Raw genomic sequence first — 64,199 nt, 5'->3', positions numbered from 1 at the left:
ATATATAAATAAATAAGGTAGTGTAAATAAATAAAAATGCCCACAAAACTGAATAGCAGAGGCCATGGCCAGAATGGGCAATCAAATTCATATAAAAAATAAAATTTGGTACTTCAGTTTTTCAGCCCAAAAGTCAACAAAGCTTTATTGGCATGATAAGCATATACACTACTGAAATAGACAAATAATATAAAAATAGCCTACTGAAAGTTATTTTAAAATAATGTGGGAAATGTAGGAAATGAAGGGATAAAAAGACCAAACCAAGGTGGGTTTGTGTGTGTGTGTGTGTGTGTGTGTATATATATACACACACACACACACACACACACACACACACAGTATATATATAATTACATGATTATTTAAACATATAAATGTCAATAAATAAAATAACACAATACTATGTGCCCACAAACAAGCTCAATATCAGAGAACATGGACAGAATGGGCATTGAATTCACACAAAAATAAAAAAGCTATTACTAGACGATTGATTATTGCAGTGCTTTGGTAATTTGGTTTTGTCAGTCTCTTATAAGCCACCTCTTTTTCTGAAGAGTCTTTAACCAGCATAGCCATAGGTTACAGCCTGAGAAAAACATATGAGCCAACTGAAACAAACATCTTACTTGACCACAGGAATGCACTGACTGATCCACCTCACTACACTACCAGTGCAACTAGATGACATACCAGAGGGACAGTGCAGATGGGCAGTCACTGATCGGAATGAGGACCTCCTCAACAAACACACACACACACACACACACACACACACACACTGGGGACTAAAATGCCAGTAAGGTAAGACTCATGGTAGGGCAGGACCTGTTACATCCTTCCATTGTATGTGTGCATGAAAGTGTGTGTGTTGATTAGTAAGTGTGGAAGGGGTATTTGACCTGCAGATAGCCCTCGCAGGCATGCAATGAAGTGGCTGATGTCATGCACAGGCCCAGAGCTTTCTGACCTCACACTTGCTCATCAGACATGAGGAAGACCGATTCTCCATCACTGGTTTTGAGAAATTCACTCTTATTCTTCAGCTTTAGCTTAGTTTATTATTTACTTTTTTTAAAAAAAAGAATTTTAACCACTTTTGTTTAATTTTTAATTGCTACTTTCTAAATTTAATCTGTATTATTACTTAAATTTAATTTTACTGTTCAAAAGTTTGGGGTCTGGTAGATTTTATTTATATTTTTAAAAGAAATTATATTTATTCATCAAGAATGCATTAGAATTGTCAAAAGTAACAAAAACTTACAAAAAATCTACTGCAAATGAATTAAATTCTTTTGAATTTTGCATTCATCAAAGAATTAAAAAAGTATCATGATTTCACAAAATATTGAGCAGCACAACTGTTTTCAAATGTGAAAATATTAAGTATTAAATGGTAGGTACCTGAGCACCAAATCAGCATATTAGACTGATTTCTGAAGGATCATGTGACAGTAATGGAGTAATGGCTGCTTAAAAAGAATAATAAACACATAATATAATATAATAAAAAGTCAAATCAATGAAATAAATGATATTTTTAAATATATTTGAACTACAATAGTTTTTAAATTATAATATTTCACAATATTACTGCTTTCCTGTATTTTTGATATGTGATAAAAAAAATATAGTGCACATTTATTATTATTATTATTATTATGTTAATGAATAGATGCAGCCTTTGTGAACATCAAAAAAATTAACGAATCTTATCCACCGCATTTTTCATGTTAAAATGGTAGCATTCATCTGTACATTTAATGTGTCTGGCTTCCAGTGTCATTCGCTTCCAGTTAGCTGTACAAAACAGCTCATTACACTGCTTGAAACTGCAAACTGGTATTTTTAATCATATTATTGTAATACATTGTCTTAATTGTAAACACACTGGTTTGTAGAGCATACAGTTTTACCGTTTACTGCACTTTGATGTTCTGTTCTCATTATTTTCCTATAGCGGCTAATGAAAGGGAAGTCTTGCACATTCACAGAAAACAGCTCACTTCCACACTGAAAAATAAGGTGGATATATTTGTTAATAATCACTTGTTCATTTGTAGTACTGTTATTGGTACATTACATTGCAGAGTTTCTCATTATACTCGGCTATGCTCTTTGACAATACAAATGTACAGTCTTTTATTTTCATTTCAATAAAACATTAAAATTGAAGAAAAAAAAAGAGAAAGACAGAGAGAACAAAACATGTCAGGAATGAGGCAACTTTGGAGAAGGGCCACAAGTATGATGAAAAACACACCTCTTTCTCCTCAAATGAATGTGCTTCACCCCACTGCTATTTTACAATGAGCTCTCTGAATTTAAAAACTGTGACTGGTATGTGGATATAAGTACCAAGATGGCATGAAAAACACTGCATAATTCAAATGACCCCGTCTGTTGCTGCATTATAAAAGATCAAACAAGGCTGAATAAAAGAGAATCTGATTGGCCATTAACTCGGTAGGAGTTTACAGGTTTGCTCCATGTCTTTGAGCACATATTAACATTTTCTCTCCTATTGTATGGCCTCCTGCTGTCGTGCTGGATTCCACAAATGCCTCCATTTCTCCCTGTGGATCCACAGAGGCAGTGTGCTATCATTTCCTGCTTTTAGGTGGATGAGATAAGAGTGTGTGTGACCTCCTGAATGGACCCGCTCTCCTTCTGTCACCCCTGACTTCTTTACCATCATAACAATGGAGTTAATGAGGAGCATCGACTCAGATCTGAGGGGCAGATATGCTTTGCGATTCACAGTAATCAGCTACATTCTTGGTTTGTTTATCAATCATAGATCTTGAGCACAATTCATTTTTTTTTTTTTTTTTTGCAGGGGAAAATCTGTGCAATTCTGGGAACTGTAATTAAATATGGTCAAATTTGATGCATTTATTTATTTATTTTGCATTATATGTTCTTTCTGGGGACCATCAACTATAATTCAGTTTGAGGAACAGTATCCTCCCTAATGCAAGAGCCGGAAAATATCAGCTGCAACAGTGATTGCCCACAAACCAGGTATGACAGCAAGAAAAATACTGGTCAACAGGGCTGCACAAGGCTCAATCTGCTGTTCTGCTGATTGTAATCCTATACTATTCAGGAAATAACATGGCAGTCTCCACCTTGAATAAACATTATCATAATGTGTATATACAACTTCTCGTGTTACTGTAACAACAGCATTTAAGGGAGATTAGTTGAATTGTGTATCAAAAGGATGACTCTATATTAACAAAGATTACTCTATCTGCAATTTAAGATTTGGTTGAGAGTTGGTTCACAACATGAAAAAAACTGATTGGCTGTTGTAAAACATGCATGTATGGAAAATATTGTCGAACTTCCTTTCTGCTTCATCTGGTGATTTTAAAGCATTCGTCCAAACAGACAAATGGCATGCAAAAATTGGATTGAATTTTCATGCCAAACATTTGTGTCGGAGTGAACAGGCTTTGAAGTCAAATTGCAAAACATCAGACTTGTATCTGTTTTAGGATCACACAGAAGTGGCCCGAATCAGAATCAAAACGATCAGATACCCTGTGGTTTGTGCTCTTCACACTGACAGTTCTGAGCCAAAGTAAAAAAGTAAAAAACGCTAAACAATTCATGAAAAAGCAAAAAACCTGTGAAAACCTGCCCCATCACTAGTTTTATTGATGAATATGAGGATACTGTAATATTAATTGCAGAACAGAATGCATAAACTCAATATACTGAGGGCTACAGACTCTGACAACTTGCTCCGGTCTCCAATATACAGTGAAGACAAGTTGGCATAAGGAAAAAATTGCCCATTGTTTACAACATCACCCTCTGACTGCCTTGTGGAGTCAAGTCTACACCACAGGCCCAAATAAGAACAACTCTAGTTCAGTCCTTTTCTCACACACTGAAGCAAATCCACAAATTAACCCCTCACCCTTTTTTTTTTTTGAGGGGACTTCAAAACCAAAACATTTTTAAGTTTGCGTCAATCCTCCATGTAAGAATGTAAACAGGCAATCCCTCCTGTAAGACTATCTGCAGTACACCAAGACTGCATGGCGAAATCAGACCCCTGTATGTACAACGTGCCTTGGTTCTGACCCTCCAATGTTGGCACACCCTCTGCCTGCACATTTCACATTCCTCAAACACAATCACACTTCCCCTGCACCTCTGCAATTCTAGAAAAACGGAAAATGAGAATCCAGCACAATCAACAGCCAAAAGGAATGTCAGCTTATATTGGCAGGTCCAGATAAGAACTGCTACAGCATAATAATGTAAACCATTAAGATGTAAAAAGTTCTATTTTGACAAAGAACTGATGATGAATTCTCTACAAGAAAAGGCTGTGCAAAAATGTGAAATACACTGATATGCACACTGACATTGCTTTGAGACCATAAGCTATTGTTGTGCAAGAATTTAGGAGTGATGAATATTTTCACATTCATGCAACACACCAACACATATATTAAAACAAAAGTTCACCCAAAAATGAAACTTCTGCCATTATTTACCTCCCCTCATTACATTCCAAATATAATTTTCTTTCTTTCGTGAAGCACCAAATTAGATATTTACTTATTTTATTTTCATAATGTTGTTATTTATTTTTATTATTTCTTTTGATTTTCTCTGATGTTGTTCCTAATTTGTTTGTTTTCTTTTGGTTAGAAAAGAGTATGTTTTAAACTAAAAAGTATGAACTAAAGGTGTTTTCAAACCTGGCTCATTTGGAGCATTTGTTTTGGGACCTGCTAGGTTTTATCCCCTAGTTTGGTTCACTTATTATTCGCATATTCATATAATAGGAATCAATGCTCAGATCCGCACCAAAATAATTGGCCTGAGATTACCTGAACAAGGTGATCTTGGCTCCAATTGAAAATGTGAACCGTTTTACTCACATGAGACTTGCATAAACAACATTTGGTATGCTCTGAAATGCTGCCTTTTGAAAGCGAACTAAACCAAGGAGCACCACTGTAACAATATAAGTCCCCGTTTCGGGATAAAGCAAAACACCCTGAATCCATTTACCAAAATATGACTAAAACTCAGTAAAATAAAATAATAGGCACAAGCTTTTCGGGTAAGACTTACTCCTGGAATGGCAGCAGTTATGAGAAGGTTTGAATATGAATGACTGTCTTCACCTCAGGCCCTAAGAGCTGCCATTGATTCACAAATGAAGGTGTTCATCCTCATCTCCTGCTTTTTGTCATTCCAAAAAACGAAGCAAAGGTCACTCTCTCTCTCTCTCTCTCTCTCACACACACACACACACACACACACACACACACACAATCAAGTCTATTGCTACCAACACAACAGAATTACACCCAAAATGCATTCTCACACACCCCGGGGGTGGTCCACTCTTACACATAAGACCTCAGAGGTGCATAGCTGAGAGATGGGCAGAGCAGGGTTTGAACGCTGTCCTTACAGGGCAACCCAATCTAATTATGACCAGTTTCCAACTGGCTGCCCTCATTAGAGCTCAAAGAGGCTGTGACAGTACAGTTTTACATAACAGAGGTTACAGCTAGCCACAAAGACAGGCTTATGGTGAGCCTCCATCATGCAGTCCCACCAAAAAAAAAAAAAAAAAAATTTTGGAAATTTCCTGCCTTATAAAGATCTCGGAGTTAATGAAAACAAGCATTTTCTGGATTCTTCTTTGATTTGTTACTGATTTGTGGTGGTTTTTAAGTTTAAGTTTACCCAAGGTCCCACACAGAAATGTCATGCATAATAATAGTAATAATAATATTAATACTAACAACAATAATATAATTTATATTATAACTATTTCATCCACTCACACTCTGCGTCTTCAGATGCAGCATGCAGTTTTTCTAAAGAACAAAGAAAAGCCTCTTATTCACAAAATGCATTTTCAAAGACAGTGATAAGGTGAAAATTACCCTTGCGGTGAACAAAACTGATTTTAAATACATGTGCATAAGCTACAGAATACTGTATGTGGAGCGAATCCATGCACAACTGCACGTGACCTCAAAACAAACATTTTTACAAAGCATACGTAAACACCTAGTTTCGCAAGAATAATAATATTTAGATATTTTATGTGGTTTTGGGTAAAATGAGTTTTTTCCTTTCATGGAATACAATTGAAATGACAAATTGCTACTCTCTTCCATATAATGAAAATTAAAGAAAGCGTAATGATCACTGTCTGTCAAAGAATTTTATTACAAGTTTAAGTTATTACAAATACATGGCCCCTTATATCTTAAACAAAAATTAAAAGACTTAGATAAATCAGTCAGCAAAATAAAGCAAAGTTGCATGATGCCCCTGGTCCCACACACACCAATCTCACTGCCATTCATTATGTGAAGGCACCAAAATAACCCAGTTTCTTCCTACCTCACACACTGCAGCACAGATACACAAGCCGGGGCCTGTTTCCACTGAACTAAGATCAGATAGTTGACCAATCACACAAATGTTTCCATCTGGCTGTTGTATAAGAAAGTGGAGTCACGCTTCAAATGCCTATCAGGGTGAGGCGGCACCTCAGTGTAGCACCATATCACCACGAATGGGACCAAAATAAGAACAGGCTTTTTTCCATGGGAATCTTAAAATGACTGCTAAATAGGCATGTTTTAAACGTGGCTAAAAATGGTTCATGGCTTTGTCCATTGAAATGCGTAATAGAATAGATTTACTATCTTTGTTACATGCTGAACATAGATAAGGGTGAGCAGTTAATGTTGAATAACTTCCCCATGGATGAACTGATAAGGAATATACTTGCTTGATATACTTGATAAGGAATGATAATGCTATATTCAGGGCAAAGGAGACTACTCTATGATGAATTGAACACGGCACATGAGTGCTTGAATGGACGCGCTCATAAGCAAGCTATTTGTGCAGAGGATTCTCTGCATTTTCTTCACACACTGAATCATGCGGATAAACCCACCCCACATCTGCCTGTGAGACATTCTGAGAATCCTGAGGGCGTCTGGAACGGTCTGATGTGAGGTTTTGCCAGCCAGGCCTTTTTTCGCTTTTCATGACAGAGATGAACAATGGGCTCCTCCATGCACAATCATGTACACAAACACACAGACTGTGGGCTGGAAGTGAGGCACGCTGCCCCCCGGAGGTTTCGCCAGGCTCTGGAATGTGAGATAAAGGCGTAAGCTCTGTACGGTCAGCAACAGCAATCGTGGGAAAGTGTCTCTTACTCTTCTTATCTCATCAAGGAATGCAAGCTATCTGAGAGCGGCTAAATGAAAAGGGTTTCAAAGCAACAGATGCTTCCTTAACATAATCTAGCAAGTTTTGTACTTGGGAAGGTTATTTCCAAGAACAAAAGCAAACAAGGAATAGTGAAGTGGTTTTATTCTAATCATGCACATGTAGTATCAAAGAGTCCAATTAAACAAAACAAATATATTTTATTATTTCTTTGTAATGGATTAACCCTTCAGTGTGTGAAATATTAAATGACAAAGTATTAAAATAACAAAAGATTGTAAAATATAGAACATTTTAATTTTGTAAAATGTCAATGTTCTCTTTCATCTTCAAAACATAAAATAACTATTCACGTTATTTATGATTTTGTTATTATTATTTTGTAAAATGCATGGTTTAGTGGACACTGCAAGTTGTCAGCATAGCAACTTAGAGTATGACAAGTGTTGCACTTATAAATGAATATACTGTCATAAAATGTTATGTCTCACTGAGTAGAAAGTATTACAGATTTTATCAGTATCAGAGGTGTTTGTAGGAATGATAAAAAGCTATAAGTGCAAACACTTTAACTTTTTTTCACTTTCATCCCCCCACCACACATAAAAATAAGCTTGAACATGTTCACCTTTGTTGTCTGTATATTAATTGCTTCAATAATAATAATAATAATAAAAATACATAACTCTTATAACAATGCATACATTCTTTTGCATTCATACTATCATTTTGGTAAAACTTTCCAACAAGGTTCATTAGTTAACATTAGTTAACTGCTTTAGTTAACATGAACTAAGCATGAGCAATACTTTTACAGCATTTATTAATCTTAATTTCAACATTCACTAATGCATTATTAAAATGTAAAGCTGTGCTTGTTAACATTATTTAATCCACTCCAGATTAACATGAACTAACAATGAACAACTGTATTTTCATTAACTAACATTAACAAAGATTAATAAATACTGTAATAAATGTATTGTTCATGTTAGTTATACATTAACTAACATTAACTAATGGAACCTTATTGTTGTACATTAACTAACATTAACTAATGGAACCTTATTGTTGAGTGTTACCTGCATGTTTGTATAGATGTATTCATAATAATATGAATAAAATTATGTATTAGCTGTTTGTAATTGTTCATTGTATTCAGCTGTCACCACTTACCTTGTTTGCACCTGTCTTTAAATACCCTGGTTGTTCTGTCTTTGTTACGGAGTCCTTGTTGAATGTCACCCTGCGTTTTCCTGGTTCCCTGGTTTCTCGTGGTTTTGTATGTTGTTTATGTTTCTTGTTTTGGACGGATTACCTGGATGTTGACCTTTGCCTGGCTAAGTTATGATTTTTGGATTGCCTCAATAAACCTACTGCAATTGGATCTACCTGTCTGTGTGCGGTTCGTGACAGAAGGACTCCGTCACACTTAGATCCAGCAGGATGTTTTTTGAGGTTTCTCCCCCTGCCATCGAGCGGGAGAGAAGGAGTGGGTTTGAGGGAACCCGCCTGGCCATTTTTCGTGGGACCCGGGGAGGTCGCATAGGAGTGAGCGGGCGAGAGGAGGTCCGGCATCGCTCTCCACCATGGTCCCCCTTCGACCCGGGGCTCGTGAGAGGGGGGAGGAAGCACATGTCCGCCGAGACTGTGTCTGCGGAGAAGAGGGCGACGGAAACGTTCTTGGAGTATTTTTCTAGGCTGTCCAAGATCCTAGAGATTCCCAAAAGTGTTCACGTCACGGCTGCTGAGCCAGCACCACAGTCCAGGAGGGTCGCCAACCCAGCGCCACAGTACAAGAGGGCCGCCAGCCCAGCGCCACAGCACAAGATGGCCGCCAGCCCAGCGCCACAGCACAAGATGGCCGCCAGCCCAGCGCCACAGCACAAGATGGCCGCCAGCCCAGCGCCACAGCACAAGAGGGCCGCCAGCCCAGCGCCACAGCACAAGATGGCCGCCAGCCCAGCGCCACAGCCCAAGATGGCCGCGGAGACATTGTTGAGTTACTTTTCCAGGATGTGCCAGATCCCGGAGATTCCCAGGAGTGTTCACATCACGGCCGCTGAGGCCAGCGCCAATGCCCAGGATGGCCACCAGTTCAGCACCACAGCGCAAGATGGCCGCCAGCCCAGCGCCATTGCACAGGATGGCTGCCAGCTCAGCGTGCCCAGCACCACAGCACGGATGGCCGCCGGCCCAGCACCACAGCACAAGATGGTTGACTCAACGCCTGAGTCTTCCGTCAAGGAGCCACCGGCACGCCATCATAGAGGCCGCAGGAGGAGGAGACAGGCGTCAGCCGTTCCTCGAAGCCCGGAGGACGTTCCCGAGCAGGCCGCTGCCGTCCAGGAGGACGTTCCCGAGCGGGCCGCTGCCGTCCAGGAGGACGTTTTCCCGAGCGGGCCGCTGCCGTCCCAGGAGGACGTTCCCGAGCGGGCCGCTGTCGTCCAGGTGGACGTGCCCGAGGTTCCCGAGGCGGGGCTCGAGGTGGTTCTGGATGCCGAGGCAGTGCCCAAGGCTGTGCCCGATGCCGAGGCGGTGCCCGAGGCTGTGTCCGAGGCCGAGGCGGTGCCCGATGCCGAGGCGGTGCCTGATGCGGTGGCCGAGGCGGTTCCCGATGCAATGTCCGATGCCGAGGCGGTGCCCGTTGCCGAGGCGGTCCCGATGCCGAGGCGGTGCCCGAGGCGGTGCCCGATGCCGAGGCGGTGCCTGATGCGGTGGCCGAGGTGGTTCCCAATGCAATGTCCGATGCCGAGGCGGGTGCCCGATGCCGAGGCGGTGCCCGAGGCGGTGCCTGATGCGGTGGCCGAGGCGGTTCCCGATGCAATGTCCGATGCCGAGGCGGTGCCCGTTGCCGAGGCGGTTCCCGATGCGATGCACGAGGCCGAGGCGGTGGTCGAGGCAGAGGCGGTTCCCGATGCGATGGCCGAGGCGGTGGCCGAGGCAGAGGCGGTTCCCGATGCGATGCACGAGGCAGAGGCGGTGCCCGAGGCGGTGCCCGATGCCGAGGCGGTGCCCGAGGCCAGGGCGGTGCCCGATGCGGTGCCCGATGCCGAGGCGGTGCCCGATGCCGAGGCGGTGCCCGATGCCGAGGCGGTGCCCGAGGCGGTGCCCGATGCCGAGGCGGTGCCTGAGGCGGTGCCCGATGCCGAGGCGGTGCCCGAGGCGGTTCCCGAGGCGGTGCCCGATGCGCAGGCCGAGGTCGTTCCTGAGGCGGTGCCCGAGGCCGTTCCGCAGGTCGAGGCGGTGCCCGATGTTGTTCCAGAGACCGAGGCAGTGCCCGAGTTGCTTCCAGAGACCGAGGCGGTGCCCGATGCGCAGGCCGAGATCGTTCCCGAGGCGGTGGCCGATGCGCAGGCCGAGGTCGTTCCTGAGGTGGTGCCCGATGCAGAGGTCGTTCCCGAGGCGGTGCCCTTGTCCAAGGCCGTTCCCGAGGCCGTGCCCGAGGCCGTTCCCGAGGCGGGGGCCTTGTCTAATGCCGTTCCTGAGGCCGTTCCTGAGGCCGTTCCTGAGACCGTTCCCGAGGCGGTGTCCTGGTCCGATGCCGTTCCTGAGGCCATTCCAGAGGCGGTGGCCGATGCTGTTCCGGAGGCCGATGCGGGGCCCCAAGATGGCTCCGGAGGCGATACCCGTGTCCAAGGCCGTTCCCGAGGCGGTGTCCTTGTCTGAGGTCGTTCCTGATGCCGTTCCCAATGCCGTGACCGGGCCATCGCCACAGCCTGCTCCTTACTGGCTCCCCGATTGGCAGGTTCCGTTCGGGCCACTCAAATGGCGAATTCCTCCCTGGCCGTCACTGCACAACGAGAATGGACTGATCCACCGTGGCCACCTGAACTGCCTGGCCCCTCGTGGTCCCTGAACTTTCGGGTCCACCGTGGCCACCTGAACTGCCTGGGTCCCTCGTGGTCCCCTGAACTTTCGGGTCCACCGTGGCCCCCTGAACTGCCTGGTCCCTCGTGGTCCCCTGAACTTTCGGGTCCACCATGGCCCCCTGATCTGACCAAGCCACCTGGGCTACCAGCGGAGCCATCGCTGCCGGTCCCAGTTCCCCTACACGGGCCTGGCCCGCCATCCCTCCCCCTGTTCTGCCTCCACCAGTCCACCTCCCTCCTGGTCTCTTTGTTTTGTGTTTATTTGGTTCTGAGGAGCATCTGGAAGCTGCTCCTTAGAGGGGGGGGTGTTGTCGGTGTGGGTGTTCTGTGTCTCCCTGGGTGGCCACTAGAGGTCTCACTTCCCCTTATTGTCACCTTCGTCAGAACTTTCATTTCCCACTAGCCTTAGCTGCTCATCACTGTTCATTGTATTCAGCTGTCACCACTTACCTTGTTTGCACCTGTCTTTAAATACCCTGGTTGTTCTGTCTTTGTTACGGAGTCCTTGTTGAATGTCAACCCTGCGTTTTCCTGGTTCCCTGGTTTCTCGTGGTTTTGTATGTTGTTTATGTTTCTTGTTTTGGACGGATTACCTGGATGTGACCTTTGCCTGGCTAAGTTATGATTTTTGGATTGCCTCAATAAACCTACTGCAATTGGATCTACCTGTCTGTGTGCGGTTCGTGACATGACTAAGTTATGATTTTTGGATTGGATCTATATGTCTGTTTGAGGTTCTTTTAATGCTTTATGCATTGATGTACCCTTTAATTCAATTTATTTTCTATGTGGATCTCTTTGAATGACAAGAACAGTAGAAGAGAATTATGGGTCAAGGGTCATCGGTCAATGTGGCTGTAACATCACACTCGAATGGTTAAAAATGGCTGCCCACTGACAGCACAACAATATTCGATAGAAAAATATACAAGCTCAAGCACACACCATAATGGACTGTAACAGCATCATTCATTTAGGGTGAGCATATACGTTTTTTAAATTACCCAATATGTATTTGGCTTTGTTTTCCTATTCACGTGCTCTCTACACTCTATGTATCTGTGTTTGCATTGCTTTGTAAATCCCACCTTCTCGCATGCCATAATTGGTCAATTATGTACACTGCGCCTGCATGCTATTGGTCAAAATACTTCTCAGTCATTACCTTCAGCAAGTATGGAAAACAACAGGAAAGCCAAAAACCCGGACTGTTTAGGCAATGTAGGAATCCTAGCCAGGACATGTCCAGGAAAAAAGGATGTATGGTTACCCTATTTAATGTGCTGTACAAAACGGCTCACAATACATGTGCTGTTGCTGTGATCCTTTTCATGTCTGCAGTTACAATGCAACTCCAAATCCTGTGCAGACAGAAATGGCATTTCACTCTATTTAGGAAGCTATTTTTGACACTAAATGTATGGAATGTGATGTATTTGTAAAGATACAACACCAGTTAGGGTCACATTAGAAGCTCAGATATGCAAGCAAGCTACATTCAGGAATGAGCTAAAGACGTCACAGTTATACGCACTTCAAGTGGAGATGCTGTAAGCACCTGGTCAGTGATGTTTGTCTATTGTCCATTCTCTGGCATTATGCTGTGTGCATTTTAAAGGCCAGCCATGACTTCACCTCTGCAGTTTCACAAGTCTATGGTTACACCTCACATTTGCACATGTTTGTCTTTTGGAAGCTATGTAGTGGAACATTTTCTTGCTGAGGGTCAGGTCTGAGGCCACATAACTTCAACTGATCTCATGACTTAGTGGGACATGCAATTGTTTGGAACATTCATGGCATCTCTATTTCATTGCTCAACGGAGCATTGTTTCATGTACACTGTTCTCCAGAACCATGAATAATTATGTTTGTGTGAAATATGCTGCAGTAAACGGATAGTTCTGCCAAAAATCTATTCACTCTCATGTAGTTCCAAATCTGTATGCATCTTTCATTCTGTGGAACACAAAAGTATTTTTTCAGTGGAACTCATCGAGGTTTACACAGGTTTGGAATGAAATGAGCATGAGCAAATAAGTCACATTCTTGGGTGTGAACAATGCATTTAACACAATAACCTACTGTGGTAACAAAGCTACAATTATTCAAATAAAATGTTAATGTTAAAAACAAAACTATTTCACACTTTAAAATTTCATGAGATGAGAATGTGTGTTATGTGCACTACTAGAGTGCACTGTGGATGCTTGTTTACCTCAAGCCAGTTTCTGTGTGTGTGTTTGCAGTGAGACAGTGTCATTTTGGAAGTGGTCAATGGAAAATGTTAGTGTTCATGTTATTTAAAGAAGTGGATTGAACCACAAGTCACCTGGTGCCATGAATTATAACTGAAACATCCACTTCACATTGGATCAAAGCCACCATTATGGTATCGTGGTAAAGAATGAAAGAGATTAACAGGCCATCTGGGCTACAAATGTCACTTTTAAAGTATTAAAAAAAAGTTACTTGTTAGGTCGTAATACTTCACTTATGGGCACCTACTGTATATAAAAAAATGTGCCTCCTACTGTTTTGACATTTTTGGTTGAGGTCCATTGTAAAACTGAGGTTTTATAAATATTATTTTATCTGTTATGCTTAAGGTAATTACATATGTACTGAGCAACATTAATCACTTGTAATTATATATAATATACTGTTATTACTATATAAGTATACAAGTAATTTTTATAACACTGTACTGTAAAAAAGAAAGCGTTACCATTTTATCTAATTGTTTTAAAAATATTCATTAGAAATGTACAGAAGAAAATCCGAGTGAGTAAATACCATAGACTCTATAAGGTAAATACATTAGGGATCGTGATTGCGCCCTCTATTGGGTTGTAAAGGTAATATTTAATTTACTCACCCTGCTGTTGTTCCAAACCTGTATGAACTGCAGACAGCTGAGGGTCCAAACAACATTGAACTCCATTGACTTTCACTGTATGGACAAAAAAAAAAAGATTTTCAAATATATATATCTATATATATATATATATATAGATCTATATAATATATATATATATATATATATATATATATATATATATTATATATATGTATTGTGCCTGTCCAATAGAAAATTAATATTTTGAAGATTTAGAAGAACATTAGGCTAAATGAGGTGTATGAGTAAAGTATGAGAGTTTTCCATCAGGGGTGGGTGAACTATGCTTTTACATTAAAACTAGACTTTACAGGAGCTTTATGACTGCTTTCCATCTTACAAAAGTCCATTCAGCAAAAAGAATAACACTCTGAAAGTTCTGGCCTTTTAAAGCAACTGTTTTAACTGTTCAAAAAACAAATTATCAGGTGCATTCTTGGCCACAGTTCAACCATTAAAGCAAGCCAAGTGTTGATCAATCTCTCAGTTTGCCCTTGACTTTGTCCAGGGCCCCAAGATTCACAAGTTCCTAGCAAATCACAAATGCTTTTCCTCTGCAAGCAAAAGAGTAAACGTCCACATTGCCAAATTCCTCCGTGCTGTTTGTTAAACTCTGCAGGCCTCGTATCCAAGGTTACGGAATTCCGATCGCAAAACCGCTGGACCCGAGCCCGGCAAAACATATTTCCAGCACTTGCTAATCTGAGGAAGGGAAGAAGGAGTGAGAGAGAGAAAAAAAAAGAGACACATTCCAAAACAAATTAGATTTAGGATATTCCTATTCCCCCCATTTCTCAAAGCAAGGGAGCACATCTCCCACTCAGTATCACTCCATTGGTGATATATGAGTCTGTGCTCAATAACAGCCTTTGGTTATTTCCATGTGCTGGATCCCACTCAGATGACATTAACATATCATGAGTTTTCTCATGTTGAACGTGTGCACTGCTGTAGTTTGCGCTTGCGTGCTGTAAACCGTCAGGCCTGGCACAATCTCTGCATTCTTGGGGTGAAACCCTACTAAATCATTACAGCGGGCTGTGATAGGCCATTAAACGTAGGTGGAGACTTGAGAGAAAGCTTGTGTGTTTGACGTCAACTTTACATCTCCGCTGTGCAACACTGTTAAAGGATACGACCCCAGAGAATGTATGATTCCATCACATGTCCAAACAGCTTTTTCCCCGAAGCTCAAAGTGACGAAGAAATAAAGCCATTCACACAAACTCATCCACTCCCATAACAAACGCAGCTATGAAAACAAGCTCTTTTAATTCAACCCTTAAAACACATTCTTCACAATCATGTCAGTAGATTTAAAAAAAGATGTTTTATATATGTTAAGGTTACACTGTTCATAAATATTGATTGCATAAGAAAAGGACAGTGAGAAGAAGGCACAGCAAAACAGTACAGAGTGTCTAAAGTGCTCAAAAAGATGATGACGGTAGATACAAGAGACCATATGAAAGATCATAGTTCAAGGTACAGGGAATAGGGAGTGTATATGCGATCATTCCTTCACTAGAGCAATAAACATGGAGGTATTCAGCACTTTCAGAACAAAAGTTGTTTGGCACTGCTTTGGTGTTATTTTTGCTGCACTGATGTAACAAGAGTCTTGTCCAATCATCTTGCAGCATCCATGAATCCCAAAACACATTCTTCTACTCAAACAAAAATGTCCTTACAGATAGGTCAGCACCTGTATACATCTCTGCAAGTTCAGATCAAGGCACTCAGTGGCCGTTTCGGGGGCTGCCGTCCTTGCCCAAGTATTTGGAGACAGTGTTGGCGTTTTCCTGCTTCATGCTCAGAATGTGGGCGTCCAGTCTCTGAAGCAGCTCTTGAGACCGCAGCGTTTCCTCCTCCAGGAACCGTGTAGTCACTGAGCCATGTGGAGATCCAGTGGAGTCCTGGAGGAAGAGGGAGAAACTGACTGTTAAGGCTGTTGTGCAGTGGTACAGTGTGCATGACTGAAATGCATTCTTATAAAAAGCAATGTCAAAAGCATTATATATATATATATATTGGAGATCCAGTGGAATATATATATATGTGTATATGACACACACACGCACGCACACACACACCATACATACACACACATACCACACACACACATATATATACACACATACATATATATATCTATATTATATATATCATATAGTATTATGACCTCAACAGTCATGAGGGTCTGCAGGTTTTTTTTTTTTGGCATGTTGGTTGCGCCATGACAACTGATTGACTGATTTATAATTTTTTTAACATAAGTTTATTTGTTCAAATAATTTACCTTAAAAATAAAATAAAAAAAATGATGCCAACCAACTCAAAGTTTTCTGTTCAGCAATGAAATTCTTAATATGGCTTTTTTTCTTCATTGTGATATCTTTTTGTATGTATGAGTACGTATGATATTTTTGAATACGTTTATAGGGGACATCATGCCCCACTGACCCATATCTCTATTACTGACCAAAGGCAGAAAGTCTTCTACCGAGCTGGAAGCTTGAGCTTCCTCTCCATTAACCGCCGCGCTGAGAAGAGCTGCCATTCTGTGGGCTTTACAGTTTGTTGATGAAGATGAGGCAGACGATGCAGAAGAGTGGGCCGGGGACACAGCCATCCTGCTCTCTTGTGATTGGCCATCGGGGCGACGAGGGGAAGTTTGTGACAGATTCTCAAGCTGTTTGAGAAGCATCTGTATTTGATCCTCATAGTGTGAAGCTCTTTCCTGCATCCGAGTCTCCATGGCCTGCAGCTCCTCCCGGTGTCTGCACTGTACAGCCTCATCAGATCTATGACAGCACATAACAAACACAACTACATTATGCACTTATACAAACTACTATTCATAAGAGTTTTGGTACAGTAAAATAAATATTTTTATTCCGCAAATGATTAACTACCTTAACTACCTTGGTGCATCAAAAACATCAAATATTCTTACTGACCCCAAACTTTTGAATGCTAGTGAACATGCATTCATATCACTTGTTAGCAAGGATACCTGAATTTTTGTAAAAAGAGTTCACACTTCTCCTTACTTGATGAGTTATAAAGAAATAGTGCAAAATCGTAAAAATGTATTTTCCAAATCCTAAAATGTCCGGTTTCTCCCAAATTGTCGACGTGGTCTTAGATTTTTGGAGTTCGCTGACTGTATTTATGAAGAAAAGTGAACATTTTTTATGTGGAAATATCAGGTACCTGTTCTGAGCGTTCTTGTTCTGTTGTAGTAACGCTCTCTCGTACTTGTCCTGCCAGGTCTGGTTGTTGGCCTCCATGCGAGCTCGTAGCTCAATAGTTTCCAGCCTCAGATGCCTGTTCTCTTCCTCCAAACTGTTCAAAGATGACACGTAGCTGTCTCTAAGACTCGCCAGCTCTCCGTCCCGCTTCTGACAGACAAACAGAGAGAAAAAGGCATGCAAAACAGAAACAAGAAATAGAAATGAAAACAATCTGACTTGAATAAAAAATTCATTCTTCAGTTGGTAAAAAGTAACAAAATCTATGGTTACGAGGCAAGGCACTGTTAAACGTTAAAAAAAAATACTAGCCACAAGACACAAGACACAACTGGGTTCAAACATTGTCCATGCAAAGTTAAAAAGCATCTAATCACTCATTAACTCTTTAAATAAAAATCATATTCCTATTAAATAACATGCAGTTCTTGAAAATTTTTCATGGAGTTTTTAATGAATTATGGCATTAATTTAATGTATTGACACTTTCTTTTCTGTTAATGAAAAAGCTGATTGAAATAAGCAGAGTTTTCATTATAATAGCAGAAATCATGGGGCCTTCAAGTCAAAAAGGTTAATGCAGATGCTGTTAATATAGCCCTGAACACTATTTAAATGAACACAATTAAAGGAAAATGAAAGTTTACTGAGCAAAGGATGGAAACCTTAGGTGATCTTGACTCGACTCTCTCAAGAAGATCATTTAGATGCTGATTCTCAAGCTTTAGAGTTTCAAGCTGGACCTGTGTCACCTACAAAAACCAACATAACAGCACAATCAGTTTATTCATGATACAACAAACCAGTACTTCTCAACAAGCACAGGCAGGTCTTTTGGGTGATAAATGGCAGGTTTTTTGTTTCTGCCTAATCTGGACAGGTTGCAAGTGTGTTTTGGTGAACCTTGAGTTCTGATGCCCGCCGCTCTGCTCGCTCCACTTCTGCCCGTAACTGACGCTCGATACTGGAGGCGGAACCAGTGAGTGTGGCAATGGTGATGTCACGCTGATGAAGTTCGCTGGTTAACTGAGACACCTCCTTCCTCATTCCCTCCAACTCCCCACATCGAGTCTGTTCAGCCCTCTCAAGCTCTGCACGTAACTACAGACACAAAGAGTCACATTTAAACTAAATATGGTCATCAGTAATTTGTACATATAAATAAATCGAATAATTCCTCTCATTAATAAAACTGCTCAACTGCACACTGATAATACCTCAAACTGTAAAAAATGTATTGCTTATTGTGCATACATGTTTGATTTCAGCTGTACAGCAACTGTGTTCCTCCTCCATCTGTTTCCACTCATTTTCTCGTCTGCTCATCTCTGCTTTATGCTTTCTCATGCTCTCCCAACCTGACAAAACAAAATTGAGTTCAAGGTTTTTATTCCGGAATAAGCTTTCTATTGTTAGTTGTTGCTGCTGTCATAAAGAGTCTTTTGGAAAACGTCTCACTTGTCTCGAAGTCTGATGACCTCAGCTTTCAGGTGATTCTCACAAGTCTGGGAACTGTTCAACTTGGCTGTGACTTTCTCCAGCTCTTGTCTAAGGGAGGCCAAGTTTGGAGATGAACCGTGTGGTGCTAAACATTCCTCTAGAGACCTATACAAAGAGATAAGTGATTTGTAAAGCATGGTTGCACAATGAGATTGATTGATACTGTTGTTAAATGATAAATCCTACAATAATATGTCTGTGTATGTAAGCACAGAATATTGAAAGGCAGATAATAATATACCTAATGACTTGCTCTTTTGCTTGCAGAGTTTGGTTAAGTCGGGTCACTTCCCGCCGTAACTGCTGCTGCTGGATTCCTGTGCTACGTACAAACTGATCCTGAGCATCCAGTGTAGCCTTCAGCTCCTCTCGCTCTTCACTCAAAAACCTGCAGAGAACAACGTTGCCATTATTCAAACAATCACATATTTGATATAAAATAGCATTCTGTGCTTTGCTCAGCTATTAATGCTTCAGCTATTAAACCAGGGGCCACCTGCATAAACACAGCCACTATGTTAAGACTGTCAACTAGCAGTTACTTTTCTGACTGAAATTGGGCCAATCTACATTTTTGTAACTGACTTTAAATAGTTTTGACCAGTCTAGAAGAAAACAAATTACATGGCTAACTTTTTAAGACTAGTCTAAGCAGTTTTGTAAAAGATTTGTTTTGTAAAAACATGAAAATGAATAAATAATGACAGAATTTCAATTTTTGCGTGAACTAACCCTTTTAAGAAGGAACTCCCCAGGAAGATATGAAGGCAACATTTACCTCCTCTTCCTTTTGTTTCTCACTCCACACCACACACTAATGTCCATCTCTACCTCTACTATTTTTGTGGATCTGAATCTACCTGTCCCCGTACATGAGCTGCAGCGGGGCAGCTGACCTGATGTTCCTGGATAGAGTCTCCCAGCTCATCCTGTAGCAGCCGAAGTCTCTCCAGTTCCAGTTCTTGAGTATGTAGGCTGTCCTGAGCCCTCTGTAGCTGAGAGCGCAGCCGCTGCAGTTCCGCCTGCTCCTGTGTCCGACCTACACCCTGAGTCTGACACGCAAAATTTCACACATACTAATATTACAACACACCTTTACTAATCCTTGAAAGGCTCATAACTCACTTGTAAAACTTGTACCAGCACCTTCAACCAAAACAACACCATATTAAAATATCATGCTTGATTCAGTTTTTAAACCTGGAATAAAACACTGTTAAAGGTGCAGTAAGTAATTTTGACAGAAAGTGGCTGAAATGGGTACTGCAGTCCAAAATCAAAATATTGAAGAGCGTTGTTTCTTCCACCTCCCCTCCTAAGGCTGATGATGCACGGGGCAACTTTTTGAGCAATTCTGCTGGGAAACTTTTTTTGAGTAATGCTGCTTGGGCACTTTCCCATTGAGAATGGTTAACAAATTTCTATCTGGATACTTTAGATCGGCCGTGGACCCTGTGTCTCATCTGGTTGCCCGTTGACACCAACATTAGCCAAAGTTGCCCAGCAACATTAATCAAAAAAATTTGCCCAGTGTATCATCAGCCTTGACTCCACATTCCAACACAGAACACACACTTTCAAAGCTGAATAACTGGCTGGTATATTTTATGCTTTAGTACAGTCAAAAATTTGCTTACAGCATATTTAACCATGTAAAGCCTACGGCGTCATATCTGATTTATAAGGCTTAGAAATTGTCAGCCAAAAATTTGCAGAACAACCTGTTGTACACAATCTAATAATTAGTTTAAACTTTTTTAGCAAGTATAAACTTCTCCCTTCAGGTTGTGGGGTACATGTGTCTTTTGGCTTTAATCTTTAATGATTTTTATAAAGTAAACTTAAGAATAACTTAAGTATATAAACTTGTCTTTTGTTAGTAATATTTTAATAAAAACACTTACTGGACTGAAGCATCTCAGGTTAACTAGATTATCCATAATTTTTTTTTTCTTTTTAGAAAAATCACGTTAACATTTGATTATCAAATTTATAATACATCAGGCTTTTGAGACATTTATTTGTACATCTCTCAGTCACTAGTGTATTGCATTATACGTAAAACTGCAGAGCTTTGCTCATAAAACTAAGAGTTTTAAATATCGCCTTACTAAAACATATTATTAAAAGATATAGTTTGATAACTGATATTTACATGCATTTTATCCAAGTAGTCTGTTTTACTGTTATAAACATTTTACTGATTTACATTACAAGCTATCAGAATTTCATTTTAGATGCTGGCCATATAAATATCAGTACATACTAAATTGCATATATTTAACTCAGTTTGCACTTAAAACTGAGAAAAGAACATATAGGGCCCTGGGGCTATAGCAAACCCAAGGGCCCCCTTCACAGTAGCCTATCTTGGTGTCAGAACATTGTTGTTGTTTTTTCAGTAGCCCATCTTGGTGTCTGTTGTTTTTTTTTTTTTTTTTTTCAACACACAGTGATACAAGTGATAATATTCCAAGCTACAACATATTAAAATAATAAATTCATTAACACCAGATATATTATGTCAAAGCAAAACAGGTTTTCTTTGGGCTAAAATTCAGCCCATCTGGCCCACATTTCCCCATAAATGTTTTGCTGGAGTTAGGGCCATTAAACAAACAATAATAGATATATTTTGAATATACTGCAAATGCATTTAACAATACTATTATTCCATTATATTGCAGGCTTTTAATTACCGAATTAATATGTTACTTTACAGTTTATTAGAACTATTAAATTCTTTTATGTAGTTGCCCTATGAAAAGCTATACTGTAATCCATAAATCCTAAAGTTAACCATAGCAGCCTATTAGTAAGATCATGAATCAGGCAAAAACCCATGTTTCCCCATTACCATGGTTTTACGGTTTCTATAACAGCAACAACAAAATTTATAATAACAACAATAATGATAATAAACTAACAGAAAAAAAAAAATATTGTTTGTAATGAAAAACATCTTTAAAACATAAAACAAACTCTATAAAAATGACGTTTTGCCCTTATAGTTCCCAATATTTTAATATTAGTAGTTTATAATAATAAGTGACATTAATGATAATGGTTACACTTTATTTTAAGGTGTCCTTGTAACAGTGTATTTATACATATAAGTACTGAGTAATATTAATTAACTACATGTACTTCCGATATGGTTAGGGTTAGGATTTGGTTTTGGCTTAGGGTACTTGCATGTAATTATGCATAATTAATTGTTATTATAATAGTAAGTACATGTAACGTGTAATAAGGACAGCTTAAAATAAAGTGTTATCATGATAATTACCATAATGCCATATTTCTACAGCTTTAGTAACTGTATGGTGAATAGGGGTGGTGAACTGTGGGTTGATTGAAATGCTTGTATTTTCCATTGGGGTACAGTTTACATCAAGACTTCAGTTTACATGAAGCTATTTAATCTTGTTTCAGATAGCATCCCTTTATGTTCCCATATAACGGTGGTGCGTGTTGCGAGTCGAATTCAAATATACCAAGTGATTGGTTATCAATTTAATAGAGGGGCGAGATCGGCGAAAGCGTCGGGCAGCACTGTAGTTTGTCAGCACTGTCCGGTCTGGTCCAGCTGCTCTCTCACGCTGCGCAGTTTCATTACATGGCTTTTGTTGTTTGTTTCCCATGTGCTACAATAAAGCCGAGGCGATTAAAAATACCGTCAACTGTAGTTTAAACAAGTACAAAGACATTTTATTGCTCACAACTTTTTAAGAGAAATACTGCAGACACTTGAAAAGGATGAGAAATATGAGCGGTGGGTGGAGTTTTGGCCCTAGGGCTTCAGCCCTGCCTAGCCCTTGTGTTAATCCGGCCCTGAATATGAGCTCCATATTGTCTTATATCATTCTACATGAACCATACAAGCCTGATCATAACATTTTGAAAAACAAAGTCTTGATTTTGAAAAACAAAGTATATTATATAATACGCACACACACACATTATATATATATATATATATATATATATATATATATATATACACACACACACACACACACACACACACACTTTCTGACTATTATATTGTATGTTATGCTTGTAAATTTTCTAATTAGTGCCACCTGGATGAGAGCAAACTGTTCAGCCAGGTTCTTCCTCTGTTCCTCCAGTGAAGTCACTTGTTTCTGATACTGCAGTCTTTGCTGTTCCCACTCAGCTGAATGCTGACGGAACTCCTGCATTCACAAAAATAGATGCTCAATGAACTTCATTTAATATTTAACTTAAATTATAAATCAATACTATATAAACAAAAATAATGTCCATTTTATATTTAGCCAGTCTCTGTACCTCCAACTTGCTTTTGAGGTGGGACAGCTCAGTCCTGTCCTCCTCTGTGCTCAGAGCTCCTTCTCGTGCCTCCTTCAGATGCTTACGCTGGAGCTTTTTATAGCTGTGTTTCAATTTAGACAACTGTTGAAAGGAGTTAGTTGTTAACTATATTGATAAAAAGATGTTGTAGTGAAAGGAACTAAATCATGTCATACAGTGTGTTGGAGTGTAACAATAATATATACAGCACTGCTACTAAGACAAAAAGCTGATCGTACTTCATCTTTTACATACTGCAGCTGTTCTTCATACTTCACAACCAGCTCTTGTTTTCCAGCTTGCATCTCATCTAGCTGTTTCCCCAGCACGCGGATCTGGAGAACATAAGATCATGCTTATCAGAGCCAGTGTGAACTGCAGCTCAAATCTGACACCTAGTGGAGTGTGATCTACTTACAACATGGACAGTGACTTTATTATATAACGCACAATGCAGTCAACACGCATGTATATGGGGATCCAAAAGTCTGGGACCAGTAACCAAAATGCTTTTATTTTTTTCTGAAATAAAACATTTTCCATAACAATCATATTATTAGTTTAATAATTTGAATGCAAAATCAAATTTAAAAATGAATATTTTCTTGTTTAGTTTAAAATTTGATATTAAAACATACATTACATACAATACATGATCTCAGACTTTTGGACCAATGGAGCAATCAAATTTTAATAATATTAGTAATATATGATATAATATTACTGAATTTAATATAATTTCATATTTATGCAACATTAAATGCTAAGTATCTGCATTTGAATCTAATGCACTCTACTTAATCTAACAAAACCAAAACAAAGAGAATAATACCTTTAATAATTAAATTAAAAATCAAAACATGTTACAATAAAATACTGCTTTCCCCTATATTACAGTAACGATGTCATGATCAACATGATATATAATCATAAAGTTTCTTGATTTTAGATTTTTCAAAATCTTTGTTTATTTTAAAGTTAGATGGTAAAGCACATAGTGTCAGCATGATATTAGAATAATTAGGAATAATTACAATTACATTTTAGACCCATTAAATAATAATAAATATTATAATATAATTTGGCCATTTAATATTATTATGTTGAATTAAGCAAGCATTTGCATTTTAATCTAATATATTCAGTAAGTTATTCTGATATTTGTCATGTCTAGTTGCCCTAACAAAATGAAAACAATACCTTTAAAATATTAAAAAATAAAATAATATAAACATTATATCAGAATACTGTCTGTCCCTATATTATTCACTGTATTATTGTAATAATGTCAAGATCTTGATATGTAATCACAGAAACTTACACAAGAAATATTGATGTAGCAATCAAAACAATCAACGTGGCTCACCTATCTAATATGTCACATAGTTAATGCTTATAATAATGCTCAAACAGAAGCATTCAGTCTAGTCTAGTCTAGTCATGCAGGAAGACCCACGCCTTCATGCAGTTCACCTGCTGTAGCCCCTTTTCCACTACCAACTTCAACATTTGGAAACCACCATCCTGGAGCTCCAGCAGGGACATTATCACCCCTCTCACCCCAAGCGGTTACCAGGGGTGAAGGCAGAGCACATGACGTATGTGATTTTTCTGAGCCATTATATTTAAGAAAGATCTTACCATGGAAAGTGTAACACAAAACCATCAAAATCAGTTTAGTCCTTCAGAAGATTCTGTGGCCTTATATTACATTTAATTGTATGGAACGTGCTTTGTCTCATTTACTACATTATTAATAACGGATCAGACAACGGAAAGTTGCTTTATAACTTTCAAGACTAGACAAGAGCCGATACAATACCTCTGAGCTCCTCTTGTCGAGCAGAGCTCTGGCTGACTGGAGTTCCTCCTGCGTATTCTGCAGACGCAGATTCATGGCTCGAACCTCAGCCCATTCACGCCGCTTGTGCCCCACCATGATGTCAATCTGCCGCATGAGCTCCTGTAATTCCGGCTCACAGGATGACAGGACAGAGCTGTGTAGATGAACACAACATACAAATAGTGGATGCTGTATGCCTACATACAGTGGGTATAGAAAGGAATCACCCCCATTTAAAATAATCACATTTTGTTGCTTTACAGCCAGAAATGAAGACAGACACAATTTTTGTTTTATCAAGCTGTATTTACTCAGTGCAACTTATAACATCCAAGTGAAAGATATAACACAAACATATAAAAATATATGGGGAAAAAGTTGTGGACAGGCACAAGTCAGATGAATCAACAGATGAGACTAAAATTGAATTATTTGGCCTCAACACCAAACAATATGGGGTGGTTCTTTTCTATAACCACTGTACATACAAATGTATAACACAAGTCACTTTTTTTAATATGTACCTGACATCATGATCACGGAGCGTGCTCAGAAATTCCTCCATTATTTCTCAGTGATCTTCCTTGCACATCCTTATTACAAAAGATCAAAATCTGGCCTGCATGCCTAAGAAAAAGAAAGCAAATTCATTAGCGGAGATGATGGATGTAAACAACAGAATCACATTTAGCACTGAGTCTGCATTAAAGTTAGTTACCAAGGGAAACTGTAACGTTTATACAAATAATTTACCAGTGGTGTGCTCTGAGAGAATTAAGTTGATATTTCAAGTTGTCCCTGACATACTAAGATTTCAGCCTTTCGGGAATCAGGTATAACAGTATTTCATTGGTAAAATATGTTAACATGAAACAGAATGGGTGTTCTAATAATAACTAACTTACGTTAGATACTACGTGGTTAGCTATTATTAGAAGCTGAATATAATACGATATAATTACGTAGATAAGTGACATTTTTCGGTGTTTTGCACATTAGATTTGTTACTAATAAATCACTACTTGGCTAACATTAGCCTGTTAGCGTGGAGAAATAGTTCGCGCATTGTCTTAACGTTACTTTTACTGTGTTTGCACAGAATATACTCTACGATCTTTGAACTCGAGGTAAAATTTGTGTTAAAGTTTATTTTCTGAAAATACAAATCTCACTTACAATTTCTGGGACACTTGACATCTGTTTGTCAGCTGGGGTTGTAGGGGTGACAGAAATGCAACAGTTGAACGCGCACAACCAAGAACAACAACACGAGAGAACAGCCACTCTGCCCGCGCTTCCGCGGAGTGTCACGTGTTTAACAGAAAGGATTCTCATTGGACACGTTTGTACAGTAATGCAACATTGCTGGGTACGTTTGCTTGTCATTTAAATGATCTATTGCTAAAATACCTTTAATATCCCAATTCCTTCCTAATTTGATGATACATTCTTTAAGTTTTTTTTTCATTCTTCCTTATATTTCCTACAGTTTAATAGAACACAAATTTCACATTTATCTTTAATCATAAGAAATAATGTATTATTAAGTCTTGTGTGTTCTAACCGTATGTATGTATGATTTCTTCTATTCTGTTTTTACTAGTAATTGTTTTAACTTTAATTATTTTCTGAATTATGTAATATTCTCAAATTTTACAAAATCTTGTCCCAAATCTTTTTGCCAGTGATTATCAATGACAATGAGCTTTTAATTAATGGTTTTCCTTAATTTTTTTCCAGGGAAATCTCTATTGTGTAATTCTGATTTATTTATTTTATTTTTATTTTATTTTTTGTGGCGCCCCTATGAAAACCTCCTGGCTTTCCCAAATGCATTTTATCAATGTTTACGTTAAACTCTGGAATAGCAATGCCCACACCACTATCCATAATAGTTTTTTATTTATGTATTCTCATACCAGATATCGTCATTTGCATTCTCTAACCATTCCCTTTTTTTTCAATTTTTCTTGTAATTTGGGATAGTGTGGTGCATTTAAATGCTCTATATAACTTATAGAATATAACAGACTATATTTAGTTGTCCCACCAAGCAAACGATTTTTATTAGTTTATGTGTTTTGCGCACTTTCATGAGCCATTTTGCTTGCACGAACCCTATTTACTAATCCTATTAATGCGGTATATACATTTGGTTTTAAAGATTAAAGATCAACAGTACATAACTGGTCTTTCTGCCTACGCCGGTGACAAGAGTAGCAGCTGTATAAACACTCTACATTATCGCAAAGGACTGTGGGTAATTTATTCGACCGTCCAAGAGGTTGCTGATGATATCCCTATTATGGCATTAAGAAGCGTAACGTGTACTTTAGTAGAAAAATGCAAGAGCTTAAAAACAGACGAGTAGGTTACAACAACTAGATCATGCACTTCAACTGTAATAATACACTGACCCGTTTATAACTACACGTGGTTTTTGGTAAGGATAGGTATCTACCTAGTTAGGGATACAAAGTAGCGCTGAGTTAGACCGTTCGTTATATACTGTGCATAAATTGTCATAATATAACTTAATATACATAGGTATTTTCTATTTCTCGTCTACACATACAATTCTGAACTGAATTCAGTGTGGAAGTGATCACAAAATGCAATTTAATTTTGACAATAGTGAATGCGGCTCATAATAAGCGTTCATTGTTGTTGTGATGTGGCTCAGCAGAGCACATTTTATATGCGTAGGTATGCGAAACAAAATTTGGTGTGAACCAGTAAGCGACGGTGTGTAGTTAAGGTTGTATAGTCTCAGGGTCGCAATATTTGTTGCACGAGCCTCGTTGGTCTAGGGGTATAATTCTCGCATTCGGGTGCGAGAGGGTTCCCGGGTTCAAATGCCCGGGCCGAGCCCGCGATGTTTTTGTTTATTTCTTGTTTTTATATTGATCCGTACAACTCCTAGTAAATCAATATAACATCGACCCTAGCTGTTTGACCGGTGAACAACGACCGAAGTAGTTTACGCAAATAGAAAAGTAAAACATGCGTATGTAACGTTACGTAGTAACACCGGGGCCCTGACGTGAGTGTTGTATCTCTCGATGCCTATGCAGAGAAGCTAACAATATGTGCATCTAAACGGCAACTATACATTTGTTAATAAGGACTAACCTCGAACAAAATAGCATAATTAAAAGACTTTTTTTTGCTTCGCGGAAGTGACTTGACAGTATTGTCACTAAGCGTTTTATGACATGAATAAGATCTATTCGGCAAGCGGCTCTTTTGTATAGGGGTAGTGAATTCTCGCTATTGGGTGCGAGAGGTTCGGGTTTCAAATCCCGGACGAGCCCGTAGTTGTTGTTTTTGGACATTTTTGGAGAAGATAAGTTATGTGTAATCGTTCTTGATTAATTATTGTGCTATATATAAGTTGATATTACTAGATACTAGCAAAATCCAACACTTAGCTAAGAACACTGACTGCTTCAATGAAGACTTGTCAAGTCCTATTGGATGTAGACTAAATTGTAATATCACAAAATAAAAAATTTACATATTTAGGATGAGAAAAAAGCAAAGCTTTTTACAAAAAAAATACTAACATAGAAAACTGTTAAAACAAGTGCTTTCATATTCCAGAATAACCTATAATACTTTATGAAAACCTATTCCTATTTGATGTATCCTATCTAAGTTTTAAGACACTATGTACCTAAAAACATACAATGTTACTGATCAGTATTTTTCCCTCTTTTCTTCTCTGCCTCTGACCTTTCTCTGTCCTGAGATCCAAACTGTCTTCCCATATCCAGCACTGTGTTGACATGAACCCTCAGAAGGATAAAGGTTTAATCATCTTTAAACATGGAATTTCTGCACTCACAGGAATTCATAAATATTTCCGTTAATGACATGGAAATACATTGATTTCTCAATAAACTAGTGAGATTTGCTTTGTGTGGCAATGGGGCGGAGAAGGGCATGTATCACCTCCCCCACGACTCCACAGCCACTTTAAAACACGCAGCGGCGGTTATTCGGACTGACAGTTTGCTCTTATTCACACACCCACTAATTCTCAGTCAGACGAGTTCATCTCCTGACAAATATCTGCAACAGTCCACACAGAGAACTGGATTAGGAGTCATTCTACTGTAAGTATATTTCTTGATTTCTTTCCTTTAAAACCCAGGTTGATTTACATTCATTTTTGTTTGTGTTTTTGTATGTGTTACACAGCAAACAATAGTTTCTTAATAAGTATTTTGTTGTTGTCCAGTAAGGTATCCAAACATCAAAACAAGATAGATTTACATTAGAAACAAAACTGTATAAGATACTGTAAAATTTTATAAACCTTGAAAACTATTCTAATACAACTCTAGTTTTCTTCTTACCTCATTCTCAAAAGTTTTTCCTTGCTGAAAGTGTAAGTCTAAATAATTTAGAGAGGTTTAAGCTTAAAAAACCTGTTTAAGTTTCTGAAAAAAACATATTTATATGCACTATTGCTTCTAATGTACCTTTGTTTACTGGTTTTTAGATGTTAGGATGTTTAGTGGAGAAAAATAATAATTAATTGAGTGATTTTTGCAGTGTGCTGGTTAACATGATATAGAAAGGACACACTGTTCAAATGGTTTGAAGTCAAGTTATTGTTTGACTAAGAATGTTTCTCATATAATCTTTTACCTGACCATCGCCAACAAGACAGCAAAATTAACTAAACATATAATATTATGTAAGAGTAGTCTTTGTTTTGGAATATTCTATAAATTGTATATTGTATTGGCGAAGTGAAATTGTAGATGTTCTCATGGTTGCAGAAACCAAAGATCTTGTCATGCAGTATTGTTTTGTCTGCATTAGTAATCAGAATGGGGTCAGAGGTCAACACTCAGAGGTCATATTCTAGACTAACAGGTGGTCTGCAGCATTAGAGTAGAATTCTATAAGGATGAATGGTCAGTGGGGTGTCTACTGGGCAATGGCTTTGCCATCTGCTTCAAGATTTGTCACTTTACTGTGCTTGTTGGTTTGGTTTTGTTAATTGTGAATTTTATGTGATAGTTTACTAAAGTGTTAGTTTTCTATAATGTTTTAATTATATTATTGTTTGTTCAGAATGTTGTCATATATATATATATATATATATATATATATATATATATATATATATATATATAGAAAGTTGTGGTCCAAACCAAACCATATAATATCCCCATTTGACTTCCAAGAAAATAATACAGGTTTGAAATGACATGGATGTGTGTAAATAATGACAGAATTTTTTTTTTTTTTACTACATGTATGGATTACGTTTGAAAGTCTCCCCCCCACCCCTTGTTTTTACAGAGTACACTAAACAATTTCCAGAAGACTAAACGACACCATCATCAGATCAAACAACAGTTCCAGTGTTCAGCCATGGTGTTGTTTGAGGATCAGAATGTGGGGTCTGTTACCTGCGTTACTCCCGCATCGACCGCGTTCCCAGAACTCTCCACTGCAACCACACATTCTGCACCACCTGTCTGGAGACAATGGGGCTGCAGTCCAGCGGCCTGCGCACCATTCGCTGTCCCCTCTGTCGCCAGGTGACTTGTGTGGACCGTGGGCTCAGCTTGCAGGAGGCTCTGTTTGTCAATAGCCAAGTGTGGGACAACATTTGCGATGAGCAAGAGGAGGAAGAGGACGAGAGAGAGCAGGAAAAAGAGGAAGAGGGGAAAAACACTAATATGCAGGGAGAGAGAGCAGAATAATTCGTATTCATTGAAAATATGTTATTTTCCCTTTTTAACTTGGTAACACCACATGACGTTTTTAGAGTCATTACATGTAAACTTTTGCTGAAAATGGAACTTGGTGTATTTGTTTTAAACTAGATTTATAAAATGTTTTTAATTGTCCTCATATTCTTATTTTTCATTGACCGTAGTACCTCAGTGACTGGTGACTAATGTGTAACATGCAACCAGATGCTAAAATTAATTTACAGAGCCAAGTGAGCTTTTTGAATCAGCAACCTCCATATCACCTGATTCAGTTTATAAGTAGCCAGAATACTAGCAGAAAATGTACACCCGTTGTCACGTCTGATTTTGTTAGTAGAGCATTTGGTCTCAAATCCCTCAAATTTTTATACTTAAAGAGAAACCTCAGAGTGTCTGAAATAGTAGCTAGAATATACGGATGAATGCATTTGTGTTCCCATTCATATACCTAACTTCCTCTTGTCTCTGGTTTTAGTCCAGTGCGAAAACAATACAGACCCAAACTCAGACTCCCGTCTTTCCTGAAGAAAATGAGTTTTTCCAGGCACCCCGAAGAGAGGATTGTTCCCACCTGCAATGTGTAAGTCTTCATCCTACTGTAATGATCGACAGCTCAGTTGAAACAAAATGTAACAACATACTGTATAGGTAAGTAAATGATGACACAATTGTCAATTTTGTGTGACTTTAATAAAGAGAATTAGTCAGGGATCGTAAATCTGTCATATTAACACAAATATACTGGATGATGATTTTTAACATTATTGTGACAGCTGTGTTCATCAAAAGTAAGAATAAAGGAAACAATAGAATATTAGCAGTTTTACTTATTTTTACCTTTGTCTCTCAACACAGAGAAATGATGTCATGGAGAAGGATTTCATCAGAAGAGATTTTTTGAAAAGGGCAACAGACACCATAAACAAATGATTAGCAATACAAACAATAGACTTTCACCCGCTTTTTGCTTCGGTCATATGCTAATTATGCCTGGCGTACTGAAAAAGCGGGAGCAACAGTCAGTCCTGGACAAGGTTGTTTAAACAAATTCAAACCCCTCCATGTGCTTCTGCGACTACATTTTCCACTTGAATAGCCACAAGTCCGAATCCTGCTCCTCCATCTGAGGGGAACTTCTCATTAGATATTCCACCCTTAATCCGTCCCAGCTGCTGAGGCCGGATTTGTTTCAGCTGTCCCGAGAGACAGAGGGTCCCAGATGCGAAACAAGACTTTCAGAGCAGATGGCATCTTGTGAAAGATTCAGATCACCCCCACTTCTCTAATAGACTCTTTTAAGTTATTTTAAGCTTTGTTATTTATATAACTTATAAATTATTGTAAATTAAAAATTCTGATTGCTGGTGTCTTTTTAAATAGCACATCCTTACATCCTGTTTTACAATACTATCTAGAGCAGAGGGGGTTCAAACTTTTGATATAAGGACCCCAAATATGACATTCCCCTTCTGAGGGACCTCTATTTCCAAAGAAAAAATAAAAAATAAACTTTTTTTAAAATATATTGTCATTGTCATTGTATTTGAAAAAGAATCAAATAAATGCAATACCATGACTTTTACTAGTATTTTACTAGGAAAATGAAAAATTATATAAAATTAAATGCTGAAATGTTAATATTAAAAACATAAGTATATTCCATACTGTTTGTATATTCACTGCAGTGAGTCTGCAACTGACCAAAAAACACAAAGAATGGAATCACTCAGCCGTGTCAATGGATTATACATGCTTTTCATTAAACATATGTCATCTTTCATGTATAATTTCGGAAAAGAGTTTGGGTTTACCAAAGTATCTTATATTACATTGGCAAATACAGAGTCTTTACATACACACCTGCATGTGCTGTTTTCTGAGAAAAACTTTTAAAATGTTGTCATTATAAAAGGTACAGAAATAAACATTTGCTAAACTCAAGCAATATAGAATGCTTAATTATGTTTCACATACGGAATTCGTCTACAGCAATCAGAATGCTGCTACTAAAAGGACTATCCATGAGTCAAGTCATTTCCAGTCTCTGTGGATTATCCTATACGTGTAGATAATAGTAGCGCGCCTCAAACAGAGAACTGCCTGATTATGTTACTCACCGATGGTTTGTTCAGAAGGCAACAGAAAATTTACTCACGAGTTTCAGGAAAGAGTGCTGAACTAGTTCACCTACACCTATTACAAACCTGTTTTGCCAGAGATAGTACTTGATTAAGCTTTGATGTGTTGCAAGCTTACAAGAGCTTCACGTGCTAAAATTATTACGCTTATTGATATGTTATAACTCTAAAGACTGTTTCCTGGAAGCCTTTTGAATGATGCAGGTTTGCAATCTTTAAGGACCAACTAATAAGCTAACATCTTTAATAGAGTGATAGTTTTCATCCAAAGTCAAGAGATTGCACTGTCATAAAACAACGAAGATATATATATATATATATATATGTGTGTGTGTGTGTGTGGTGTGTGTCGGGTGGATGTGTGTGCCCTGGACCACAAACAGTACTTACAAGTCGGAATGGCGAGTATGCTTTGTAGGCCCCAATCATCCAAAAAATACATTGATCATATGCCGTCAAATTTTGATTTCTTTTATGCCAAAAAATCATACCTGAGAGATATAAGTAAAGAAATCTGCTTTCATGAGAAACATAGTTAAAAATTTCTTAACGGTAAATATATTAAAACTTAATTTTTGAAATTAGTAATATGCATTGCCACTAAGATCAATTTGGAAAACTTTAAAGGCGATCAATTCTCAGTATTTATTTTTTTTTTTTTTTTTGCACCTTTAGATTCCAGATTTTTCAAATAGTTGTATCGCGCGGCCAAATATTGTCCTAATCATAACAGAACCATACATCAATGGAAATCTTATTTATTTATTTATTCAAGCTTCCAGAGTGGTGTATAAATCTCAGTTTTGGGTAAAATTTGACCCTTTACGAATGGGTTTTTGTGGTCCATGGGTCACCACACACACACCACACACACACACACACACACATATAATTTTAAAAATCCCATAGTGGGCTTCACGTAGGGAGGCTGACAGTATTATTTTATCAAATATACGCTGTAAAAACATGTAATTTTGTCTAAACCTAAGTATGTACGTGACTTTTTTAAAATACCTAATTTCCTATTTAATGCATTTTAAAATGCTAATTTATTCCTGTGATGGCCAAAGCTGAATTTTCAGCAGCCATTACTCCAGACTTCAATGTCACAATGATCCTTCAGAAATCATTATATATGGAATAAATTCATATTTTTTAAAATTATATGGATTATAGTTAAATATATTAACATTATAATCACCATATTTCTATCTAAAATTGCTATATTCTGTTAGATTTACATTTAAATTGTAACATTTCACAGTATTACTGTGTGATTGCAGGATGTTTTTCAGTAAAATAAATGACCCTGAATCATAAGAAACTAAATAGATTTTACAAAATATTCTTATTTCTAAAAACCTGTGACCAGCTTAGGCCCAATAGCGGAAAAGAATAAAAAAAATGAAGATGGTCAGTAATTCATTTTTAGGTAATAAGAAACTGTGTATTGATTTTACTGATTTTGGAACAGAAATGCTAGATATCTATACAGTGGTGAATGCGTAAAGCTAGCCTCTGAATCAATCAGTGGCTGGCTCTCACTGAAGCTAAACATATCTACACAGGAGAAGGCGTTTGCAATAACCGCTCAAAAGCATAAACTCATTTACAACACAGACATTACTACCCCCAAGAGCTGACGATAGCGTGCTGTCAATCACAATGACCTGTAACCGCGTAGCTACCGGTACCACTGATCGACCATCATGCGTATCCATACACGGTGTGGTATCTGCACCCCCTTAAATTCCAATGAGAACATCTTTTTCAGAGATGATAATAAGTGGAGAGAAAACAAAATGTAAAACATAAAACAGATAAATACCCCCAACCAGCCTATAAGTTAAGTGACAATCTTTCATAAACATCTCATGGGATGTGGAGACAGCAACGGGCAAAGGCCAAATCAGGCTTTTCCGTTTTCCAAACTATCCAATCAAGTACAGTGTAGTGTCACCTTCCATTCCACCCAGTGGCCAGCCTAGCCAAGTCAACCCACATGCGCCCATATTCCATAGAAATTTGTTATGGGACCACCCAAATAATCGCAGCTTTGGGCTTTGCTTACTACAAAGTCTCAGCCTTCTGTCCACTTTAATGCATAATAATACCAAGACAATAAATGTGTTTTTTTATGCTCTTTTAATTTTGTAGTGCAAATAACTCGCCTCAGTTTCACGCGCGCCATATGGATCCACAATATTTTCCTCTGTAATATTCTGCAGCACGAAATATATGAATATGCTGAAATGCAGATGATTGAAAAAAAATGGCAGAACAAACTTCATACAAACGCAATGTCTCATCGAATGCATCCGATCAATCAGGAGGATTTAAAAAAAACATCAATTAAGTACTAAACATGTTGCCCCCATAACTCTACGCCCCATAATAATGATTTTTATTTATCCGTATTTTGTGACTTTTATATTCTTAAAATAATATGACTTAAATCTTATTTATTGTAGGTATTTTTCAACTGTGGCACTATAATGCCGGCCTGTAGGCCTAATTGGAAATACTCGAAGGCAAAAGTACATTATTTTGCGCACAGCAGTCCAAAAAAAAAACAAACCCCAACAAAATAAATAAAAAACAACAAAAAGAAGTAACTAAATAGTGAATGGCGATATTTATAATTGTTTGTTAATTAACTGGCGTTTTCTGACGTTAGTGTCCGCCAAAGTATGAGTTTGATGAACCTGACTCGGCCATCTCTACAAGTAGCGACATGCCTTTAGAGACGAAATGCCAATCTATATGGGATCAACATAATGAAAGCAGTTTTTGCTTTTCCGATTATTCTGATATTATTTTTGTTTTAAAAAGAATAAGTTAGAAAGCATTATATAGATATATTTATCATGTTGGTAAGGCAAAGTATCCGATGAGTTTCAGTTGATCAGTGTGAAGCAACTCCTGCTCAAGGGACAGCGATGACAGAAAGCGCTACCAGAAAGTGTTTGGTTTTCCTTAGTTTGACAAAAAGCCCAATGGTTTTGTTGACATGTGTGAGTGCTAAAAACACAATATAAATAGGACCACCAACCCTCTACCTTTATGAGCAAAAAATGACAGCAGATTTTTTAAGCTTACACTGTTAAAAAAAAAAAAAAAATGCAAAGCGCGATTCAGCTTCCACGGTCTGCGCAACAAACGACATTGGATATGGTTCACCAACAGTGCACATTTATAAAGGCACAATATTGTAAATTCTCGATCCCTAAAGAGGGCGCATATCAAAACAACCAAAGGCGTAGTAGGTTTGATGACGCCGTGACTGAGTGTGGAATCATGGTGGAGTTGTCGGCTTTATTTCCACAAGCCGATTGCAATCCGACAGGACTCAGGCAGAAATCATGTTCATGGATACGCTAATGATTTATTAATGGTCGTAGTATGAAGCAGGGTGAGGCTGACAGCTGTACGAAGCGGAAAGGAGGCTGTGATACGAGCAGGACAACGGCATGAAAGCAGCAGAACTTTTATTATGCCACCAGATTGACCGCTTCCGCTTCCTTCCGGTCCGGTTGGAGTATGTGGGGGAATAGCAGCAGCTGTCTTATTATACTGATGATACATTGAATAAGTTCTGTTAGTAATTGACTAATATGTCCTGTTCATCACTCTGTCAAATTACAACGCATAACCAGATTAGAACGTCTTTGTTGTTTCCATGTTTTCTACAAAAACAAACTGGGAAAATCCGGAGTACACTCAGGATTGATCGCAGGCATTACAAAACTTGGGATGGGTGAACCATGACACTCTGGGACCATCGGATCCATGTTCAATATCGTAAAAATTGCTATTGTTCTCTGCATGTTTAAAACTCCTTTTCGAACCATTTGGGATACTGTAATGTACACAACATTCAGGCACAAATATAAACACTGTTCTAGCCAGTTTTCGGAATATTTTTATAAAAAAAAATCTTGCCTTACCAACGATGATTATAATTATAGCTAGAGAATGCTTTCAAGATTACTATTTTAAAATGGAGAATAAGTCAAATCGAAAACAAAAAAAGCTATTCATTATGTAGTACATAGAGAGGCATTTCTCTCTAAAGGCACACCAATGTAGAGATGGCGAGTCAGGTTCATCAACATAATTCGTTGTGGGCACTAACTTCAGAAAACTACCAGTTTATTACAAAACAATTAACATATCCCCTCACTATTTTTGTAAATTAATACTGTGAACTGAACAAAGTTGTCTTATGTTCTAGTAGATGTTATTTTAGGCAACAGTAAAGTCGTGTTGATTTGAGAAGGCTAAATTGATCAAAACATATGCTACTCCAAAATAAATGTCTGCAGCCTGCCGCAGCCTTGGGTGGTTCCTTGTAAAAAACAAAAACGGTAATTTAAACAATAATAAAAATGGTTCCAAACATATTTCTAAATTAACTTAATAAAAAAACGAAACAAAATGTTACCAATTTGCCATAAAAAACCGAAAACTGAAACTAATTTTAATGGCTGCAACGGTCAGCTGTGGAATGGGGATACGAGAGAGGGAGAGGAAAAAAGGACATGGGCTCCAGTTGGACTGGGCTGAAAATTCAGATAAGCTATTCGGACAAGGGAAATTCAGGGAAATTGCAGGAAATTCAATTCTTCATTTCTATTAATAAGTTTCCCCTCAGCTCGGTGGGACACCCCATCTGCCCACGGGCTGCATAACCAGAAGCTACGCCACGATTCCAACTAAATGCCTGCTTGATGAAACTAAGTAGGAAAAAAAAGTGGCATTTCACTTTGATTCTGGCACTAACGTTGTGTGCTCCTATCTCACTATCCTCAACATCACATATAGCTTAGTTTTTGACTTGGCTTCTGGGTTATGTGAACTGAAGCACACATATAATTCATCTGTAACAGTGACCCTCGAGCGATCTTTCCCAGAAATGTACGCTACAGTGAACTCTAAAAGTGGGATTTCAAGGTAACAGAAAGTTGGACAGCAATTTTGAAAACATTTACATCTTCCTTCTTGAAAAAGTGTGCAGGAAGGAGTTCACAGAAAACACAGTGCAAAAATAAAATGATTATACTACACACTGTGTGTCCCCCTGGTCAGTGCACGACATATTTACTGGACCAAAGAGCAGCTGTAGGACATTGAGTGGGTTCCTACACAATGGCAAAAACTCAATATAAGCGCCTAATGCTAATTCTTAAAAGTGACCTATAGTTATTTTTGGAGGAATGGTCCCATCATTGCAATTCTGATATTTAAAGCCTGTCTTGAAACCGGACAGCTGATATGGTAACAATAGAATTGGACTGTTTGAGGAATCCGTGTGGAAATACTGCAGCCTAGTTGTGTTGTTCAAACAAATTATTACAAGTTAATTATAACATGAAATGACCAAGTTGAGTCTTTGTATGATTTCCTCCTCTGTCAAGTTCACAGTCTTGTGGACCCTCTGCAATACGTAAATGCCATAATTAAGTTAAAGAACTTACACAGGAAGGAAATATTCGCACAGAAGAAACAGAGTCCCTTTCATGTTGATAAGGTTGTTTGCAACAAGTGGTTTGCCTGTTCAATTTGAACAGGAAATAATAATAATAAAAAAAATGCTACAAAAAATTCAATAAACTGGGTAATTAAGGACATGAGGGCTGTCACATAAACAGATTTTTTTTTTTTATAATTCGCACATAATGTTGGAAAGTTTTTAAGGGATCTGAAATGACACATTTCCACAAACTCACTTCAAGACCCTGGCCTGAAAGTAAACAATGTCACGTTCTGTTCACACAGCAAAAAAAAAAAAAAAAAAAAAAAAAGTATGAGCTTAAAATACATATTAATGCATATGTAAAAACATACAACATTAACATAATCTTGTGCCCACAGTAGCCAGCTGGAGTGACATGCTTTTGAAAATGGCAAACATGTTATGTTTTTGCACCATAATTTTGTGGGTTAGTATGTTGTTTGAATTGCCCTCACTTGCTTTTTGAAATTCCTGCAAAAATTCTAGAAATTATTGTCTGCAGGACTGTTTTAGTGCTTCATCCTTGTATACAAATACTACAATAAACAAAGAAAAAAAATTTACCTCTCAACATTTTTGCGCTAAAAAGTATATATGCTGGCCATAGTCTACATTTTTTGTTCATATTTTCTGCGCGACATAACGTTTTCGAAGATTTTCGGCATTTTTGGGCAATTTGTATAAAGATCTATTTGACATTGACTTGATGTTTCTGTTGAAAATTCTTGGAAAAAACTGATTACACGAGGAAACGTTACTAAAAGTCAGAGCGGAAGGCCAACATAATCTTATCTGCAAACACAACGGAAGCTAAACACAGAGGAAGAGCACACAACAAAGCATTGTGGTGTAGATGATAGCATGTAAATCAGCTGTGAGTTATTAGACAGAACCATACGCCCTCAAGTAGTGGGCGGCTCTGCTCGGGGTGAATTGTCAAATTTTATGTCACTACCTTCGAGAATGCTGTTAAGGAAATAAAAATCTTGTCAGATACAGCAAGAATGTGTACATCATAACAATGAAGGTAAACGTAAAAAAAGTGAAAAAAGAAATCCAACTATAAGCAAAGAGGGGATAAGGATTATTATTTATTTAATTATTTAATTGGTGGGGGACGGGCTAAGGGTTAGGTATAGATGTATCTAAATTCCAGTGTATGCTGACGTCGGCAGCAAACGGGAAAACGTGCAGACATCTAGTGGTCTTCAGCCTAATACTAACGCTTGTAGCTTTCCTTGGCACCATAAAAGCACTCAACTTCCAATTCCCTTGACTGTTTAACTGGCGTGCTCCCTGATGAGTGGAGTGGGTTTGCGTTAGTTTTAGGGGGGTCTTTTATGTCCTGTGCTGAGTAATATCGCAATGCTGTCTCGGCTGCGCCGGACGCGTCAGAAATGTAATGGCTCATGTTTTATTCTGCACAATGTGCAGAGTAAGTCGTGAGAGGGTGCCCTGTGTCGTGTGGTCACACCCATTTTTTTTTTTTCACCCCCACCCACAAAAACAAACACCACACACCCATTGTTTCCCCAAAAAACAAAAGGACACAGTAAAACATTTTTTTTACACGTGGCCAACCCCTTGTGTTCCCCCACACACACGAGACCCGCCTATTAGTGCGTGGCTAAAATAAAAAAAAAAAATTTTGAAAAAAAAAAAAAGAAAAAAAAAGAGCGTAAAAAAAAAAAAAAAAAAAAAAATAATATGAAACCAGGATCAGAGTATTCTCCAAACACGTGAAAGACAGATCATAAACCTTGACGGCAGCTGACGCTTTCTGGCTTTTTCCACAAACTTACGAGAGACCTATATAGACATAACGCGGAATTTATTATGAAATACACAACAATCTGCAGGTCCCCAAACTTTATGCATCTTTTTTGTTCTCCATGTGGATACTCATTGCTCTTGGGACTGTGCCTTATGCGATTGCACACATGGCAAAACATAGGCGACCTGGGAACCTACAGGCAAACATATAGAACGCAATAAAAACACTATCGCCCCTGTTCTCAGGCACACAAAAAAATCCAAACCAAAAGAGAAACACCTCATGTCAATTCAAACGTTACGGGTTGCGGAAAGTAGTACTCTCTTACTGCTTCAACTATTCACAGATATTAAGAGAGACGATGAAACGTTTCTTGTTACCATAGCAATAGACATTTCCACTGCCACTTAACACTGAGTGTGGCAAGGAAAAAGTAATGAGAAGGAAAATAAATCGCTCAGAGTAGGCACCATGGCCAATATACTGCAAATTCCAGGACGGACATGAATGAGCTAGTATCGAGAAGTATTAATTACCCACCAAAAACTCTCAACCTTTTAATTAGATTTTACTCTGACAAACATATATCGAGACCTAGACAAATCAATTAATATTTAGCTGCAACTGGGACGACAGGTTAACTCAGAAATAGATAGTACAGCTCTATGCTGAGTCAACAGCGTGATTCTACATAGACCACTGCATAATTAATTTAGAGACTTTCGTTCTGCACTTTTATTTGACAGTACTGTTGTACTTATATGTACTGTCTAGTGTGTATTACAGTGTATTCTGACTAAGAAAGTTCTGGAAAACCAAGGAACACTCAGGGGTAGGGTTAGGTGTAGGGCTAGGTTCAGGGTTGAGTTACCCTTAGTATTACCTAGTTCTTGTCATTACTAAACTAAGTTACATCGTTTGTACCGGCAGGAGGAACAGGCCTGTACATACAAAGTGTCACCGAAATGTCTACAGGTCCATTCAGCTGTTTACAAGGCATAGGGCCCACAAAACAACATAATTTTCTGTTAAAGACAGAAGCTTGTTGCATCCCCTACCCACTAACCGGGCTTTTGTTTGTCCTCCGTCTGAAGCTCGCGGCAAAACTAGCAGCGAAAGACGTAATATTATCCGTGTGCTGTCAAACACTTCATCGCGATCCAATCACATCCAAAATAAAGGTTTTGGTGTCCAAATAGATATATCTCTCATATACGACATATACTATTATTATATAAGCTATATATATATCTTAGACTATATATAAGCTATATATATATATTATATATAGATATATATGTGGGTGTGTGTGTTGGTGTGTGTGTGGTTTTGTGGTACATGTGTACCATTATGATGTTAAGAATATATCAGGTATGTTGGCTTATAGTGGTAAAAATATTTAAATGTATCTATTTAGTTATTACTATAATATTTATACATTATATATCAATATATTTAGTATCTAAACCTAACACATTTTCTTAAATATCTCCCTGCCTGTGTTGTCAATTTGCACTATAAATCTACCACAGTCTACCCACACTCATTTATTGTACCACCCCACCTTTCTTAATTTCACGCCCGATGGGCTTCCTCACGCTTCTTTGTATCTTCGTTTGACAGTCCACCTCATATCATTACTATATATGTATATTCTATATATGTATTATATATATATATACAATATCTATATATATATAATATATATATATAAATAAAATCCAAAATAAATTGTGTTCTATCAATAATTGTATGGGCATAAAAAAGACATTTCAATTACTACACACTGTCGCTTCTGGCCAAAAATACTACCATTCCATAATTCATAAACAGCGCTTTCTTCCAGTTTGACAAAATTCGACCCTGTCCTCAATCGCACATCAAAAATCCACACAATCATAATGTGTTTAGAAATGTTTTGGATTGTTTTAGGTGGTAAATGGTTGCTTGGGAGTGTTTACCATTATAGGATGGTAGTTTTCAAACATCTGCAGCCACACAACTGTGTTCAAAACACTTTATGAAAAATGATTTTTGCTTTCTATGGCACCTTTAATGTCCAACAAAAAAATATTTTAGCCAAATGTATATTTTACTCAAAATTATCACTCGCTCACCTTGTACGTAAGCCTCGCCTACTCCTAATAACAAAAAAATTTAAATTTGCATGACTTTCTAACATTTACAGATGAAGAATATAACTGTAACATCGTCAGGTATGCACTGAGTAAAACAACATCTCAAATGCATTAAACAGCACAAATATATTCGCTGTTTGCCATGGTGGATCGATTTGATCCATGATTGACATTAAGGGCTGCTTAAGAATAAGCGTGCACATAAATGATCTTGACTCAGTGAACCTGGATCAAATTAGTGAGATTGAGTGAACAAATAGTCGTTTATGGATCCCCAATTGATTTGTTAAGTTATTTCAAGTCAGAATTTGGACTTCTCAAAATGCCCTGCTTTTTTCTTTAGGGTCTTTGTTATGACAACAGCTCCTCCATGATTCCTTCAAAAATCATAAACAAATCTATGCAAGCCCAAAAATAATTTTGGCCACCTCTTCTCTGAATAAGTTAGTTTTTTTGGTTACTATAATTTAAAACTAAAAAGAAATATTCAATGTGCGTCGTTTTAGAATGTTAGAAATTGGCTTTCCATTTATGAGAAGGGGGAACCTTGTATTTAACATTAGGGGAATGGTTTGGTTTGCTGTGTATTTTGGTCCACATGGCAATGTTTTGATGGTGGCACCAGAATGTGTCCCTGCATCGCTGTATTTATTGTCTGAAATATTGAATTATATACTTGAATGACTTTTAAACTTATATTAATTTGAACAAATTGTACTGTATGATCAAGGATATTTTTGTTATACTTCAATCAAAATAATCAGTGAAAATTTGGGGTCCTGAAGGCAAAACCAGTTGAGAGCCTAATTAGTGAAGGAACATCTCTATGAGTACAGGTGGTTAAACAACGCAATAGACCAGTACAAACAAGAGAAAGGCAGCAGCAATTTTTGCATCTGATTTAGCATCTGTACCAGAATGAGAAGCAAGCTGTTCTTATAATATGATGAGCCTCACTCTACCTTCCATCTATGGCGCCTTGGTCAGTTACAAGTGCTTAAAACTCCCAGGTACCCAAAATATTTAGGACATGAACGTCAGGAGTGTGTAGCGGCGATCCGTGTTTTTCAAAATGCACCTCTTTATACATTCGTGTTCGGTAAGAAGAGGGTCTGTGAAAGTGTATTTTTTTCCCTCGAGCCCCCCCCGACATTTTGTGACTTTAATAATTTTAAAGAATGATACATAAAAATCCTGTAAAAGATAAAGTAACATGTTTATGGATTGGTCTCAGCAGTTGAAGTAGTACTTATTTGATGGGGCTGTGGGGAGTAAATAAAGACAAAAATCAGCAGGCGGGAAGCAATGATGGCTTTGATGAGTCACAATACGGTAAGACCTGAAGAGCCAAGTCAGTTACTTGAGTAGCATATATAGATATTATGAAATGTTGAATCAAGGTGCAGCAGAGTAACCTGATTACACTGAAACTACATCATTAGACCCTTCGAGTCCCGAATGTGCTGACAAATTGTTTTGGTTTTGAGTTCACATGAAAGGATACTGCCTTCTTTGCTTGTCTCCTGCATTGCTCTCTCATTCCTGGAATGGGGCAGCTGTGGCAACACGTCGAAACAGCTGCAGGCGGGAAGAGAGATGCTGTTCGAGACTCTGCAGCTGTCTAGAACCTGAAAACTCCATAATAAAAATGCTGTCTGTTCAAATCACATGGGTAGTGAGGAATGCCCTGCTCTGAAACCAAAACGTATTACTCTAGTTTCCTATGAAAAGGAATCTAGGTAACTGGACGAAAGTATTGGACAAATTTTGCAAACATGTTCAGTTGGTCACGTGCATTTGCTGCATTGACCAACAGAACACTGCTTGCTTTATAATAAGGTTGGGTCAAAAAAAGATTATCTCTTCAAGGACTCTCAGAATCGATTCTGAGCTTTTTTTTTCCCCCCCCCCCTGCATATGCAGCAATTGTGCGTCATAGTTCTTCTTGCTGCCAATTACAGACACCTGTTCAGCTGCTCATTAAGGCAATTAGTCTAATCAGCCAATCACATGGCAGCATTTAAGAAGGTAAACATAGTCAAGACAATCTCGCTGAATTCAGCACCAAGCATCAGAATGACGGGGAAATTCTCTTAAATATTGCAAAAATCTCTTAATTCGCAAAAAAAAGTTTAAGGAGGTTTTTGACTTCTTGTGCAAAAAAGGGTTATATGCTAATGGGACGAGATGAAAACGCATATTTACCAATTAAATTCCTCCATGCACATCAAAAGTCATGTGACTTTTGCGCGATGGTGACGGGATGCAACTTGACTAACCAGCAAACCGATCTTGTTTGCACAGCAATCCTGAAATGCGTTTATAGTCCATTTTTAATTGTAACGAGCCGAGTCTGTGTTTGTTAAAGTATTCCTGTATACTTTCCTCCCATAGAACTGTATTACATGACTGCGTTTCCCAACAGCAGGCTCCACCTCCTAAAAGCAACTGACCACATTTAACTCTGCCATGTCATCTACTCCGCTTCTAATGCACCAAGTATTTTAATTTATATAGAAAAATTATTAGTAACTAATATATTATAACTTTCTTAGTGATATTAGTGCCAGTTTTTATCACAGGTAAGTTGACAGTTTCTTGCTAGCCCGGTTCATGATGCATCTACAATTTTCCTGTTCGCGACAATTGGCCACATTTTGGGCCCCGTTAAAGCTCTTTCTTTGTAGGTAAACTGTTGATTTGCAAATGCCCTACTGCTCGCTGTTTAGGTTTAGCTTTTTGAGAGTAATTTTTAACCTTGTTAACAGGCGTTTAAGGTACAGCAGAATACAAGTATAGCTGTTACTGTTTGAATTTATAACAGTAACACTCTACAACACGCACAAAACCGGATAAAAGCATATTCTACTCTTGTCGGAGAGTATCTATTCTACTAACATATGCACTTAATAACGTGATTATATAATAGCAAATAAACAGTACCACCCTGGGGTATAATTGTCCCTATTACCCTGTTGTGCGTACCTTTGCTTTGTGAGTAAAACTTTGCATGAATTAAAAATATCTAACAGTGATCTGTGGCATTGATCTACGGCACACGTACTGTGTCTCATACACACACTGCCGCCCATGAAAAATCCTGGCGAGCAAACGATCGGACTGCAGAAACCCAATTTTCAAAACTGTAACAAAATCGATTCTGGAGCAAAGACGACTTTCTCTGTTGCACATGAAGCGTCATCTGACCAAAAAAAACAATGTTATACGTAATCAGAAATGGAAGAGCTCCTCAATGATCGAAGTAATACGGTTTTCTGTGTGAAAGGGATCTCTAAATGGTCACACCTTCGGTTCAGACTAAAAACTTGCTGACCTGTAACACAGACTCTGTGAGGAGGATGCTAAAGGGACAGCAAAAAGCACTTAGTCTGGCTCTGCCTTCTGGAAACTTGCAATGGCATTGCTAAGCATTCTGCTCCTATAGCAGTGGCAACTTACCTGGCCCCACCACACTCAGCGATCGGTCCCTCCATTACAGCCATCCTCTATAAAGGGCTGTTCCCAGAAGCGATAATGAGGCTATACTGGGAAGGGATATTATAGCCCGATACTCACTCGCCAATCATAGCAATACTAGCGCGAGGCTGGGTGGGCAGAGCTCCTTATATAGCAGCACAGCGCCCTGCCGACCTTACTCTTCGCTCAATTCTCATCCGATTGGGGGAAGATACTACAGGAATGCACGAGCCACAGGGAAATGGGAACTTATGCACGTGGACATCAGCACAGCAGCTCAGAGAGGTTAGAATAGAAAGGACCCGAACCCTTTGTGTCAACAGAACCTGCAGGGTCATGTTCTCTGACAGGAACGAGAAGATGGGCACAAATCACAACACATAAAATACAACCAATTAACCTTCAAGAACTTGAAAAGGGTAAACAACAAAAAACAGAAGTTAAGCTGGAGGGCCTGTTCCAAATTAGAGCACTATTGACTCGTCCATGTCTGTTGACTCCTCGGGCCTTTGCTTTCATGCGTCCATAAGCGTGGGTCCACATTGTAATTTTTTACAAATCAGATGAGTGAGTACGAGGTACTTCGCTTTGCCCCCGTAGGCATCACACCCCCCTAACTGTGTAGTGGTTAGCTAACAGAGTTATCTACAACAACACACATTCTCTACTTTCTTCTCTTTGGTTAGTTCCCTGTGTCTTCAAAGCAATTGTTATTCTCTCGTCGCTATCTTGTATAGTGATTCCTAAGGTACTAACTGGGGCAGAAGGACACTCCATAGAGTTCCTTCTATGTTTTGTAAATAGCTAAGTCACCGAAGCCGAAAAAACCGAAATCTTTACAAGACTATTTGGTACAAAATAAAAATTAAAAACTTATACACAGTGGTGGACTTGACGTATTCTCTAGCCATTTAACAAGTGCTGAAGTCCCCAAAGATGTGTGGAGGGCTGGTTTATCCTGACGTGGGGTGCGGGGGGCCGGGGGCGTTCCGTGTGGGGCTGAAATGTGTTGCTCCATAACGACGTCACCGCTTTTACTAGTTCTCTAGCTACAACACATACACAACCTTCATTATTGGCTGTACAATCGCCACTTACTTTCATTTGTTTTAGAAACATAAAGCCTGAGATGAAAATGAACTTCACTTTCTTTTTCTATAATAACTAAAGACATTACTTAAGTCTTGACCTTTTCACAGAAAGCTGAAAAATTAACAAGTGTTCCTCTACTGGTTTCCTTGGCTCTTCTGTTCTTGCCTATCGTTTTAAATGTTCCTGTGTGCTAATGCACTTTATACTGAAGATCCAACTAACTTCAACTATTACTATGTATTACAAGTTCTTCTTATCACTTCGCAATGAGCCCTACTGCTATAAACACCAACAAAATACTCGTACTGTATTTATTCTTCTATTATTATCAAAACTTGTGTGAGCATTTTGTATTATTGAACACAAGAGTTCAGTTTTTTTCAATCCTGGAAAAGATCTGACACTCGCCTGCAATTCTTCAATCAATATTTGTGTCATTTTGCAATTACCTCTGTGAGGTAATCAGTTTTAACTAATGTCTTGCTGCTGTTATTGAATAAATAAATAAATAAATAAACTAAGAAAATCGTAGGTATTTGATCCGGAATCTCAGATGAATGTGGTTCCCTGCTCACAAGACAAGACAGAAATCAAACGTTCTTGCAAGCAAACACACATGCTCCAGTTCAGTTGGAAATGACCTCAATTTGTCAATGGAGGACTGGAAACAAGTCAGAAGGCTCCCATGTCTGGGTGACGCAATAATATGTTGTGTCAGAGATTTAGTGTATTTTTAGTGTGTTGTACTGTCCAGTGCTGAAGACTCCTGTGAAACAGTGAGTACATGGCTTTGAGAAGAAAAGGCCTTTAGTGTCCCGTAACACAGCTTGATGGAACAATGAAGAATACACACAGCTCATTCTTAGCTTTTTTGTAGAATGAAATATACTACATAGACGAAGCCTCAAGATTCCTCAAACTGTAAATGTAAAATGGAGAGATTCTGACGTCTAACTTCTGATTTAAAGACTGTACATTTCATCATTAAATGCACAATATTAATACAGTTCTCATATTAGGATAACAAATAATACTTACTTGGTGAAAGAATTCAAATATCAAATATGTTTTAATTATGAACATTTATTGAACACTGATATTATCCAAAGTACAGGGGTTTTCATACTGTGGTGGCAGAGAGGGTGCTTTGGGGTACAATGAAAAACCAAAGTTTTTAACCCATTAGGTATTTTTACTTATTTACCCTGACATGTGTTTTAAACTACATTTTTCTTTAGAGTTTTATTTTTTTGCGCAAAACCTTTTTTTTATCTTTCTTTTCTCCTGGTCCCAAACATATTTAATTATTGTTCATCTAAAAAAAAAAAAGAGAAAACAAGAAAATCATTTTTTGTCTGGACATTTACCACAAATATTAACCCGGCCGACATGTCAGGCAGTCTGCGTTGCTAATTTCTTGAGATATTCTTACGTATTTTAATATATCAATTCACTGACAAGGGGGTCGACTTGATGCAAACAGCAAAAAAAACAACCATATGTTAATGTCGAGGACAAAAAAACTCTGCACTATTGCACTAAAATTTAACTTCTAAAAAACAATTTACTAAAAAAAACAATTACTAACAAATGACTTATTACTTGCAATACAGTGAAACTGTAACCACACACACTGTGTTTTAATTAGATTGTTAAAGAAAGTTTTTTAAAAAGCTCAAAAAAGTAAAGTTTTTCAGATGACCTTCAAAAATGTTGACTATTTTGTACTTCACCTGTCCAGAATTGTTCGCGTTGCACAATTAGTAAGAAGTTGAAGTGAATGCGTGCGTAGAGGATACATCACATGTTGTCCCAAGTATGGCCAAGGACTCAAAACCCACAACCTTTTGTGTTACAAGTCCAAACTCTCTACCATTAGCCACCAACTGCTATTGTCTAGCTGACTAATATACACAACCCTTAACCTCAAAATAGCAAAGCTGTGTCATTCTAAAAGAAGAGAGACAGGATGACTGAACAACTTGGTGACATCGCTCCTGTGATCCAGTCAGACAAAGGCTGGACACATCTAACATACAACAAACACCCCGCACACTTTAAGCCCACACATACACCTACCCCTGCACTGCGTGTGGCCTTGTACGTACGGCTTCTCAGAAGAGAGAGAAAAACACAGCGTGCTGCACGTCACATCTGATCTCGGCTCCCACCTCGGGTGCTTAGATCATCCTGAATCATGCTTTCAACTGGCACCTCAGAAGATAAATCAGAACAAACAAGAGCCATTTGCTCACACCCACCATGCTGTGGGCCGCTCTTTCCAACTGAACAGTCATTGAAGCTAAAACACTCACCTGTTTGAACAGTTACGTTGGAGCCTGTCTTGGCACTGGTCTCAATAAACATCACACTCGCTCCTTGGCCCGCTGCTTTGCTCACCTTCTTCAATTGTGGATTTTGCCTGTGAAAAGGTTGGACGATTTGTATTCCATGAGTTTGTGGAGGTTTATAATAAAATTACTGAACTATGATGACACACTGCTGAAAAACGCATAAGATTTACAATCTGGTTTTTAGGTGCGTGGTCTGGATACCTGGACACAGCACAGCCATGTCTGGATAGACCAACCAAAAATATTTTGCTGCTGTGAATACGCAACAAACTCAACTCTGCTCAACTCAACCATCAACTCAGCTCAGGCTCAGCTCAGCTCAACTCAACTCAACTCACAAACTCTCAACTTCACTCACTCCAACTCAACTCAAACTCGAACTCGAACTCACTCAACTCAAAACTCAACTCAGCTCAGCTCAGCTCAGCTCAGAGCTCCAGCACAGCACAACACCTCTTGCTGGCTTGTTTCACCAATTGCTTTTTAATAAGTTGTTCTGAGTAAAACTTGTAAAAACATAACTGTAATGTAAAAGAAAAAAAATCAAATCTACTTTTGATGGCCATTCATAAATAGCCAGCCATTTTGACACAAGTATTTATTTATTGTTTTACAGTATATGCAAGTACCATATAAATTATATTTTTGTCCATCCAGTAGATGTATGTGGGGGTAAGAAATGTAGTTTTACTTGTTTGGGCTTGTTATTTGCTTAATTTGCATTATTTTGTATATTTTATACACACCTTATTTTATATACTAATGACAAAAATGTGCTTTATTTGAACATATGGCATTAACAGCTCAGAAGATTGGCTCAAAAACAATTGCATCCAGAACTGAGTGCCCATGAGCAAAGATTACAGATTTTACATCAGATTCTGTGCACCAGCTGAGCATCAGACATTAAGATGAATGGGAATGGGCTGAAGGATAAGATGCTTTATCCAGACCTCCTTGGTTGAGACAACTTCACACCACCATCATCAAAATACAACACATGCTGGAGATCAGCTACTGTACACTGGTCTTGGCAGGAGGGAATCCATGAAGCATAAATGGCAAAGAGAGGTCACAATTACCAGGACAACACATAAAGCAAAATAATACTTCTGCCAGTAATGGCAACCACTATCACGAAACTGCCCCGCCTTGACAGAAGCCCTACAAGATTTATGAAAACAGCAATAATGGAAATGTGGTATTTGATAAAGTGGTTAATGGGTCACAGATTATGGGGAGAAAAGATTATCATACAGCACAGGATGAGACTGAAACAACGGCATCAGTCAGTGCTTCCCTCCCCTCATCTCTACTAACTCTAATTAATTGATGTTGAAACTGATTTATTGCACAGGGAAGGCTCATTAATTAAGCCTCATTTGTATGACACACTTGTGGCATTAATCCATGTCTGTGACTATGGAGCATGTTTATGTGTGTATGTGACAGAGTTTGCAAGGTGGCTGAGAGAAATTAGTAGGCTGAAGAGGAGACTCGCTGTATCTCAGAGCAGTGAGACGTGAATAGGACATGATGTATTTAAGCCACTGAGCTCTGTCTGCTGGGACAGCTGTGATGTAACCATTTTTTGTTCTCTTTTGTTCTCTCCACAGACAGGAGCTCAGAGGCATTTGTGAGTTTACTTAACTCATGAATTGCATTCTTGGCTAGCTGCTTCTTAAATTACACAGCTCATTCTCTGTAAAGGGGTGCCAACCAGTGCCCCCAAGACTTGCTATTGATATAATTACTGTGATACTGAACTTAAATTACATTATTTAATTGAAATTCACTCTAAATAGAATTATCTCGGGTACGGGTAAATTATAAAACAAAATGTTGTAAATATTTTTCAGCTTATAATTAGCTTAACCCCAATGACCAACAATTTGGTAAAGAAAAAAAAAGTATTTTTCCTTTCTATTTCTGTTAAAACTTGGTTATGCTGTGACTTCTCACCTTTATATATATATATATATATATATATAGATATATCTACTATATATATATATATATATAATATATATATATATATATATATATATATACTGTATACAGTCAAACCAAAATTTATATTCGACACATTATCACAGTTTATTTGCTATTGAAAATGGGTAATAAAAAGATGACAACGTATTCAGAGTTAAACTGTGTCAGAACAAATTAAATCTTGATGTCAGATTACACTTAAGCAAAACATGGTCAGAGGTCAAAGTGTCAGAATAATTTTTTGGTCCCAAATTTTTTTAATCAATTTTACTAGTTAGTCTACTGTATGAAGAATTGTTGGGAGTATTATGTCCACAGTTTTTACTTTTATTTTGCTATCCTCACCTACATACATAAATGAACTATAGTGTCCTCCTGCACCCACTAGTAAATATATATATCTATATATATATATATATATATTATCTATATATATATATATATATATATATATATATATATCTCAAAAATTATATCTGGTGTCTGAATAATTTTTGGTTTGACTGTATATATATTAATGAATGAAACAGTATGAAAAATTTCTTATCAACGATTATAGTGGGCCAATCATGGTTATCAGTATTATCACAATAGTTGTTTTACTACCTACACAATTATTTTAAGGATATATCATTATATTATTTAAAATAAACAGTGTGGTTTTTTAATTTAGGTGATTTCCGCCTATGATGCCGACTTGACTTATTTCTGTCTCAGAGATAACATGGTCTCTTCAGAGATGCAGTCCTCTATTCATCCATGGCAGAACTATGAAGGTATTTCTTCTTTTTTCAAAGCTACTGTAACAATTGAAGAACTTGACGGATATGAACATCAGATATGGTTAGATGTGGTTTTGTTTCATGATCAAAGTCCCTCCAAACAGCGCATATATGTTTTCGCGCCCTTTTTCTTATCTATTAAAGAGTGTGAAACTGCTTTTCACTTTTCAGTCACAACCCTTAGGGAAGGAAAAGTGTGACAGCAGAAAAATGGTAAAATATAAAAGACACCAGTTTTTTTTTTCTTTTTTTTGCCATCAAATGACTTCAGAAAACCAACCCAAGGACTCCAAACCTGACCCTGAAATCTATCTCTGGCTGATGAATGTGATCTCTCAGTAGCCATAAAACGAATATATTTGATATTCAAGATGGGATTAAGAAGTGGATGTGTAGCTCAAGTTATAAATGTTGATAGAGCAGAATGTCTTGTCAGCAGGTCTGCTGAATCTTTCGGTCATAAATGTTTTATAAATGTTAGGCTCACAGAAAAGCAAGCACATACTGTACATATTTAGCATGCATGCAGACGGTTATCAGACTATATTCAAAAAAGTTGTTGTGATTACATTCAGGAGTTTTAAAGTCCTTTCAATGCTTCACTTCTTCACAAACTCATTTGTTTTATCACTAACTCTACGAAATGGCGAAAAAAGCATTCAGCACTGCTCTTTGTACATACGGTACATCTTGACCTTGAAATAGTCGATTATAATGTGCTGCAGGCTGTCAAAAAAACCTGTGGTTTTTCACACAACACATTTTCTTTTTTCAAGTGGACAGTAAATTGATTGTGTTTGACGCTTTAGACTGATGTATACAGTACTAGGTTGGGCTGAATGTGTCCCTCTTTTTGTTTTTGGTATTGGCTCAAAGAAAGGTAATCTCAGCTGACATCAAGTAGGGTGGTCTGGAAGAGCGCAGTGCCATCTGTTCCTCTGAGAGAACAAACATCCTCTGGACAGAAATTCCATGCCATTACCACCCACCACTGACTTTAAATCTGTTATTCCAGTAATATTACAGTAAGACGTTACTTCCTTCACCAAATGAGGAAATTCAACCTGCCACAGGAGCTGCCGAAACAGTTCTACTTGGCCATCACTGAGTCCGTCCTGTGTTCATCCATAACTGTCTGGTTTGGTTCAGCTACCAAATCAGACATCAAGAGACTACAACATACACTCAAGGATTGCTGAGAAGATTATTGGTTTCCCCTGACCCAATCTCCAAGATCTTTACACCTCCAGAGTGAGGAAAAGGCTAAGAAATCACTTTTTGACCCCACACACCCTTAGCCTACTCTCTCTTTCAAAACTGTTGCCCTCTAGTTGACAGCCATGCACAAGAACAGTTTTTTTTTCCACGCAGGCTATTCAGCTGAACATATATCTCTACTGTGTAATTCCTCTTTCTTATGTCTGCACTATCATGTATATGTTTGTACTATGTCTGTACTTTCTCTGCACTGGAAGCTCCTGTCGCCAAGACAAAATCCTTTTGTGCGTAAAACATACTTTGACAATAAAGCTCTTCTGACTTCTGAGTTGTTTGCATTTTGTATGCATATGTGTGGCATATATTGTACGTATATGAAAAATTCTATAAATGATATAAAACACACATATCGCAGGAAATGTTCTGACAGGTTGCTCCTTCCTGACTTACTACTGGTTGCCATGGCAACAGTCTGACCCAAGGTTTTTAATATCTTTCCTGTGCCCAGAGACACTCACTACACTGTGACAGAGGATCCGCCTCCAATCGTGTAACTGCCATCTCAGTCGTCTAAAGTGTGATTGCAGATTCAGAGTCACAACAGGAGCAGTCAGCAAAGAGCATCTATAGAACACTACAAACACCATATGATGAGATGCACGTTGAAGTTACCAGCCCATTGTCACCACTGCCATAAAGGCAGTAGTTACAGTATGTCTACTGTCATCTACTGGTCTTAAGCCAGTCTTTATCTATTGCTGTGAAACAGCCTAAATCTAGTCTCCTTTGACAGTCAGTATTGTTACAGTTTTGTCTAACATCATGAGACACTCTAATCTCAAAGCTTTATGGTCTGATGTGAATTTATCAATTCCATTGATTTGTTATAATTTACTTACTTTTGGTTTCAGAACACTTGGAAATCAGGTTTTTATTACATTAATGTTCAGAAATTTAGGGTCTGCAAAAGTTTTAATGTTTTTGAAATCTCGTATGTTATCTGTGTGTTAAGCCTCTTGTGTGATCAAAAAATACAGATTATAATTTAAAATAACTGTCTTCTATTTAATATATATATATATATATATATATATATATATATATATCTATATATATATTATATATATATATATATATATATATATATATATATATATATTTATTCCTGGACTGTTTTCACACTTTTTCATAATGCAAATCTAAGAAACATTACTCTTACATTAATCTAAGAATTTCATCAACCATTACTCCAGTGTTCAGTGTCCCATGATCCTTCAGAAATTATTTTAATATGCTGATTTCAGGCAGACGCTTCCACGGTCTGATGGCAAAAACGGGAGAGGCTCAGAAGGAGTTTCTTCCCTCACGCTATCAGACTACTAAACATGGACATTAAACATACTCCACTTTAGAGACTCTGGTAGTGTAGGGTTACCCAATAACTCTCTGCACACTGCACATTTTTGAGATAAGCTAGCTACTGTATGCAACTCATCCTCACTGCACATTGCTTACATCTCTACACATCATCTGTGTAGTAGTTTAATATATTGTGTATATTTCCTTTTTTGTATTTAATTTTCTTCTTATTTTTTCTTCTTATTTTTCATAAATTTCATTATTTGTAATTAATTTCCTCTTGTTTTTTTGCAGTCTAAAAAGACCTACATTTCACTGCTTGTTGTATGTCATATAACTTGTACGTGACAAATAAAATCTTGAATCTGAATTTAATCTTTGGTGCTCAATGAACTATTTCTTTATATTGTCTCAGTTGAAAACTGTTTTTTGATTAACAGAAAGTTCAAAAGGAAAACATTAATTTTAAATAGAAAATGAGACACTGCTTAATAATTTAACAGTTTAAAAAAAAAAAACAAAACAAAAAAAAACATAGAAGTCCAACAAGAAGCACTTCAGAAACAGATGAAATTGCATTTAGCAGGACTCATGGGATCTTATCAAATCAATCCAAATTGCAAACTAAATCCAACCTTGGGTATTTTATATAATTTCAAAATGAGTGCACAACTCCACAACATCATCCCCAAACGTATCATGTGTACCACTAAATGGCAGTATGCCTTCACTGGCCTTTGAAAGGGTCATTTATTTTATCATAATATATTTTCCATAGTGTCTACATTTACACTAAAGAAAAAACCTATCACTGTTGACTATCTGGGCATATGAACATGAATGTAGTTCGTCTGTAAATATGCACATATTTTGTTACACAGACAGACATTTGTGCTGCATGATATAAATAAAGTAATACAATTCACTGCTGTGAAACAAATTAACCTTATCAATTCTTCATAGGCAATTTACAAAATGGACTAAATATCAAGGCTGGGATAATGAGAGTTGATGAGTGTTTCATGTTAGCACAGAGCTAAGTGCCTCCATTATCAGCCTGTTCCTCTGTTCCTGAGCCACCTCCACCTGCCACATTCCACCACAGTCGTCAGGGAAACCAATCATGAATAACACTCATATTTAAACATGTTACAATAGAAAGGGTTCAGCTCTATCTCAGCATGTGGCATCGATCACCATGGTGACAATCAGATAAAACAATCAAGTTTTCAGGTTTCTAACCATATTTAATTGTAAAAACTGCTCTTGCTTCTAATAAATTGTTCTGTTTCTAAAAATTGTTCTGTTGTTTCAAAAGTCTCCTAAGACTGAGAGCTGTGAATTAGTATGGATAACCTGGTCTTTTTCTCAGGAGGTGCAATGGAGGATGAAAACTATAGAGGCAAGTTATTACTGAAGAAAAGAGAGGAAAACATTGACCTCCCTCTGGGACACACACACAGAGAGAGGAAAATGAGAAAAGAGAGAGAGACTGAGCTGTATTTATCCCTGAGCTCCCACATCTCTGAAGGACTGAGTAAGTGAAGCATGAAATGCTCATTTCTTACAAAAGTTTAATTTGTCTGATGGCACGTTTCTCTGATCTGTCTACAGTGAAACATTTGACATTGAAATTTCATATTTATAAAATTGATTTAATCTGTTCCCAACTGCATGTTTTTACTAAGGTTAGGGCTGGTGACTATAAATTCAGGCTTTGTACTGATTAAAGCATGATACATGGAAGTTTTTAAAACATGGGTAGACCGAGAGCAGTGTTGGGGTGTTACTCATTTAAAAAAAAAGGTAATTAGCTAAACAACAATCTAGGGTAAATACAAAAATACAACAACAAGAAAACGAAAAAAAAAAAAATGTAAAAAAAGTGATGAACTATGTGACATTTTTTCAGTCAGAGCTATATTTATCTGGCGTAGATTTCAAATAGGGCAACAACATTAACTTGAACATATATGATCACTTGTGGTCAGTAAGATTTTGTAATGTTTTTGAATACAGTAAAAGTAATATTTTGAAATATTACTACAGTTTATTTGAATACATTTTGAAAGGTTATTTATTCATGGATGGAAGAGCTGAATTGCTTGATGCGTGAGAAAGATTTTTTATTATTACAAGTGTTATAAAAGAGTTGTGCTACTTATTATTTCTTTGAAAACTTGATACTTTTTTCAGAATACTTTCCAGATGAATAGAAAGTTCAAAAGAACAGCACTGATTTCAAACAAAACATTTTGTAACACTGCAAATGTCTGTACTATCACTTTTGATCAATGTAATGCATCCTTGTTGAATCGAATTATTAATTTCTTTCCAATAAATAAAATAAAATAAAATAAATCCTGCTGACCACACACTTGTCCATTGTAGTGAATATTTTTCCACTAAATACATCTAGAATGTCAAATTACACTGTATAATTGAGTCAAAAACAGTGATGAACAGCAGCATTTATCTAAATCTTACATGGAGAGCCGCTGGATTGGTAAATATATTTTGTCAACACAAATAATTTAAAGGAACCATCCAAATGAAGCAATTCACAAAAAGAATTATACTTCTCAACACTAAATAGATCATTACCTTGACTCATTTGGCCATGTGTACAAATATATAACAGTAATGTAGCATTTTGCCTCACTACATTGTAACAGGTTGGGGAAAATAGTAGCTTGTTATTTTAAAACTTAATTGTAAGTTAATACTAAGTGTAGTTAAGCATCACTGCTTTGACCTAGTTACTCTCCAGCACTGTCAGGGAGAGTTCCCTTTTAGAGCAAACCTTCTATAAACAATGTGTTACTTTTTGCATGGCTTCCTCTACCTCTTATCTTTCACACAAATATAGGGTTTGTTCTCAGATTATCCATCGCCTTTTATTCCCAGAAGTCTAAAGTGAGAATAAGGCTTCCTTTTCACTTTTGTTTTTCAGAGAATCTCTTTAATGAAACTGTCAGCTTTGATTCACACTCTGGTGAGTGAATCAGCCTTGTTAAGCAGCTTAAAAATAAAAGCATGTGAGAAAGATTGAGAGTGAGACAACTCACCTCTTATCTGCCAAATCTGTTTTATTGCCCACCAGCATGATGATGACATCACTTCCTCTCTCTGTTCTCACATCATCGATCCATTTGGAAGTTTGCTGGAATGAATTCACATCTTTATAGAGAAAAACAGAGATAGAAGGTGGTAAATACTTTGTAGGGCTAACACTGAAATAATCTAGATTTCAGACTCTGCTGTTAATATTGCTGTTTAATATATCCAAAATAATTTGTGCGCCACTCCATAAAGCAAGAGAGAGGCCAACCGAGGAGGGTCCATGTGTACCCAGCTGAATATTGTTAAATATTGTTTTAAGATCACTTAAATTATAAATTGTTATCATATTTGTTAATAAATGGCAAATTAAAAACAATCTGATAATTTGTAGTTTAGGCTGGTATACTGCATCACACTGTTATGTTGAATGGCTACAATAACTTTAACTACAATTTATCTGCATATTCAATGTAAAAATATTTATATTTTGACAAATTTTAATGTATTTATTTATTTATTCATTTATTTTCAACTAATCGACAGCCATAACAGATTTATAAGTTGTGTTGATCATATCATTATTATTTACATTAATACTTTGGTTGGAGGGTAAATTATTTTAAACATTTTTATTACTTTTTTTTAATCAAAATGTTTTAATTCATTTTTTTATATCAAATTTATATGGTAATTGAGCTTATATTATTTCTTATCTTAAGAAAATGCAATAAATATAATGCCACTATTGTACATCACTGTGTGCTGTTGACATATTATTGAAATATTCAACTGACTAATAAATTAAGGTTTTATTATGGCATTTACGCCTGCTCATGCTCATGTGCATGACATCAGTGAACCTGCTTCTGCTTCAAGGTGAAACTGACTTTGGCTGTTTCCTGGTGACACCAACAGAGCTGTGTGCATCGTTTACTCTATCTCTAAAAGTCACAGTGGGGCTTACAGACAATAAAACTGTCATCTTTTTATCATGACAAATAACCTACAGCTGCTTCTGTAATCTTTGGGGTTGAATCTATCTGGTTATAGTGTTAAACAAGGGCAGACCTGTAACGCACTTTACTGACAGAAAATCATCTTTGATCATATCTCAACTTGACAAATCGGGCAGCTGTAATCATGTTAACCACCATGATTTTTTAGCCCTTCGGTAATGTATTGAAGAGGAGGTTTAATCACTGAAGTGTGCGTGTGTTACACTCACTTGTGATGTCATACACCACCACAGCTACGGTTGAGTCTCTTATATAGCTCGGAATGAGGCTCCTGAAACGTTCCTGGCCTGCCGTGTCCCACAACTGCAACCGAACCTGCAAGTCAGAGACCGGCCAGCTGAACAGTCAAATTATTCAGCCTCTCAAACACACACAATTACATAAACACAAGCCAGGAGCTGGATCGATATGACCTTATAAAACCACACCAAACTGCTTCGCTGAAGGTCATGGAATCATTTCTGGGTTATAAACTCCAGACATCTCTAGAGGATACGATCTATTTTCTTGATACATGAGCTTCCAGCCATATACTAAAACTGTCAGGCATCCAGCTGGTATAATAAAAAAGCTTTGGAGATTCAATATGGTTTCATTAAAACTCTTCTCTTTTGACATGGAATAGTAAACAGAGGAGTGCATTTGATTTACTGTTGTATTAGAACATGCTAGACTGCTTACCGTTCTGTCCTCCAAATACATGGTTTTTGACAGGAAGTCGATTCCAATTGTCGCCTGTTATGACAGAAGGAAAACATCTTGTAAGAACAAAATAAAATCAGATGTTGACATCGAGTGGAAATATGGCTGTTTCTGTGCACGGCAAATATAAATGTGTTCTTGATATCGTCCCAAGAATCAGAAGATGTTGTCTAGATTAAAACAGACAGCCATTACGTTCTGCCTGTCAGTTTGATGATGGTAATAACTGCTATACATGATCACTCTGTTCTGGGACCTGCCTCTCTTTATGATATATTACACATACTGCAACGTGAGAAAACAACACATACATTAAAAATGAAAAAAATAAAACACATTTTTCCAAACAAATGCATTGATGATGAATTTTAGTGAATAACGGGGTTAAATTTATGTCTGTTCCTCACACAAAAAACCATGAATCTGCCAATATTAAATATATCACTGTTGGACTATATTAGATGAATACTGGCCAATATTGGATATTTACAGCAAGTCTGCATATTTATTTCTCTTATTTTACATGTACATTTATACCTTCACCATCATCTAATGCTCCCTTAAGTTTAATCTTTAAAAAACACTTTGTAGCATTTAAAATGACTGGTTTAACTTTTTAGCGTGTCATTTTTTTCTATTAATTTTTATTTATCATATATTATCATATATGTAGATTTATATATACATGAGAGAGAGACAGTGCACAAGTCACATGGACAAATTTTATAGTATTTGCTCCTTATTTATAAGGTATTTTGTCATTTTGTTAAATTTAAACTTCATTTTATAGGAATAAAAATCCTACATGCTCGGAAAAACATAATAGTGAGCAAATAAATCCCACAACAGAACCTCCGATTTCCTGAAGATTATCTGAGTTTACTAGATATTCTCAACCAGTCATCACATAGAATTTAAATGTACAGATGAGCTGCCAACATTATTGTAAGATAAACTGATGTATTGGCTCAGGCCACCTCACATCTGCATTGGTGAGATTATTTGAACACTGATAGAATGAAAGTGCCTTCTGTCGTTGAAAGCAAATTCATTCTCTGCTGGTTCTTTAATTGCAATAAGAGGGCAGTCAATTGTGTCGCTTACATTTGTAAAACCAGCTATTGCTGAAAATTGTCTTTTGAGTGTGACTGTTGAATCCAATATACAGCATATATTTTTTTTAAATCCTCTGTTCAATTTCCAGCAGTTGCAAAAAAAGGCAACTATGCCAAGTGTACATTTGCATAATGGTATGTACGCTATTATGTCAAGTTTGTTGTTTCTTAATCCAAATGCATTTTACGGAGGCGTTTTGTGTGTGCTTTTATCTAGGTGGCCCCTGGTCTTCTCAGTTGTAGCTCCCTGTCGGCAGGTCCTGGATCGATAGGGGTCCACAGATCAGTGGGATCTGAAGAATACATCATGGAAGTCTGCAGTACAGAGGACTGGCCTTTTTGTGATTGTGATAAGTAGAACATTTCTACTGTAGCCAAGATTTGCTATACACTACATATTGCTTTGTGTGAGTAAACTGTATGTATGCAGATAAAGTAGTATTCACTATATATCCAATTTTTAATATACCGCTGAGTGATAACATAGTTGATATTTTTTGAATATATAACAATCAAGCAGTTGGGAATTGCTATATATTACACACCGCTTATCATGAATGCACCCTAATGAATATAACCTCACAATTTAACAAGCCCCTTATTTTGTGCATATTTTATTTCACTCATTCAAATAGCTGGACTATAAATTGACATTCTTTCATACAAAACACAAAGTCATGTGTTTATGAATGTATAACTGATCATGTGTGAGACTAAAAACAACAGTTGGTCCCTCAATCCACTCGTACACAGCTGGTCATCAGCATAATGGTCACGCTTCCGTTTCCGTAGCGATGCCAGGCCACTGTGCTGTCTTAAACAGAAGCAATGAGCTCTTTCACCCTGCCACTCTGTTTCTTTCTTCTGTTTTAGGTTTCGCTGCGGGTTGACCATCCCCCTTCTCTCTCTCTCTCTCTTGATCTACTTTTGGAACATGAAAGAGGTAATAATTCATTGTGAATTAAAAATAACCTTCAATTTAATATATCATATTATAAGCTGACGTTTCAGACCATTTTTTTTATATTACACACGAGGCATATAATATGTTTTTCTTAGCATATTCCATTGATTCCTGCACTGCTATTTACAGCCTCCTCTGAAAATACAGTGCAACAGTAATAGAAATTATATTTTACTCGAATGTAAGGAGAGATGGAAAGATACTGCTGGGTACAGCAAAATAAAATGAAGAAAACTTTGCTTGCTGTTGCTTTTCATTAGAGTGTGATTCATTAACCAATGACTTATGAGCTGATTCTTTTTAAGGAATCAGTCAAAAAGACTTACAAATTCACAAGTTATTAGTCTGAATCATAATCATACTATGAAATCAATCATTTAATGAACATGTCAGAGCAATTACTTACTAAACTGCAAGTCGTCTTTACTCACTCATGTCTCACTTTAAATCAGGGGTCACCAAACTTCGTCCCGAGGGCCGGTTTCCTGCAGACTAAACTCTTCAGGACACCAGCTCTCCAGGACCGAGTTTGGTGACCCCTGCTCTACATAAACTAAGACCCTCTATGAACCATATTTTGAAGACCCTTATGTTCAACATTTGTATTTCTTTCTTTCTTCTGTGTAAAAAATTTATTTTTTTCATACAGTGAAAGTCAATGGGGTCCCCTGTTATTTGGACTCCAATGTTTTTAAAAATATTTCATTTTTTGTGTTATAATTCTGGTTTATGCTTAGTGCAGGCTTCAAACATATATATGAAAAGGGATTTCTGTGACAAAAATAAAAAAGAAACCTCCCGTGTTTAAACAGTGTCAAGATGAAAAACCAAAGGTGTTGAGCTTTTCAAGGAAAGAAGGCGAGAAAGAGAGAGAGCGAGAGAAAGTGACGCCGATGTTAAATATAGAATCTTGCACAGCTACAGGAGTGCTCGCACAAAGAGATGCAGAATGAATTATTCATAAACATTTTTAATTATTAAGCTTCACACACATCAGCTTTAAAACACAGAGTGTGGTTTCCTGCACACCTCCTCAAAAGCCTCAGAGGTAAAAGGTGTTCCTCCTTGAATTCCTGTAGCTACTAAAATTCCTATAAATAAAGTGTAACTGGCAAATAAAACTGTGACAAGCACACAAGCAAAAGTTGTTGCCTGAGGTACCAAATGAGGAAGCAGGTAATTATAAGTCTTTATTTATGCTTCCAATACACCGCTCAGACAATATTGTCAGTTGGAGTTGGAGACCTGAATTATGCCTATTGAGAATTTTAGCATAAATATAGACTATAATGAACATCTAAAACATTATGAAAAAGCAGCCATCATAGCTGATATCGCACAGCAGACAGCACATGCCCTTTAGACATAGTACACCAGTCGCTGTGCCCCTAGGGATGGTGGCAGGAGTTTGATTTGAATCGAACGCCAATTAAAACTCCACCAGAAGAGAAATTAGCCACACTAATCTGCTTCACAAAGCACCACCTTGAGTGAATGTCAGGCCAAATGCTGTTTATCTGTTTATCTTTCTATTTGCATTTAATCAAAGCATAAATTTGAGGAATGCAGCATGCCCCTAGGTGAGCAGACTCAAAGCATGCTGGGAGCTTTGCTGCATATAAAGTGCCTGCCTGACTGTGATTGTACAGTCAGAGCCTCTAAATCATATTAGGAAGAATGAAAAGCTGGCCTGTAGATGAACATTTGTCAAATTCTACAGAATCAAATCTGGGCCTATGACTGAGTTGGTATTTATCCATAGTTTTAGACCTTGGAGAGTTGCCCATTTGGCATCGATACTCCTGTACCCTTAAGACGAATGACATGTGTTTCATTAAGGCATATTGATTGGAATGTAACTGCTCAATGCGGAACCTAAAGGGATGACGTCATTCAATCGGCCTGATGAACAATCTGAGACACGTTAAGCAATCGAGTGGGCTAATGTTGGGGCATCTGGTCAATATCAGGAAGGCTTTAACGTGTTTACATTATACAGCTACATTCATTGCCTTCAACATGTGACAGGATTCTTAAGGCTACTTAGGTGAGATGCGGAAATAAAATGGCGCACTATCCATTATTCATCTTCTTGGCAAGACAAAGACAAGATGTGTTTGATGGTTTTAAGTGATCCAAGTCATAGAATGTCAGGTAAGAAGAAGCATCTGGGCTTGTTTATCTATTTATTGAAGATTCAGATGCTACAGGTCATCTAGCCTGCAAAAGCAAAATTGTAAGCTGTTTTTATTGAATCAGACAAAATATTTTGACTGACTTAATACACTCGTTAAAGGGTTGTTTGAAATTGCACTTGACTCACTTACAAATAATTACTTTCAGTCATATCCAACTCAAAATGAACTAAGAACTTATACTGTATTATTTGTCTTTTTTAAAAGCATTAAAAAAATTCTAAGTTTGTGAGACTAATATTACTGACTTCATATGACGACGTGTATTTAAAGATAAAACTTCACAGCAGAGTTTTGTTGGAATAAATTGTCTCTTAATGGTTAATCTTTTTTTTTTTTTTTTTACAAAAAATTGCTTCTTTTTTCATGCAATCTTGTCAGAATGCATTATGAGACTGCATTCTCTATAAAAGAGACACATGTAAAGCTGCCATAGAATTTGAACAAAACAAGGTATATTAAGAGATAGCTGCTTACTTTTTTGGAGTAGCCTTCATGTCAAGTGTGTGGCTATGATGCTGTCTACAGAGGCAGCTCACTAGCTTTTGAACCAGAGCTTCAGTGTCTTCTCTGCTCCCTGGTTGTGCAGAGCAGAAAACAGTCACACTCTAGTGCC

At 37.7% G+C, this 64,199-nt stretch overlaps 2 protein-coding genes, 1 long non-coding RNA gene and 1 pseudogene across 3 annotated transcripts in view; 2 read left to right on the top strand and 2 right to left on the bottom strand.

Annotated features, from left to right (window-relative positions):
- Positions 1 to 15,274: 15,274 nt before the first annotated feature.
- LOC109066675 (centrosomal protein of 63 kDa-like) lies at positions 15,275 to 26,203 on the bottom strand. Its single transcript, XM_042758245.1, is given in 16 exon segments — positions 15,275 to 15,935; positions 16,502 to 16,823; positions 17,236 to 17,423; positions 17,939 to 18,025; positions 18,177 to 18,374; positions 18,528 to 18,623; positions 18,725 to 18,878; positions 19,015 to 19,161; positions 19,611 to 19,825; positions 22,859 to 22,972; positions 23,088 to 23,210; positions 23,348 to 23,443; positions 24,582 to 24,677; positions 24,931 to 25,105; positions 25,476 to 25,578; positions 26,128 to 26,203. Coding segments are annotated over 15 exon segments (2,229 nt in total). The 5' UTR covers positions 25,517 to 25,578; positions 26,128 to 26,203; the 3' UTR covers positions 15,275 to 15,758.
- A 2,689-nt stretch (positions 26,204 to 28,892) lies between these two features.
- Positions 28,893 to 30,677, top strand: LOC122145419 (annotated as a pseudogene).
- Positions 30,678 to 30,742: 65 nt separating this feature from the next.
- LOC122145314 lies at positions 30,743 to 32,265 on the top strand. The gene is made up of 2 exons (XR_006160258.1): positions 30,743 to 31,269; positions 31,545 to 32,265. It is a non-coding gene; the product is annotated as an uncharacterized LOC122145314 (long non-coding RNA).
- Positions 32,266 to 57,573: 25,308 nt separating this feature from the next.
- The window catches only part of LOC109112082 (ras-related protein Rab-6A-like), a 358,885-nt gene continuing 352,259 nt past the window's right edge, over positions 57,574 to 64,199 (bottom strand). Inside the window, exons 3-5 of the mRNA XM_042758243.1 lie at positions 59,289 to 59,342; positions 58,817 to 58,922; positions 57,574 to 57,708 (exon numbers count right to left, since the gene is read on the bottom strand). Coding sequence (XP_042614177.1) covers positions 57,593 to 57,708; positions 58,817 to 58,922; positions 59,289 to 59,342 — 276 coding nt within the window. The 3' untranslated portion in view covers positions 57,574 to 57,592. The remainder of the gene's footprint in view (positions 57,709 to 58,816; positions 58,923 to 59,288; positions 59,343 to 64,199) is intronic.

This window comes from Cyprinus carpio, chromosome A6 (assembly GCF_018340385.1).
Source record: "Cyprinus carpio isolate SPL01 chromosome A6, ASM1834038v1, whole genome shotgun sequence".
NCBI lineage: Eukaryota > Metazoa > Chordata > Actinopteri > Cypriniformes > Cyprinidae > Cyprinus > Cyprinus carpio.
The sequence above is the reverse complement of the archived record's forward strand: the minus strand, read 5'-3'. Positions and strand labels throughout refer to the sequence as shown.